Here is a 72,089-nt window from a genome sequence, read left to right on the forward strand (position 1 = left end):
TATACATTTAAGCGAACTTAAACAGTTAAGCGAACTTAAGCATTTAAGCGAACTTAACTTAAGCGAACATATTAGGCGAAGTTCACAGCTTGGCGAACTTATAACTAGCGAAGTTCACAGCTGGGCGAACTTATACTAGCAAAGTTCATAGCTTGGCGAACTTACATGTGTGCGAACTTATCCTCGGGCGAACATATAGATAGGCGAAGTTATCAACAGTAGCGACGGGTTTTGATTTTAACTTCATTAACACCCATGTTCAACCCGTAACCCTTAATGATGATGTTAATCAGTCTCGCGAACATCCCCATGGCCATTTTTGAACAAGATTCGGCCCGAAAACGCGTAAAGGTTGGACCTTTAAGTTAAAACGTTCCATACTAGTTTAAGGTTCTCTTTTAATCGATCCGCACATGATTATGGGTTCATTAGTTTCGTTTTGGTATCAAGTTTACAGCTTTACGTTCTATTTACACCCGATCTAATCTCGTTCTAAGTTTCAAGGTTAAACGTTACTAAAAACGTAAACTTTAAGGTAAAAGACATACCTTAAATGCTCGTTTGGATCTCGTTTAACTTGGTTATGAACTCTCAATCTTGTATATAGCTCGTGTAATAACGATCTAACCCCGACTAGCGTTCGTTGGACTCGGATCTCGCTCCCTCTCTCGGCGGCCGTATGTGGTGTGGTGAATGTGTGTGTTTTTGAGTGTGTAGAGATTATGGAAGATGAAAATGAGGATTTAGGGTTTTAGGATGGTTTAAGGGGGTATTTATATCTCCTAAAGCCCATTACCCTTAAATCCCTCTTAATTAATCCAAGTCCATGACACTTTTATATTTAATACCAATTAAATATTAACACACGATAATTAAAACACGACTTTCTTTATTTATTATTAGAATAATTAGGATGTTACATTGTTGAAGGAAGAGAACGATATGAATCATCTGAGGCACATTAGCATGGCGTACTCCAACAAATTTCAAGATTTGTTGCGTATATTTTGTCTTCAAAACGCAAAATTAAGCCACGTAATCCTCGAAAGCCTTCAACAAAACGCAAAATAACCAAACAATTTTAACAAAATTTAAGATGTTTCTACTTACCTTTTTAGCTGAGAAAAACAGGGCTCCAAATCGAAGCCATTGTTGTTTGTCCAAACCCTAAACCCTGAAACATCATTCTCTTTGTCAAATGATTAGAAACAAGTGGAGTACAAACAAATCATTAAATCGGAGTTTTTTAGAGCGAATCTTAGCCAGTATAACTTGAAATACATATCGAACCCATCATCCCGATTCCTGCAAAATTGAATCAATTTTAGGAATCTATTCCCAAAACAAACGAAATAACAATAGAAAATGAAACGAAATTGTCAAATTTAGGTAAATAACATGCACATTCCCCGTAATCGAGCGTGAACAGAAAATAAATAAATCAGATTTCACTCACAAATCATTACCTAGTTTCTTCTAATCTAAAAATACAACATATATTTTTGTTTTTTGTTGTAACTTTTAAATCCTCACTATTCAGTTTACTATAGCATCAAACATAATACATATCATATTTATTGCTACTACAACTACAATGTAAACCTAGACACTCTTTCTCTTTGTATGAAAACATGTAAAGATTTTTGCAGAAGACCAAATTTTTACCTTTTCTATAATTAAACATGAACTTTTCTTTTTTTAAACTTTATTTTTTCTTAAAAAGTTGTCAGGGAGATTAAAGTTAAATGTGAATTTTGTTTACAATATCACATAAACCCCCCCTTCCATTGACAAAGTGATTGGAGACATAAAGTCATCTTCCTTTTTTCTTTGGATTAAGAACCGGGCAAAACTAAAGTCACTCAGACTAGGAGAATTTGAGTCGTTATAATTTTTTAAACTTCCCTTGGTAATTGCAATGTAATTTTTTCTTTCCTTTTGTTGTACATGACCTTAGCTCCTTACTAGTTTTAATATGCAACCGTCTTTCAAAAAATTCCATATAAAATTATAAATACATTCTTAACAATAATTATTTATTTTTTTATTTTTTGTCCCTATCCGTTATCCGAACCGAATCCAAATTCGTAATTGTCTAACCGAAATGAATTCAACCAAATTTATTTCGGTTCGGTTTCGATTAAAATCGAATTACACCGAATTCAATTTGCATTTATCCCTTTTCAGTTTTAGAACTATACTGTAGCCCGTGCATACAAATGGAAAGATACCATAACATGCAATCTTAGTAGGCAAATCACAAATGCTTGTAAAAGAAGGTTTATGAAGTGAAAAAGATCTTAATACTTTCTCCTTTGCATCCTGTATTTGTAAATGACTCCAAACTTAATCGTATACAATGGTTATATTCAGTTAATTCGGTAATCCAAACAAACTGAATTCAAAAATTTAATTATATGTTATCCGATCCAAAAACCGAATTCCCAATTCAGATTTGGTCATTAACCAAACCGAAAACCAAATTTGCTATTCGGATCAGTTATTGAGGTTACGGATACAGTTTGGTTTTCGGTTTATTGAACACCTCTATTTCTAATTCATGGAACTTTTGGGTTCATGTACGCCTAATACATATATAAATATATATATTTCATATTAGTGGGCTTAAAACAGTTCACATGTACACACTAGTTACTATCACTACTTACAGTCGAAGAGGTTTACCTTCGTTCGACATTTTCTTCAAAAGCTAAAATATATTACCGGGCTTAAAAGCAGCTTGACACGATCTAAAACATGATATAACGCTAATACTAAACAATCTAGAAATTTGTGTCACAGGTCTAACCCGTATAGTAAATCAGTTTTGACTTATGTAAATCCGTTTAATAAACTGGTCATCTCATATCCGAGTTGTATAAAACTAAAAATTCAATCGGTCAAGTCTTCTTTATAAAATTCTTCAAACATTTAAAGTAGGAAAAGTCTTCTTACGACCATCGATAGATACAACATAGAAGCACCGACTTCCTTTCATATGCTTGTCGACCTGCATGTTGACAGTTAACTATATGTAAAAATAAACAAAATACATATGAAAAATAAACAAAATACATATAACTGTGTTACATAAGCACAGAACCGCACAATCCATTTGTAATTTAGTATATGTACATTGATGGAAAAAAATGTACCATGATGTAATCGACTCCAGCACCCATTTTCTGAGCTTTTTTTGGATGGTGATTGAAGACGTTTTCAAGAATATAAGTTTGATCATCAGCAGACAAAGGATCACCATCATTGTACCTTGACAAAGTTAGTTAGAATTCATAAAACCTCTTGTGTCATTTTATATCATAAATAGATTACTGTTATTATAATGGGTAACTTTTGTAACCGTATCTGGGGTGTAAGCCAGCCGAGCCGAGCTCAACTCGTTCAGCATATGAGAGCTCGAGCTCGGCTCATTAGTAGTTTTTCAAGCTCGGGATCAACTCGCTTATTATTTTTCAATTATTTAATTTTAAGCATTTATAATTACTTTTTATATATTTATATAGTTATTTTAAAGATAACTTGATATATAATTACTATAATCATTAGCTTATTATTATGAAAATGTATATTTAATATATTAAATAAAAATTATACAAATATAAGGCCTTGTTAGGCTTGCAAGCTACTCAACGAGCAGCTTGACTCGTTTACAGCCCTAGTATCTAATGCATGCAACCAAAAAAAAAAACTTTTGGACATAAAGTATCCGGTTCAACCCAACCCGGCCCGTTTTAACCATTACCCAACCCATCTAAGAAGCCCACTTTGCCACATTTAGCAATGGGTTATAGATATTACCCTTTGTGATGCATGATTCTGTGGATTGATTGCAGAATAGGCTCAATCTCCTTTAAAGTCTCTTGTTCATCAGTTGTGAATGTATCCACACGTCGTTCGGATGCAGTGAACGGCCCACTTGATATTGGGCATTTCGAGCCCCCAAGTGAGCTATCAGGATGTTTTCTTTTAAGACCCCAAACATGTCGGGAATCAGTTTTTGCTTCCACTAATTTACTCCAATCAAGACCATTATCACATTCAGCCGAGCCCGATTCACAATTTGTTTCGGTTTCTATATCTTTACCAAACAGACCAGAATCTTTCTTGGGCCATGGGTCAGGTTTTGAAGAATCTTTACTCCATTTATTCCATGAACCCATCCTCGTTTTCTTCGTACCCCACTGATCAGACTTGAAGGAAGTTTTGAAAATACCATCTTGGCCCGTTTTGACAAATTTTTCACCTGATAAACCCTTCCAAGAATCCTTTGTTCCCAAATGATTAGATATTAAAGAATCTTTAAAAATGACGTCTTGATTGGTTCTTTTGACACCCTTTTCAGTGTAGTTTTCAGATATATTTCCAGCGCACCCAGTTACGTCAGCTTTCTTCACCTTCTGTCTGCGTCTTCGGGTTTTGGGCCCACATTCATTTGACCCTTCGGGTTTTGAGCCCACCTTCATTTGTCCACCATGTTCCAGATCAGTTTTTGCTTCCACTAATGTACTCCAACCAAGATCTTTATCACATTCAACAGAGCCCGATTCATTATTAGTCTCACTTTGTAATGCTTTACCCAACGGGCCAGAATCTTTCTCGGCCCACTGGTAGGGTTTTAAAGAATCTTGTAATAAAACATCAGAATCTTTAAAAATGTCATCTTGACCCCCAAAATTAAATCCCTTTTCTGTTAAATCAGCGTTGACCATCTTTGACGCAAACCCCAGGCCCGTTTCTATTTGGGTTTTGGGACAACCTTCAACAAAACTATTTACAAACTGATCTTTAAATGTAAACTAATGAGACCCAAAAGAAGGCCCGTTTTCTTACCAAAATCTGTTTCCTGCAGACCCACCCAAGCAGGCCCACAAAAACCTTTTCCAAAACTATAATTAGACCCATGTGGATTATATGTGCGATAGTGTTGAGTATACAGGCTGACCCACCCACACGACCCTCCAGCCTCCCACGGTGGCCCATGTCTACCTTGGTGATTAAAACTAGGCCCTCCTAGTGGGCCCCTGTTCTGATCACGAGTTTCTTGATCAACATCATTTGATGAAATCTCGGCACGCAATGGTTTCTTAGGCCCAAATTCATCACCTCCCCCTAATTCCACCTTTTTGGACACAGATTCACCTATTTCCACCTTCTTTCCATCACTTTTACTGCACACGGTTCCTTCTTCTCCCATGTTTTTATCTGTCAAATTGAGCATTTTCTCTGGCGGGTATTCAGTTTGTTGGTCTTTACCAACAGATGAAATCTCAGCCTGCAATGGTTTCCTGGGCCCTGACTCACATGATCGCCCGCCATCACCTCCCTCTTATGCCACCTTCTTTCCTTCGTCTTGGTTTTTACCGAACTCATTTCCTTCTTCTCCCATGTTTTCATCTGTCAAATAACACCTTTTTTCGTGCGCGTTTCCAGTTTCTTGGTTTTCACCATCTGATGCAATCTGGGCCTGCAATGGTTTATTGGGCCCACATTCATGGAATGACCCGCCATCACCTCCCTCTATTAGCACCTTCATTCCTTTGTCTTAGCTTTTACCGAGCTCTATTCCTCCTTCCGTTGGGTTTTGCGGGTCGATTAGCTTTTTCAAAAGTTGTTCAATGGCGGTCAATTTGTGGTCGACCCCAGAAAACCGGTGTAACATGATGTCCGTTAGCGCCTGGATTTTGATTCCCATCTTGTTTTCCAAGTGTTCCATACTATTTGTATCCGTTGATCTCAATCAAATTCAAGCAGCGCGTTAGTAAATATTACTTATAAGCATTCGTAGTGATGTTAAATACATACATATATCTTAAGATTATTGGTATTTTGCATAATTAGAGTTTATCCACGGGCCTACCCGAGTTAGGTTTGTTTCCTTTGGAATTACAGAATTGAATTGAGTATAAAATTGAGTTCATTACTTATTATACACAGGGTAGGGTACAATGAGAATGCATATAATTAAATTACTACTTAATAATAATAACTAGAATTGCAGCTATGAATATCTGAGCGTAATGTTGGATTGTTGAGCCTAACTGTACCTATAAGGCGTTTGATGAAATGCTTATACAATAGTTTCATACTTTCAATACGTATTGCTGTTGGCTATGATGCGTTCTAAAATTTCTGCTAAGAGTGATATAATATCGGAGCCTTAATGAGTTTGGATATGTTTGCCCTCTAAATTATAATCACTCTCAACTATTACCTGCATGAAAGTCATTCAATTTCTGAATTCTGATGGTTTTCGGGATTTTTATTTTGTATGGTGTTTTTGGCAGCTTTTGTGTGGTGTTTTTGGCAGCTTAAGGAATCATTTTTTGTGGATTGCTATAGATGATCTTTAGGTAACTTTTGCGTTTACTGCTTTTGACGCTAATCACCGCCATGGTAACTGCATTTCATATCAAGTTATTGTCTTGAGGTTTATGTAATCAATGTTTTATTGTTTTTCTGTAGACATCGTTATAGTAAGTGATGTTAGTTGATTTAGTTTATAAATGATATATACTAATTCATGGACCACCATTTAAGTTATTTAGTAGTAGATATGTTAGCAGGGTTATTCTGACAATGATGGTTATAATATTGGATAATTTATTTCTGGATCGTGTATCACCTATTGTGTTGTAACTAAATCAAATATGACTTTAAAGTTTTACATCATTTTGGTCAGTTTATGTTTGTCCGTAGATTGGATTGTTATGACCAGAACCTGATATGATCTATCTGTCCGTTGATCCAAAGTTTGTATTCTTATGACCCGTTTTGCTGAAATTCTTTTATGTTTTCATATGCAGGTGTCAATAACCGGTGCTCATGTGATAATGATAATAATTTCTAGGAAGATGAATGCTGCAAATGACGCCGAACAAGTCAATTCTAAAAAACCTGCTTATCTTTTTTTTTCCCTTTCTTATGTGTTTGTTATTTCTTAGGGGAATTTGAACAAGCCAGAGTTGTCACTGTGTAGTTAGTTATTTTGTTATATTGCAATGTGTGGTGCTATACAATGGTTGGTTTTAAAGAGTGATGAATCTTTTATCCGAGTTGCTATGTTAAACTAATTGTGATATCCAACATGCTAATTCATTTAGAGAAAACCCGCAGCAATCTAATACTATGACTAACAATTTTGCCGCAACGCGGCGGGGTCTAAAAACTAGTGTTTAATGTTTAGAAGGAAAAAACGAAAGAAAGAAAGATAAAAAGCCCTAAACAAAATATATAATGTACAAAATTTTGATATCATAAAAACTAAAAAATACTTCTAGTTACCGAATGTAAACCAACAAGTAGACGTGCACAAAAAAAAACCGGTTCCGGAACCGGTTCCAGTTCCTACCCGATGGAGCAAATACCCCGTTTGGGTATTATTGTACCCGAATATCATATCCGGTTCCCCTATTTGTATTTCCTAGTCGGTTCCAACCCGGTTCCTACCCGGTTCCTAAGTGTACCCGGTCCGGTTCCTACCCGAAATAACCGGTTTTGGCGGTTTTTTTTAAAAAGGTCAAACACTGGTCAAACTAGCCGTTGGAACCGGTTCCAACGGTAATATAGCCGTTGGAACCGGTTTTTGAGAAACAAAAGAGCCGTTGTAACCGGTTCCAACGGTAATATAGCCGTTGGAACCGGTTTTTGAGAAACAAAAGAGCCGTTGTAACCGGTTCCAATGGTAATATAGCCGTTGGAACCGGTTCTTGTAGCCCAAAACCTATATATAAGTTGTTTTCCATTACTTGTTTCACCACCAAACTCAAAAACAAACAAAAAAACTTCTCCTTTAGCAAACCCGGCCATCCAACTAAATATTATTATGGCACCCATCAAAAAAACTAACAAGAAGGCTAAGAAGAATGTTTTTATTGAACCCGTTCGTGCTATGGAGGACCCAAATGTTCTTGCGGTCATCACCCATACCCGAAACCAAGACGTATGGAAGAATTGGGATTTGGTTGTCAATGCCGAATGTGATCAAAAGGCTCGTTGCAAACTATGTGGAAAACAATTAAAACACGATTCCAACTCGACTTTGAGAAAGCACATCGAGAATTCATATTGCCCGGCCTTGAAAGGGATTGGCGCGACCGATCAAGTTGACTTGGGTAAAGATGGTACGCTATTTCGTTACAACACGACTCATGTTCAAGATAGAATGGCAAAGTTCGTTATTTAACGAGGTTTGCCGTTTAACCACTTTGATGACCCGGATTTGACGTCGTTGATTCGAGAAACTCTACAACCACGATACACACATGTAAGTCGTACTACCTTAAGACGTCATTGTATCAAGTTGTGGGAGTGTGCTAAAAAAGAGTTAATCGAGTTTTTTCATTCTTTACTAGCGATGGTTAGTTTAACTACCGATATTTGGTCGACAGCATACGGGTTGCCCGAATCATACATATGTGTCACCGCTCATTGGGTTGATCCGGTGACATGGCAATTGATGAAACGAACCATAGCTTTTGAAAACTTCATGTACCCACATACTGCCGAAAAATTGTTTGACTTGCTTGATGAAGTTATAACGACTTACAATTTGAGAAATAAAATATTTTCGATTTCGTTTGACAGCGCATCAAACAATACTAAGGCGGTCGAAAAATTTATCATTAAATATTCACCACCTTGTTTCGGGGATTTTTTTCATGTTCGATGTGTTGCACATATCATCAACTTGGTTGTTCAAAAAGGTCTCGAAAATGAAAACATTTGTGACGATTTAAAATTTTTTAGACTTATGTTACAAGATGTCTTCAAAAGTGGTAAAAGAAGACATCTTGAATATAAGAATTATTGCAAGTCGGTTGAAAGAAAGTATTTGGGGCCGAATTGGGATGTTCCAACTCGTTGGAACTCAACTTGTCATATGCTCAAGTGTGCTTTCGCCCAACAACAAACTCTACAAAGTTTTTATAACAATCTTGTTGATGTACGAGAGGCCGATATGCTTCCGGAAAGTGTTTGGGTCAATGTCGGTTATTTGTTGGGGTATCTTGACGTGTTTAAAAACTCAACAACAAAGTTATCGGGAGTCTATTACCCTACTAGTTGTTGGGTTTTGCAAGAATTATACTACATGTCTTGTACTTTTAAAGAGTTTGAGGAGAAGAACACACTATTCAAGAATATTGTTGGGGGTATGAAGGAAAAGTTCTTAAAATATTTTGAAAACATATCGCCGGTCTTCACTTGTGCCGCCGCTTTAAATCTATATTGGAATGTTAATGGGGTTGAGAGAACGATCGAAGAAATATTCGACAACATGGGTATGCACGAGATCGACCCGAAGTTTTCGACGGAAGCGTGTGAAAAGTTTAACAAAAACCTTCAAGACCTTTATGACCATTATTTCCAACTATATGGTCCAAGCACGAGATCGTCTTTTATTAAAAAAACGACTAGTAGGCCGAGCAAGGACCTACTTATAAACTTGATGAATGGGATTCGTGAATCGGCATCTAAGAGGCAAAGAGGAAACACACCAACTAGCGAACTTGGTCGATATAGTGGAGCAAACTATGTTGAGGGTGCAACGGTCGACGATGTTCGCAATATTGATTTGTTGGCTTGGTGGAAAGGAAAACAAAACGAATTTCCTATTCTATCCGCCATGGCTCGTGATTTGCTTTCCGTACAAGCCTCAACGGTTGCTTCCGAATCGGTTTTTTCTCTTAGTGGGAGGGTATTATCAATGCGAAGAACAAAATTAACTCCCGAGTCTTTAAAGGTTTGCATTTGCCTAAAGGACCATTTGGATACGGTGGATCGGGTACAACACAAGGCGAACTTTGAAGACGAGATACCAATAGAGCGTCCTATTCATGATGAGGAGGCGGAGGACGGCCCTTCTATCGATAACGAAGACGAGGGTGAAGACGAGAGTGAAGACGAGGGTGAAGACGAAGAAGAGTAGTAATTTGTGTTTGGTATTTGTTTTAGTAAAATTATTTGTAACAAGTTCAACTAATATTTAATTATGATTTGTTTAATAATAACTACTTTTGTTAGTCATGATTAATTTTTTTGTTACTTTTTTAATAACGACGAACATTTTATTTATTCAAACAATAACTACTACAAACATTATTAAAACATAAACGATACTAAACATAACAACTTAAATTAAGAAAAAAAGTCCGTCGTTTTAATCCGGCGTTCTACAACGATTAAGTGTTGTCACCGGCGGTAGATGCTTGGGTTGTAGAGCCGGACGACTCTCCCACTTCCGCTTTTTTAGCATCCAAACTTCTTTTCTCTCGACAATACTTATTCTTATGTTTTCGTAATGTCGAGTTGGACCCTGCTTTAAGAAACTTTGAGCAATATTTGCAACGAGCCATCTCTTGTGAGTCGGTCATGAGACACAAATCGTAATGAACCCAAACATCGGGGCATCGTGTTGTTTCGATCACCATAACAACGTCGTCGTTAGTTGCCATTTGTTGTCGGTTTAAGCTTAATTGTGTTTTGGAGTGTGTTTTTATAGTTTTGGAAGTGGTTTAACAAGTACACACCATACCTTGCTATTTATAGATGGTAAATAACCTATTTTTAGTAACAAAACCGGTTCCAACGGTCAAAAACGGCTATATAGCTGTTGGAACCTGTTTGTAACGGCTATATTATTTGAAATTAAAAAAAAAAACGGTGGAACCGGTTTTTACGTAATAACCGGTCCCGGTTCCTACCCTACCCGGTTCCTAAAAGTTGGCATTTCGGGGCATCAGTTCGGGTCGGGAACCGAACCGGTTCCTGACTGGAACCGGTGCCATTTCCTACCCGGTGAGAAAAAAACCGGTTCCGAACCGGTTCGGGTTTTTCAAGTGTACCCGATTTGTGCACGTCTACCAACAAGGGAAGTTAATGAATGTAAATGGGCGTACACGTAACTAAACGCTCACGCTGAACGAACATGACCTTTGATCATATTCCTTCATTTATTAAACAGACGAACGTAAATGAACTTTCTATAGTTGGACACTTGGTTCATTTATACCTCTAGTCTTACCTTATAAACATTGGTGAATTTCAATTTGATCATTTTAAAGATCTACAATTGATGCAAATATGGAAGAGCTAGAAAAGATGATGGGAGATCGGTTGAAAATAGATATAGAATGCATTCGGTTAAATATAGATACCGGTAGGCAGGCATTCGTTTTGCCTCAAGACCGGCCTGGTTAGAATATATTATTTAGAAGGCATTCGGTTAAATATAGATGATATTAGATTATCAGTATTTCATTTACCTTTCTTTAACCCACGGGTTCGATTTAGGTTTCTTAAGAGTTTGCTTCTTATTTAGTTCCTACATATGTCCATTGTAATTTGGGATGTTCAGCATTCGAATCCGGCCATGAAATTGGAATCAAACTAGGTTGTCCAAAATTCGAATATTATTTGATTTCAATAATCGAATTTTGAATTGAATACGAATTTATATTTTTTTTTCTAAAGTCGAATTAAAATAATTCGGTTTACTTCATTAGGTTGTCATACTGTAGCTTGCATTTTGTAGATTGCAGTTGACTGGACTTTTTGTCACGTCACAAGTAATATTTACTTGGTAGCATGTCACATTGCATATAGTAGGATCAGATTACAACTAGTCTGTATACCAACTGACTACAATGCACAAAGATATTAATATTAATATTATGCCTAGGGTTAGTTTATGTTCGGATCAAAATTTCCTAGAAACCCATTGATTCTTGCGGTTTCAAGCTCCGGTTGGCCGGACTTTCTGTCATGTCATAAGTCATATTTACTTGGTAACATGTCACATTGCGTAGAGTAGGAACAGATTATAATCGGGCACATTGCAGCTTGGGTATCATTGATAACGGGTGAAATTGCAGACTGTATTTTCTTCATAACGGATCAAATTAAAACTATATCGTGGTGGTGCGTTTGACCAGCCAAAAGCAAGTCAGCTTTCGAGTATAAGAGGGATAGATGTAAAATTCTAATGGTAATAATACCATATGAGTATGCTTAGAAACTTGTTATGTCTTATCTTCTGTTAATTCATTGGTCCCAGTCATGTTCGAGTTCGAGTTCATCAATTTCAACCACATGTTATCTGATCATAGTCAGAGCACAGGCAACACACCATCGTCTGCCGTCACACATCCGCCGCAAGAACGAGGGGACCCGTCTTCTACAGGACCCGAGCCACAGTCCTTTGTCTCGGGCTGACAAGGCTCAGAAATTTTTAAACATTTGGGAATGAATTCGACTTTGTCACGATATTTTCCACTTGCGAAATTCTTCAAACATTCAGGACAGGAAAAGTCTTCTTTATGACCATCGGCGTATACAATGCAGAAACACCAACTTCCTTGGAATTTCGTATGCTCGTCAACCTACAATGTTGACAAGTAACTATGTGTAAAAATAACCAAAATACATATACCTGTGTTACATAAGTATAGAACCGCATAATCCGTTTGTAATTTAGTAAATTTAACTTGGTAAAAAAAACAAAATGTACCATGATGTAATCGACTCTAGCACCCATTTTATGAGCCTTTTCTGGATGGTGATTGAAGACAGTCTCAAGCATATGAGTTTGATCATATCCCGACAAAGGATCGCCAACGTTATACCTTCACGAAGTTAGTTAGATTCAGTTTCCAAAACATAAGTTTGAACAAGAAACTTTTATTCAACAAAGTTATGCTAAATGGCAAGGCTGTTGATTATCTCAAAAGTCCAATCAAAGTTCATTTTAAATGCACAGAACCTACTGCATTTTATATAAAAAAAATAAATTAAAATATCATTATTATAAAAACAAGTAGGGGCGTAATCGACCCAAACCGCTCGTGATATGCTGGAGATCGGCTCGTGAAAACCTCAAATCGAGCTGATCTTCATCGAGCTCGATCCCGAGCTCAAGTCTAAAGATAAGTTTGTTTAATAAATGAGTCCGGACTCAAGCTTCACGTATAAGCTCAAGCGGGCTCACGGGCCTATTATTTATATGATATTAATATATATTTTATTATAATAATAATTATTAAGTAAAAAATTATGACAAAGTAACTAAATAATATATACTATGTTATATATAAAAATTATAACTAAAACATATATAATAAATAAGTATAAATGTATATAAAACAATTAACAAAATAATAAAAGGGCCGAGCCTGAGCTTGAAAAATTACCAGCTCGAGCTCGGCTCCTTTGCACCACTAAATTAACTTTAGCAATGGATTAATAGAAATTACCCTTTCTGATGCATGATTCTTTGCATAATAGGCTTAATCTCCCTCAGAATTTCTTGCTCACCAGTTGTGACCACACCCAAATGTGGATTAAATGTAGTATACGGCCCAATTGCTATCGGGCCGTCATTTGGGCTATCAGGGTGTTTTCGTTTGAGACCCCAACCATGTTTCAAATCAGTTTTTACTTCCACTAATTTACTCCAGTCAAGACCTTTATTGCATTCAACCGAGCCCGGTTCACAAACTGTTTCAATTTGTACTGCTTTACCCAACGGGCCGGAATTGGCCCATGGGTCGAGTTTTGAAGAATCTTGTAGTAAAACATCCGTTCTATCTGCCTCAGTACTACTACATCCATTCCAAGAACCCGTCCAAGAATTTTTTAAAATATCATCTTGACCCGTTTTGACAACCTTTTTACCCGATGAACCCATCCAAGAATTATATGTTCCCAGGCGATTAAACTTTGAAAAATCTAAAAAGAAGTAGTCTTGACTGGTTCTTTTGGCACCCTTTTCTGTGTCATTTTCAGATTTCTTCCCAACACATCCAGTTACATCAGCTTTTTTCACCGCCGGGCTACGTCTTGGGGCTTTGGGCCCACCTTCAGTTGACCTATTAGTGAGTACTTGTTCTTGAGGTTTATTGTCACCTGTATAACCCCATGGAGAACCCCTAGAGTCAGTTGATGTTTTTATTAATGTACTCCAATCAAGACCTTTAACAGATTCAACAGAGCCCACCGGGCCAAAATCTTTCTTAGCCCACTGAACGAGTTTTGAAGAATCTTGTAGTAAAACATCAGTTTTTTCGTCATTTTTCTTCCCCTGAGGGGTCAATGAGCACGTATGCTCTTCTTCTCCACCTGCATCTGTTTTACCTTGACCCGTTTTGACAACCAGATGATTCGACTTTAAAAAATCTTTATAAATGTCATCTTGAACGATGAGGACACCCTTTTGACACCCAAACTTCAACCCCGATTCAGTCACATCAGCATTGACCACCTTTGATCCAAAATGAGGCCTGTTTTTCTTACTAAAATCTGTTTCCTGCAGACCGACCCAAGCGGGCCCACAAAAACCCTTTCCAAAACTATAATTAGGCCTATGTGGACTATATGTGCCATAGTGCTTAGTATGTAACTCGGCCCACCCACACGACCTGCCAGCCTCCCGTGGTGGCCCATATATACTTCGGTCACTAAAATTAAGCACTCCTAGTGGACCCTGCATCTGATCATCAGTTTCTTGGTCATCATCATCCGATGAAACCTTGACCCGAAATGGTTTCTTGGACCCAGGTTCATGCGATGGCCCGTCATCACCTCCTTCTATTGCCACCTTAGGCCCAGATTCATGCGATGGCCTGTCATCACCTCCCACCTTATTGGGCCCACATTCATGTGATGTCCCGCCATCACATCCCTCTATTGCCACCTTCTTTCCTTCGTCTTGGTATTTACGGCACTCGGTTCCTTTGTCCGTGTTTTGTTCTGTCAAATCACACCTTTTCTCAGGTGAGTTTCCAGTTTGGTTTTGCGGCTCGATTAGCTGTTTCAAAAGTTGTTCAATGGCGGTCAATTTCTGGTCAACCCCAGAAAACCGGTCTAACATCATGTCTCTTACCGCCTCAATTTTGATCCCCATCTTCATTTCCAAATCATCCATTGATCTCAAATTCAAGCTAAACTCTATATGAATGCAAATTCAGATTCATCTAAACTCTAGAAGAAGTTGAGCAGCAATAATATTAACTAATGTCATGAAGATTGTTAATCAGAATTCATGAATGCAGTCAAAGCACATATAAACAAAATTCATACAGTATGTGTTAAAATATATTTTACTTAGGTGGCATTTTATTCAATACAGGTAACATTTGGTTCACAACGAATACAAGCCAAGCCGCTCGTGAGCTACTCAAAATCAGCTCGCTATAAACGAGCTTGTGGTTCACTGTCACTCATAGAGCTCAAGCTGGCTCACACACCTAATTAAGGAGCCTAATTTTTATATAGTTTTTGTTTAATACAATAGCTATTGGTGTATAAAAATTTAATGATAAAAATAATCAAATAATATATGTATGTTATATATGCAACTTGTAAAGATAAACACATAAAAAACAATTAAAATGTATATTAATTATTAAATAATAAAAAATAAAGTTCAAAATGAGCCGAAACTCGCCACATCAACATATCGCTGATAATTCTCGGTCCTTATATTTTGCTTGAGGACCGATAACCAATATATCATCGCCAGTATTGACTGCGTAAACATATAGCAGAAGAGGACGTGGTAATTGAATAACATAAACACATTATTATTCAATTCATCAAATCAAATCCAGTGGTTTATATATATATATATATATATATATATATACATCCATGGGAGTTAAATTGCATAAACCCTAGCTACTAATTTATGTGCCGTAATCATCGTTCTGTTGATAACATCTAAGCTGACGGAAAACACCGCAAAACGAATGAGGGTTTAGGGTTTATAATTACTTTAATAACCTTCACAAGATATATATACAACGGAGAATCTGAGATAATACTTACCATCTTCTCATGCATAGAACCCTAACAACATGATTTGTTAGAATTCTCCGCAGGTAATTTTTTCTCCTCTTTTTCTTTAATTATAGTTTTATAAAACAATAATATTACTATTCTTTATTAAATCAAAGAAACGTGAACTTTTTATTTAGGAACAACTAGTGCTTTACCCGGCGACAAACTGGATTTGTTTATGTATCGATTGAGTTGCGTTGATGTACTAATGTGGGTTTGGTTGGTACGGATTCAGATCATTAAAATGTCAACACTTAAACTTATAATTAAAAAATTAACATATTAAAAAGCCAACATTGATTCTCCCTCACACGTTGCACGGAGAATTCAGTTGGTAAAACATGGGCGTTGTAATAACAAACAAACGTGAATCCAATTGGTATTTACTACGTTTGTTTTGGTACCGGAACTAAGCCTAAAGAATAAATTCGTCAAATTAACATATTTAAATTAAAACACCCAAAAAATTAGTGGCACTCGTTTAAATTATTATAGAAAATTAACATTTTTAAATTAAAAGAATTTTTATTCGGTCGGAAAATTTTGGCTGTTAAAACATGATAGTTGTTGGCCTCGGGCGTTGCATGGTGAGTCAGTAAAATACGGGCGTCTGTAAAACCCAAGCCTTGTCAGTCTTGGGCATTGCAACGGTAAGTCGACACGAAATTTTTCGGTTTCAGTACATTTTTTATGGTACCGAAACTAAAGCAAAAAAGTTGGTAAAACCTGGGCGTTGCAGCGTTGATTCGGTAAAACCCAAACGTTATCTGTCTAAGGTGTTGCATTGGTGAGTTGGCACGAATTCGATCAGCTTTAGTTGCGTTTGTTGTCGTACCTTAACCGAAACAAAATAAGAGAAAAAAATGGCATGGCCAAAATTTAGTTTTAATATATAGTATTAAATAATAATACTAATGTTGATGACCATTAACTATTTAAATAACAAACTAGCTATTCCACACATGTAAAAAGTCTCATGTTATGTTGTAAGATCTTGTACACTAAGCTTATTTATTTGTAACTTTCATGAATAATAGAGTTTTGTGAGTATGAGCTAGTTTGCCTTTTAGTACATATATAATTTTCTTTTAAGTCATTTATAAAGCTATATTATTTATCCTCTTTTTCATCATAAAACTTTGTTAAATATTTAAACTTTATTAAAAGACTTGATGAACATGAACATTTGATATAGACCTAGAAAACTGGTTATTGCTATTGAGCACTCAAGTTTAGTTTTTTTTAAGTAAATAAAGCCTAATACGTGGACGTGCTTGAATTTATATAAAACTATATGGTTGACCCGTTACGATGCGGCTGGATGTAAATGACTATTAATGAAAGTAGTTAAACGTTTGTGGCTTGCATAATATGTAGTAACTTTGTAGCCCTTATTTACATTATATTTGAGGGTCTTTTAAGGTGTAGAAAATCCCGATCATGAAAATTCTTTTTATCGAAACTCAATTTTGTACCGATTCGGTACTGTTATTGATACCAATACCGAATTTGATCATCCTTATTAAAGATAACACTCTGATTGTCATACTCCCTATTAAAGAACAATCTGTAAAGTATGAACTAATATATATTTTATTACTTTTTATTGTCTTATTTCACAAAATATAAACTAAAATAATCTAGAATTAACCAAAAATAACCATGCTCATCAAAGCAGTTAGACGAGATTCTATATTTATAAATTAATTAAACTTTAGACAGTATACATGTTTATGTTTAATTTGTTTATAATAATGACATGAGATGCATGTATTTCAGGTGGATACAGTGGTGTATCTAGTATATACGTATTATAGTACGAGTCGGCTAAAAATAATACAATAGTCATAAGACGTTATCTTTTTGGATCCTGCTCTAATCTTCATCTGATTACAATCATAATCAAGTGAATTATTTTTAAGGTTTTTATTTGTTTACTGTTTGTTATCTAGCTTAAGAAACTCTAAGTAAATTAGGCTTATTTTCTTAGCAGACATGGCTTGGTGTTGTTTGGCTCAAATAGACACTGTGACTTATTTTATATTATAACAAAAGTAATAACTTCACTTGGTTATTTATTGTCAACATGGCAGTTGAAGTAATGTTTATGGAAAACTTGATGTCGTTTCTTAGCTTATAGAATGGATAGATAGCTAGAATACTTATAGAATGGATAGATAGCTAGAATACTTATAGAATGGATAGATAGCTAGAATACTTGATGTCGTTCCTTAGCTTATAGGATGGATAGATAGCTAGAAAACTTTCTTCTTAACTGATTTTGCAATTATGTATATACGTGTTCATGGTTGCTAGATGGATTCTAAAAAAGAGAAAGGGAAAAGAGAAAATTGGTCAAAAGAAATGGTATTAGAATTATGTCGGTTCTTAAACAAATATATCACTAAGCATGGTCGAACTTCCTCATTCAAATGGGTTTCTCTTCAACCAGAGTTTGAAAGGGTTATAAATCATAAATTCGTTAGTGACAAAGTTATGAAGAACAAGTATGATGGTATGAGAAAAGAGTACAACCTTTGGAAATCACTTAAGAACGGAGAGACGGGTCTAGGTTGGAATGAAAGTACCAAACAACTTAGTTGTTCTGATGAATGGTGGAAACAAAAAATTCAGGTGACATAATATAACTCATTTAAATTTAAATACCGTATAATATTCCAGTCATAATGATAACTAATGGTTCACCATTATATTGTGTAAGAAAACTCGAAAGTTCTAGCAATTCAAAATAATCAACCATCTATACAACTACAAGAAGAGTGGGATCAATTATTTGGAGATGCGGTTGCTAGTGGGGAAAATTGTGTGGCACCCTCTATGGATCCAACGACATTCAGTGAGGTGCATGTTGAAAACCTTGAGGATGACAATGCTGAGGGATGTGATAATGAAGATGCTTATCATGTATACAATGATACACTTTCTAATCTAGAAAACTTGGAAACTCAAGAAAATAATTTATACACTGAATTTTTGAATGAAGTAAGTTAACCTAATGCATCAACATCAAGCCCAAGTGAGGTAGCAAAAATATTTGAGAAGCCTACTAAAGTAAACACTAAGCCTAAACCAGTAAAGATGAAACGTAAAGGGAGAGACTCATTGGAAGCTTCAATGCTTAAAGACCATTTAACTTAAAGTAATATGAATCAACAGCGTGCTCTAGAAATATTAGAATCAGATTCTTCCAAACTTAGTCAAAGTACTAAGTTTAGTATTGAATGTGCTATAGGTGTGCTTAACCAGATGGTAGATGCGGGATTAATGAGAGAAGATGAGGAGTTATGGTTCTTTGCAATGGACTTATTTGAAGATCTCGTGAAAAGAGAAATGTTTATAAATGTGCGACATGATCATAGTAGGTTAGCGTGGCTGCAACGAAAGCAAAGGCTCACCGACTAAAGTTTTCTTTGAGGCATGTTACGAAGACATTAATGTTTCTATTTATTTGAACTTTATTGCTTCTGGATTGATTTATTGTTTTTTTACCTAGATGTTTTAGTGCCATGACTATGGAAGTTATTTGATATCTTTTTATTTTAATTTATATTTATTTGAGAATATAATTTTCGTCTTAATATGTTAAGCTATTTATACGTTTATGTTTTAGCTATTTATGTGTTTATATGTTAAGCTGATATTGAATTTATTACCAGGGTTATTATGGATAATTAAACAAGCAAGAAGAAGCACGAATTGCATTGTTATAACTTTTTGTTGGATTCAACCTATACAAGTGATCTAGTTGCTGCGTACAAGGAACAATGCATGACATCATCACAAACGGGAGATGCTTGGATAATGGAAGTTTTAAATGGCAATCCTATACGATGTGTAAATGCATTCAGAATGCATCCAAACGTGTTTATGAAATTATGTAGAGAGCTTGAATCAAAATATGGATTGCAGTCGAGTGATAGAATGTCAACTTTTGAGAAGGTGGGGATATTTTTGTATACATTGGCATTGGGTTTATCTAACAGGGATGCTGGGGAGCGTTTTTAACGTTCTGGGGAGACTATTAGTAGAACATTTCATGAAGTTCTAGAGACAATAACTGGTAGAGATAAAGGTTTTCAAGGTCTAGCACACGATATTATAAGACCAAAAGATCCAACTTTTCAATTTGTACCACCTCAAATATTGAACGACAACAGATACATGCCGTATTTCAAGGTATTAAATTGATTAATGTCACTCATGCTTGTGTACTTTGTTACTTACTAATTTCAAATTATATTTAGGATTGTATTGGATGTATTGACGGTACACACATAGGGGCCTGCATCCCAGAGAGTCAACAACGACCTTATATTGGTAGAAAAGGGGTGCCAACTTTCAACGTAATGGCAACATGTGATTTCGATATGTGTTTCACATTCGTAACGATCGGATGAGAGGGATCTGCACATGACACGCGTGTTTTTATTAACGCGACCCAGAATAGTAAATTCAACTTTCCACACCCACCTGAAGGTAATATTTGGAACTGTTTACATAGATATTTGGAATTGTTTCATTTTACTCTTTAATAATTTTCTAATATCTTTTGTTTTTTAACTCTTTTATCAGGTAGATATTATTTGGTTGATAAAGGATATCCATGAAAAGTGGATACCTTGTTCCATACTCCAAGACAAGATATCATCAATCTCAATTTCAAAGAGAGCCCTCGAGTAATATGCAAGAAGCTTTCAACCGTTCACATTCATCTTTACGAAGTTATATTGAGAGGTCATTTGGAATTTTGAAGAAACGATTTAAGATACTTGGTACAATGCCCAAGTATAGCGTGCAAACACAAATTGATGTTATCATGGCTGCATTTGCATTGCATAACCATATACGTAATTCTCAAGAAGATGTCATGTTTACTACAATGGAGCAACATCTAAACTACATACCACGAGATGAACTGGATGACGTTAGTAACCATGACACAAACACGAGCGGTTTATTCGAAGGAACAACGAATGAGATGAAACATGTTCGCAACAATATTGCTACTTTGATATGGAATGCACGACATTAATTAATTAATAGTATCATATTATGGTCTTGACTGTTTGTCAATGACTATGTTTTAGTTAGTTGAAAATGACCATGTTATATTTATTTGTGAAAAAACTTATATATACATACATACATACATACATACATACATACATACATGTGTGTGTGTGTGCGCGCGCGCGAGATTACATTTAGTATTATGTTTTTTTAGTTATGCCCATTTTGGTCATTTTATACATTTTATTTAAAGTTACAGCTACTCTGTCAAACACCTAAATATATCAAAAAAACTACAGCTTCCAGCTAAAAGCTACAACTAACAGCTACCAGCTAACAGCCAGTAGCTTCAAGCTACCAGCTAGTTTTGCCAAATATACCCTTAATATACCAAGTTCTATAGTAACGTGTTTGTTTATGTCAATTTGGTTATCGTCCGTCCAGTTAGGTTCATTTATTTATTTTTACAGTTATTTTTATTTATTTGTTTTTATCCTAAATCCCTAATATAAATCTTACCTTAACCGGGTTTGGATCAAATACAAATTAAATTAACGTATTAACTGTGGGAATCAAGTGAAATCACACTACGATGTAATTACATAATTACACTACTTGATTCTTACAGTTAGCATGCTAATTTAATGTGTACATTAACTTTCTTCTACCTCACCCTTTGAAGAGGTCTTTAATCGTGCCTAGTCATCTTCTATATCAATTTATTCATCCTCTTTGGGTTGTAAATGAGCCGAACCAAATTTCTTGTTTGTGTTCTTCATCAAGTATGTAAATGATATTGTTCATGTCTGTTAGTGGTGGTTTGTAAATTTCATAAACAAACGAATCTATATAAATATAAATTTGAAAAATAAAAATCACCACTCTTGAGTAATAAACAAAATAAAAAAATTATAAATATGTTTTTTAACTGTTAGTATTATAAACTAAACATATAAAATACTTTTAAGTTTTAATGACCGAATGTAAACCAACGGACGGAGATTAACAAACATAAACGAGTAAATACATTGTCATGACACACAACTAAACAAATTCACCAATGGACGGAGATTAACAAACATAAACGAGTAAATACATTGTCATGACACACAACTAAACAAATTCGGTCTCTGTTCATGTCATGCTCAGCCCTAGAGATGTTCAACGAAACCGGTTCCTGGAACCGAACCGGTGGACCCGAACCGGACCCGAACCGGTTCCTATCCGTTTTTTGTAGGAACCGGACCCTATCTGATTCAACCCGATGATCCGTGACCGGTTCTTGCATTTCTGAGTGGGGGCGGGTAGGAACCGGAACCGAACCGGAACCGGTTCCTAACCGGTTCTAGCCGTTGGATCGAATATAGCCGTTGGAAATCGTTTTTTTGGCCGTTTTTTGACCGTTGGGGTCAAAAATAGCCGTTTTTTGGCTCCCCCAAGCACCCCACTACTAGTATAAATAGGTATTTGGTGTCATGGGTTCATCACAACACTCAAAACGCAAACCCGAACGCAAAAAAATACAAAAAAACGCTATTACAACGTTTTGAGTTATCTAATCTCTTGTTTTCTCTTCTTCTATATTCATATTTGTTGTTATGGCTGCCTCACAATCATCGGTTGGTCAAGGTTCCAACGCCGAACCAAGTTTCGTTCGTATTGTACCTCATAATCGTAATCAAGAGATTTGGTGCAATTGGGATTTGGTTGAATTGAGTGACCATTCATTGAAGGCTCGGTGCAAGTTTTGTGGGATTTATTTAAACCCACTTTCGAATTCAAATTTGAAGAAACACATCGAAAAACCGTATTGCAAGGCGTTGAAAAAGAACGTCGATTCGCAACAAACGCAAATGGATAGTGAAGGCGGAATATTTACATACCAAATTGATCGAGTTCAAGATCGTATGGCGAAGTTTGTGATTCAAGAAGCTTTGCCGTTTAGCCACTTCGACAACCCTCGCTTAACCGCCATGATTCGAGATACGCTTCAACCACAATACACTCACGTAAGTCGTCATACTCTTAAACGTTATTGTTTAAAATTGTGGAAGAAAGCCAAAGAGGTACTAATTGCATATTTTGAAAATATAAATACGGGAATAAACTTAACTTGTGATGTTTGGTCGGCTCCACATGGTCTACCCGAATCTTATCTTTGTGTCACCGCTCATTGGGTAGACCCGTCATCGTGGGAAATGATGAAACGCACCATTGCTTTCGAACTCTTTGAGTATCCACATACGGGAGATAATTTGTTTGAAATTTTAGATTATGTTATAAAAACTTATAAACTAGAAAATAAAATATTTTCAATGGCATTTGATAACGCGTCGAACAATACATCGGCGGTTGATAAATTAAAATTAAAATATACGCCGATTTGCAATGGTGTATTTTTTCACTCAAGGTGTGTTGCACAAATCATTAATTTAATCGTGCAAGACGGACTTGTTTCGGATGAGGTTACATCGGTTATAAACGATTTTAGACTAATGATACATGAAGTTTTTAAGAAAAGTAAAAAAAGACAAATGGAATATAGAAAATTTTGTAAAGATACGGGAAGAAAAGCTTTGGGAGCTAATTGGGATGTACCTCATCGATGGAATTCCACTTGCATAATGTTTCAAAGTGCTTTGAAACAAAGAGAAACTTTACAAATGTTTCATTCTAGTCTTACCGAGAATGATTTGGCAATCCCCTTTTCAAATGAGAAATGGGAAATTATCAATGACTTATCGACTTTTCTTGAAGTTTTTAAAACATCAACTACGAAACTATCGGGAACGTATTATCCGACAAGTCCCTTGGTTCTTTCGGAGTTATTTTTAAATTTTAACAATCTTAAAGAATTTGAAAATAAAAGTCCAATGTTTTCAAACATCATATTACCAATGAAGTTTAAATTAAAAAAATACTTTCTTGAATTGCCACCGGTTTTTACTTGCGCCGCCGCTTTAAACCCAATGTTAAATGTTACGGGGGTTGAATGTGTGATAGACGAAATTTTTTCAGCCTTAGATATGCATGAAGTTGACCCAAACTTTTCAACAGAGGCAAAAAATGATTTTAACTTGAATTTTAAATTTATGTATGACTTTTATTTAAATAAATATGGGTCAAACATACACATGCCTATGCCGGGGGGGGGGGGGGGTCTTCATCAAGTTCAAGTGCTACTAGAGTACGAGATCCCATGATTAGCCTTATGAACACCGTTCGCAACGTAACGGCTAAAAAACAAAGGGGTAACACCCCTTCAAGCGAACTAGGAAGGTATAGTGCAAATGATTACTCTACCGGTTTATCCGAAGAGGAATATGGCACTTTTGATGTTTTGGCTTGGTGGAAGGTAAAGGAAACCGGGTTTCCGATTCTTGCCACCATGGCCCGTGATTTACTAACCGTCCAAGCTTCTACGGTAGCTTCGGAATCCGCTTTTTCTCTTAGTGGCAGGGTAATATCGGTGAGAAGAACAAGACTAAATTCGGAGTCGGTGGAGATGTGCATTTGCTTAAAGGATCACTTGGACTCAATTGATCGTATTCAACGCGTAACCACTCTCGAAGATGAAACACCACTTGATGTTCGAGTGCACGACGAACAAGAAGGCATTTCTACAAGTAATTCCGAGGAAGAAGTCGCAACTGATGAATGTTCCCACTGATGAGTATTCCTCATCAGTGGCAACCTTATGTAGTTGTCATCAGTGGCAGCTTTCCCACTGATTCAACTGATGACTGTTCCCACTGATGAGTATTCCTCATCATGGCAGCTTTCCCACTGATGAGTATTCCTCATCAGTGGCAGTCTTCAGTAGTTGTGATCAGTGGCAACCTTCAGTAGTTGTCATCAGTGGCAACCTTCAGTAGTTATCATCAGTGGCAACCTTCAGTAGTTGTCAACTTGTCATCAGTGGCAACCTTCAGTAGTTGTCTTCAGTGGCAACCTTCAGTAGTTGTCTTCAGTGGCAAACATCTTCAGTAGTTGTCTTTTCTTCATCAGTTAATTGTTTATTTTTATGTTAATTGTTTTTTTTATTTTTCATGTTATACAAATACGAATCGTAGTTTAGAATCCAAATCGCAAACGAAAAACGAAAAAAAAAAAAATTTACACTGTAACCGGTTGGAACCGATTACGGTACATGAACCGGGTTAGGAAGCGGTAAGAACATGTTAGATAGGTTAGGGGTCCGAGGGTGGGAGAACCGGTTCGGTTCCCTAACCGGTTCGAGTCTGGAACCGGTTTAAAAGGGGGTTTTGAATATAGGAACCGGTTAGGAACCGGTTCCGGTTCCTAGTCCCAAACCGTTTTGAACATGCCTACTCAGCCCAAGGGAGGAACTAATTTTGTAGGTAAAAGACTAATGACTAAATTTTGTAGGTTAAAAACAAATAACCAAATTTGTTTTATAAACCAAATAACCAATTAACATTTGATATAGTTTAGGCCCATTAAAACGCACCTTCGAGTAAACTCAGTCGACCATTTACACAACCACACTCATTACCGTTAGCTCATATAAGTCATAACTTTACCCATACCGTTTGCCCAGTTACAACATTATTACGATATATCAGAGATTATTTATGTATTACAAAGAGGAGATTATGTATTACAGAGAGCTGATTCCCTAGTCTCCCTTAAAAGAAGGGTATTCTCTTTTGAATTAAAAATTTCATAAATACTTTTTTCCACTAACACCGATCAAGAACCTTCGTAAATATGGCATGAACGAACTCATGCGCCTTTAGTCAACCAATTAACTGAGCATAGAAACAGATATCAAAACACACATTCTCCAACTGTGGTTAATGCTGGGTTTTGAAAACATACATCTATCTACTCTACCACATAAAATGCTAAAAACATAACTTAGGGACGATTTCATAAAGTTTTATGCATTGTTTTCACGGACCGATTAGCAATCAAATAGCATATATATCCGAGAACTGGGCCAACCAACCGGTCCAATTTCAAGAAGAATGCATTCAAGCAAAACAACTTTTATACATAACCATTCCTTGATCATCAACCATTCATCATGCATGCATACCATACCATACCATACCATACCATACATGCATCAACACCACTAATAATCCACATGTACCTGATCCTACGCAACACTACATTCATCAGTTATATCTACCATATCCCAAAATCATTAACCAACCTACTGTTTCCAAACAATTATTCAAGAACCCCAACCTGACTTCTTTGCACTACCACCGTCTCCCGCCTGGTCCCATCCGCTTGCAGACGCACCGCCCGCCTCTGGTGCTGGGCTGGCCTCCTTTTTCCACCTGCTTGCAGCCGCCCCACTTTCCTCTGGCCCTGTGCTAGCCTCCTTTTTCCATCCGGTTGTTGCAGCAGGCGTCCCGCCATCCTCAGGTGCCGTGCTGGCGTCCTTCCACCTGAAGGCAGGTGTTGCTGAGTCATCACCTGCCACTTTAGAGTCACGGCCCCATCCTGGCCGAGAACCAGGAGTCCGCGGGGTCCCAGCTTCATCTCTGTTCATGGGAGGACGTGGCTGGTTCTTTCTGAAATACTTAGGAATAAACTCATCAACTTTGTCGGGAAATTTACTCCTCACGAAATTCTCGAGACATTTGCGGTATGAGAAGTCTTCTTTCTTCCCATCGGTTGATACCACGAAAAAACACCTACTGTCTTGAAATTGCGTGTGCTTGGTGACCTACAAATTTAATATTAAAAGTTAATAATATATTGTAATAGTTCTATGCAATTGATTAAATAAAAATAAAACAAAATGTAGCGGGTTTAAGTTTACCATGATGTAATCAACACCCGCACCGGCCTTTTGAGCTTTATCTGGATGATGATCGAAGATATTATCAAGAATGTACTTTTGATCATCGGCAGACAAAGGATCACCATCATTGGACCTTCAAAAAGTCAAAAAGTTAGTAATATCATGTTACATGTTTTTTTTTTGAAAAATGTAATCATTAAATGACAAGGAAAATTAATATTACCCGATCGGATTCATGATTCTTCTAACAGATTGCATTATAGGCTCGATCACACTAAGGATCTCTTGTTCATCAGAAGTGAATGAATCAAGGCGCTGTCTTGTCACGGTTAACGGGAGGTTTGGCCTTGGAGTATCATTTGGTCCGCCAACGGGTCGAGCCGGCCGGTCTCGTTTTGGGCCCCAGTTTTCCTTCTTTTTCCAACCCCCACCTTGGTCCGGTTTTTGCTCAGCCTTACGGTTCCAGCCCCACGAACCTGGTTTCTGTTCACCATCATCTTGACCCTTTTCTGCAGAAACTTGGTCCTTTTTCTGACCCCAACCAGACCCTGACTCCTCAGGTTCATTTTGAATTTTCTTTTCACCCCAAACGGGTGCATCATTGGTCACCACCTTTTGACCCCAAGCACTTGAATCCTTCTCATTTTCAACCTCATTCTTCTTTCTTCCCCAACCTGGTCCATCATCTGCTTTAACCACCTTTTGACCCCATGCACTTGATCCTGCACCCGTTGCAGTCTCGTCTTGACTTGTCTTTGAACCCCATGCACCAGAATCTTTTTCAGGTTCCGTTTCACTCTTTGCACCCCATCCAGATGGCTCAACATCTTTCTGGGCCTTTGTTGGCCCCCAGCCACCCATAGATCCGGTCTGTCGACTTTGATCAGACTTTGGAGCTCCCCAACCACCACTGATTTCCGGTGTAGCACCCCATCCACCAGAAGATCCAATCTGTTGACTTTGATCAGACTTTGGAACTCCCCAACCACCACCGATTTCCGGTACAGCAGTCTTGGCCGCACCCCATCCACCAGAAGATTCATTCGGTTGACCTTGCTTATCTTTTGCAGCTCCCCAGCCACCCCCAGTTTCCGGTGCAGCAGTCTTGGCCGCACCCCAGCCGCCAGAAGATTCATTCGGTTGACCTTGGTCATCTTTCACGGCTCCCCAACTACCACCAGTTGCTGGTGTAGTAGTCTTGTTAGCACCCCATCCACCAGAAGATTCACTCTGTTGACCTTTGTCAGCTTTCGCAGCTCCCCAACTACTACCGCCAGTTGCTGGTGTAGTAGTCTTGTCAGCACCGTTAGAGCTTTCGCAGCTCCCCAACTGCTACCGCCAGTTGCTGGTGCAGTAGTTTTGGCAGCACCCCAGCCACCTGATGATGATTCACTCTGTTGAGCTTGGTCCGATTTAGAAGCTCCCCAACTACCGCCAGTTGCTGGTGTAGTAGTTTTGGGAGCACCCCAGCCACCTGATGATTCATTATGTTGAGCTTGATCATCTTTCGCGGCTCCCCACCCGCCAGCATCTGCAGGTGTAGTCTTGACAGCAGCTCCCCACCCGCCAGCATCTGCAGGTTTAGTCTTGACAGCAGCTCCCCAGCCGCCACTTGATGTACCATTTTCTGGAGTGGGGCCCGTTCCCCAGCCTGATTGATCAACATCCATTCCTCCAAAACTTAAATCTAAACCATCTTCAAAAGATGGTTTAGCAAGCCCCGACTCAATCTCAGGTGACCCTGCTTCCATAAAGTTATCCTCCATGTCAAAGCTGTCAACTTCACCAGCAAGACACCCGCTGTCGGCTTCCTCTGAACCGCCCCCAACCAAATGAAGGAAGTTGTAGACATCAATCCCGTCTGTTTGGTCCAGCTTCATCTAAAAACAGGATTATATTATTGGAAGTCGTTGCGTGATAATTCAATAAATCATAATCAAATAATTAGTTGGTGATCAAGTGTGGCGTTGGAGTGTTTGGATACTTTTGCTACTTGAAGTTGTATCAATTACAATTAATCAATTATTAAAGTAGTACACAAGACTTGGGCTAAGGCGTTAAAAACCATTAGCGATAATTTCAACCCATTTACTTATGAACACAAGTCAATTCAGATTGTCTACATCTTGAATGGGTTAAAAGTTGGCAAAAACTTTACTATTTTGTTATAAAAGATAAAGAACAGTTTCAAGTCAACCAGTTTGACTCGTAGCAAATATCCACACATTTTGCCATTGCTACTCATAATGTGCATCCAAATTTCAAACACCTCATAAACCATGCAAAATTCTAAAAAAAAACATATAAACCATGAAACCAAATACAAACCTCTCTTGTGTCCCAAAGAATATCAAACCGAGAACCTGTGCCAACAGCAACGGGTTTCCCCCACGAACAGGAACCCACAATACTAGTCAAACTATCAGAATGGCATTTCTCAGCTGCCTTTTCAAAACATCTTTTTGGCGTCTGAAAAAAACAAATCAAAAGGAAAATGAATGGAGATTGTCAAGGTTATATACGAAGTCAAACATAAAAGACTTCTTAGAGAGTATGTATAAACTCAACGCCTTACATATACTGTGGCTTCAGAAAAGGGTACTTGGAAGTTGAGTGTTTTATTAAGTTCCTTTATTCCTGATATATTGAAGCCAACTAATTTTCCAGCACAAGTCATGCTACTTGCCAACAGAAGTAGGTGCTCTTTCAACATGCCTTTGGTAACCATCGATACTGAAGTAGATAGACGCTAGAAAATAATAAAAGAAAAGTTCTGTTAGATATCAGTATACGCATAAGAAATGAAACCATACAAAGCCCAAAACAATGTTACAAAACTTTTAGCCTTACAGAGCAAATTGCATTAAATAGCAAAAAATGTGTGTCTGTTTCTAATTTTATCACTAGAAATTTAGCTGTGTTTCAAACACCGACCCCGCCCCAAATTGACATGAAAACTCAAATAAATTAAGTAGATAGAAACCTGAACGGCTTGCTCAAAAGCACAAGCAATTCCAAGAAGATTTTCGACTTCTTTGATTGCATAGGGAATAGAGCGTGTCGTATTAATCAAATGGATTACTGGAAGGCAAGCATCCATAACCGTCCTCCATGCATCACCACTTTTTTTAACTGATTCTTTCTCGAGAACGACATCCACTGCTAAATCACCTTTCTGATCCTTTGAAGGATTCTTTATCCACACTGTTGTTTCAGAATTTATCCAGGTAATATTGGCTTCTTTAACCCGTGGATCATCTAAACAGTAACAACTTATTCATAAACCAATCCAACTTTTAAATAGAAGTGTTTCGAAATAAACAGGCAGCATTAAAATAAATACCTTTAATAACCGAGTTTAAAAGAACGGGGCAAACTTGATTAGCAAACGTGCGTGTGGTTACCTCTAAAGAGATACCAGGATTGTCTTCCCAAAAAAACTTCAAGCATGGGGTCCACATAGATGACTGCTGGAACGAACACTCGCTGAAAACAGTAACCATAGCCATTATTACAGTGTGTAATCAAGTATAAGTTTTGTATTAGTTTTTATATTTCTAGAAGGCGTACAAATATAAGCAGTTCAATTCTAGTAATCTTATTTTACTAAAGTGCGAGCAGAAATCAAACCACATTGCCTGATTAACTTTTCTATCAATTTTTTTTCTCAAATCCTTTTGTATATATTTACAGTTTAAATAAGTTAAATGAAATTATGACATATTACATACCTGCAAAATATAGCAATTTTCTGGAATAGTTGGCCAGCTTTTTTCATCTTACGGAATGAGTTCACGGTGTCTTCACATTTCTTTAGAATTGTTTCCATGCTAAGATTGGATTCCTCCAACAGTACCTGCTCAAATATCATAGACAAGATAATGAGGAAACTAATGCAGACTAAACATGCACAAAAGTAATTTTTGAAACCAATAAACTAAACTCAGTAAAGCCTTTGCAATGTTAATCATTATTATTATTATTATTGTTATTACACACACACACACACACTGAGAGAGAGAGAGAGAGAGAGAGAGAGAACCTTGTTTAGATGGATATGACCAACAAGTCCAACTTCAGTTTCAGCATTATCTGATGTTGCTTGCTTTTTTGTATGCCTGTAGTTAGAAATCATCAAGAATAAAAGTGTTATCAGCCATAAACAATGTTCTAACCTGGTTAAAAATTATAGATTAAATAACTACAATGGGAGAGTAAAATAAAAGACACAAACTATAGCTGGAAAAGTTTACAAGGTTGGGTAACACATCAAAACAGGTAACGCTTTACTTTTGCCAAAAATAGTCAGGTTGGCTTTAATTAACCAAGAAATACTTTTTATTCATTTACTTTTTTATAGAGAAATATTGTGTTAAACTTGATTAGAGACTGTATTATTAACAAAATTTCTTTAAATAAAGCAATTTGCGAGGCTGTTTGCATTTCAATGCACATTATGCAACCTTTGAGCAGTTTGACCAACTGGCTGTTACCTCTAAAATAGACAGCATTAAGTTCAGAAAGAATCAAGTGCAGAAAAACTAATAGGTAACAGTAGAAAATAAGAGAAATACTCAATCAGGAACTCCTTAGCCACATCTTTGAGGCTGACTTTTCGCAAATGATTTTTAACCTTCAAAGCTGCATTCTCGAGACAATGCTTCTCACCGCAATAACAATCATTCAAATACAATACAACACGACGATCGTTATGAACGTTCTTAAATTTCACCCCACATTGCAGGATTTCCTAAACAAGAACCAGAGAAAGATTCATTAACATTAGCCGTGCAACTAAGAAGTGGGTACTGAGTTGGATAACATTTGATAAAGTTAATGTAGTAATTGTGATTAAAAAAGTGCGCCATATAACGTTTATCGAAATATCTTGATAAAAACTACTTAAAGGGTGTATGCATTAAAAGAAAGTTACGGTGATTCAACCCGTTTGCACAAAAAAAAAACAAATCAACGCACTCGAAAACAAATGGGTCAAAATCCCCACCTCTAAGAAAACATTAAATTAGTTAGAAGTAAAAAACTACCTTCATCATATTCCATGAATTGTTACTGCTCGGAGAAGAATCAAGAACCGCCTTGTATGCGGGATTTGACATGGCAGTTGCAGCCAATACTCCCACCGGTTCACCAGCAGCAAAAAGATCTTTTGTCAGCGTCCCGTACTCAAATTGAATAACTGAATTGCTACAGACATTTCTGACAGTTCCATCATAACAGATCACCACATCCCTGAGTATAGCCATTGAGTTTTTGAAAAGAATACCGGGCTCAGTCAATCCTCTAGATGACCTAATCATCACCTCTCTGCTTGCGATTGAGTGCACAAGCTCTTGGTATGGATCAAGCCCATTAAACAGGCCACTCCTAATCAATCCAAATTCTTCAAACGGGTATTTTTCAGGAAATGGATAGTTTCCAACAAAGTGAGATGACAAATCTTCCGTCAAAGTTCTAGAATATAATCTTCCTCTTTCATATATTTGCAAGCCCAAAAATCCTACTTGCTGAACAATTCTTGTAAGAGCTGAGTCACTCTTTGGGTCTATCAAATTACCCATGGATGAATATCTTATTACAAAATCTGAAATTGGAGCTTTACAGGCCCGAAGATGTTTCTCTAACTGCAAATCGATCACTTCATTGTAGTTGGATCTCAAGTGGAATAACAGAGATGACAACTCTTCGAGTTGTTCTTCAGTGCTTTTCAAAACTTCCTTCGGGATAATAAAGTCCTCCAAACTCAAATCAAAGCCTTCATCGCATAAGTTTTCCATCAACATGGGCTGTAAAGAGTTGAAAAGCTTCAAGACTTCCTTAGGGCCTTTCGTGAAAAAGATCGAGCTGATTATTTCATTAATAATCGACTGCATCGCGTCCCTACTGTAATCCAACTTCAAAATTTTGCTATCCCTGATCACGAACTTATCACTCAAACAATCAAACCCACTTGGTAGAGAAGTCTCAAGTAGCTCCAAAACCGTCCATAACGGGCCAGAATCACGCACCTTTAACATTGACGGTTTCGGTAACGGATTTGAAGTAAATAACGCCAGCTGTTGGACTTGAGCCTTTGTAAAAAAATACTTCTTGAACAGTGTTTTAAGTGATAACAAAGAATCACTGCCAAGTTGGAGATTCACATTACCACTGTGAGAGCTAAGAAGTTGTTTATCAACAGCAAACAGCTCTAACACTTCTGCCTTAGCTTCAGTAGATTGTGGGTAAAAGATGTGAATACAATCACCATCAAAATCAGCACTCAAGGGCCACAAATAAGAGGGTTGATTTTGAAAGTGTGGTCTTCATGAATATAGACAGACAATGCTTGTAAAGAATGTTTGTGGGTCGTTGGTGGCCTGTTGATAAAGATGACATCACCATCCATGATTTTCCGGTGTACAATTTGGCCTGGTTTCAAAAAGGTATGACCTTTGGACCCTTCTCTGAGTGAGTAAGTGTTTTGGCCATCTATATAAGTTAAGCACAGTTTCTCATCAACTAACTTCTGCAGAAACTTCATGTTGTGCTCAGTAACCCGTTCTTCAAAAGTTATCCTTTGAGCTATCTCAAAGGGTATCCCAATCTCATCCACACCTTTATACGGGTCCCCAGTGATGACACTACGAGATGAAAACCCAGACCCTTTACTGATGAAAAGAGTTTTCATCTTCTCAAGCCATGCTTTTGTTGATGACGAATCATTTGCGGTCCGTGCAATCGCATAACGTGTATTTCTGTCAGGGGAGGCCTGAAAATTACATGTATCGTATAAGAAAACATAATAGAAAGAGCTTGAGTATACTGAAATAGAAAGAAAACAGATAGAAATTAAAATAAATAAATAAACAATACTAATAGTGGGTATACCTCCTATTTTTAACTACATAAGTGCATATAGCACTCAACAGAATCAGCAAATGTGAGTGTTATCATATCAAGAAATCAATATTTGACAACACGTGAAATAGCTAGAAAAGAACATGTCAAGATGGGTCAAACCATTTGATGAATTGGTAAATTCTGGTTATTTTTATTTCTTACAGATTAATCAGTTAAAATAGCTAGAAAAGAACACGTCAGGATGGGTCAACAGACATGTATTTTCAATGCCTAAAACCTACCAAATCACCTTCTGAAATATCATGTTAGTGTTGAGTTACTACTTCTGCTATCATATCAAACACTCTAGCTGTTTACTAAATAAAAGAACAAAAGATGTTTTGAGTTGCCAGTTTTGACCCATACACATTTTGACATACTGCATAATAAGAAAGTATAAAAAGTAGCGCGAACAAAATAACTCATCACACACGAACGCGCGCGACGCACGCACGCACACATACATATATATATGTATATAATATACACACACATATAACATCAACCGATGGTAGATTAATAAAAAAACATCTTAAAGAAAAGCACCTTAGCACCGCGCGATAGAAGATATTGTGAGACGGCTAATTGCAAATCATTAACCTCCACCTCAAGTGACTCAAAGTTTGGTGTTCCGGACCTCGAGCTCTTGATGATCTCAACTTGTCTCAAAACTTTCTTAAGCATTGGCATTGAGATATCCTAAAAAAACATTACAAAACAAAGCTGAATATCAGATCGAGTAAATTATTATAATTTTAGCAATTTATAAGAACAACGATGTTTTGGAAACAGATATTCCTCAACTTTTAAGATTTGCGTGTGAACTTCAATTTATATCTAACAAGTTTTGACAGGATATGAAGAATTTACTTTCTGATCTCACTTAAATATATGATATTTAGCAGTCGTTGAACCAAATCTAAATTAAGTATTTAATTATAAACCTTTTTTTTCTGAAGCTAAATGACATGTTACTATGTTAGAACTGATATTTTGTTACTGATTTGATTTCTTCCCTTGAATCAATGGACAACTTTACCCCTCAAAAAAGGATCATATTATAGAAAATGATCCAATTTGGTAAAGAAAACCCTTCAAAACGTTGAGAGATTAAAAAACAACATTTTACATAAATTACTTAACTGTATAAAAATTAAAAATTATGACCAAGTCAAGAAATCATTAAAAGAAAGTCAACTAACCGAAGATGTAACAGTGATGCCATCAGAGACATCTGGAGTAGACAAACAATTTGGAGGGACTGGAAGATGTTGCATAATATACCCTTCCTGGAAAAAACACCCTTTTGCAGCTAGCTTCTTTTTGGTCGCCTTGGGAATTTTCTTCAGAATTTTAAGCACCTGACATTATGTTTTAAAAAGAATATAAGAAATTAATGGAAGGTGCCTAAATAAACTAAATATCAGCTAATATATATAGAGCATATGAGCATTTGAAGTTATTAACTTGATGTGATAATCACTTTTGAGAGTTCACCAAAAACTTAACATTCTTCTGATTCTTTTATCATTCCAGGTCAAAATGGTCAAATAATTTTATCAATTTTTTTCAGGTCAACTAGTTTTAATTACTACCTCAGTCGGAAGTAATGGTCGAGTAGTTGCACCACCACCATAACGGTATCCATACTTATCAAGAAAACCCCAAACACGTTCATTTACTCTTATTTTTCTTTGCGGAAGCTTCAGTTCCAAAAAACATGCACCGTCCTTTTTTTGGTTTACACAGACAGTAACCTCAGCAGTTTCCTATATAAACATGTGACAAAGATAAGCAAAGAAACCAGCATTCACTAAGATCATTACTAATTATTAAGAGAAAATGTAAGCTAAAAATTTCATATATTAAAACTTTATAAAGTTTGATATAGGATTTTACATCGCAACAAACGGAGAAAGCTCTTTCAAGCACGCCAACATTCTTCGCCTGTAACTGAAAGTACAAAACGAAAATAAGAAAATGGAAATTAAGATATTGATGCATGTCTTTATATGCAGATTTTCTAATCTTCTTTTAGAAAGACATAATAGCTAAACAAGAACAATAGGATTATAATTTGTAAAAGCGTGTCTGTTCATGAGTAGGTCACTGCTATTAAATGTTTTATCTTAAAAAGAGGCAAAAACATCACTTATTTTGAAAAATATTGTAATTTATGCTTGAATACCCAATTCATGAATATAAATATGCCATCTGAGAACAAAAACACTAAGAAAGATAGATAACAAATACCCTTTTATTCTTAAACTTCAAGCACTTGAGGCATATTGAACTCAGTATGATCTTCAACTCATTGATATGAGATGGATGATATATTGGAATGGGCAACTCAATGTACCCAAAATGGCCTGAAATACAGAAGCCAAATAGAACTTAAGAATAAATTAATGGCAAATGACTACTTCACAAAGTGTCATAAAAAAATTATGATAACACTTTGCACACCTTCACATTTCCCTGTTTCAGCTGCACCACAAGCTTCACATTTTCCAACTTCAAGTGGAAGTCCAAGAAATGGATTGGACAGCTGGCTCGCATGGCTGATGGGGCAGTCACTAATGGAGGCCAAGCACTACTCAAGTTTCATGTGCACGCATCAAACACAAAAGGTTGTTAGACCGAAAGGCAAAACAGTTTAAAAAACAGTATTTGATACATAAGGGGTGAAATAATATGAAAAAGTTACAATTTCTTGACGAGTGGCCAAAGAAAAACTAATTCCAGTAATCTTCCCCTCTAAAGTGGGGGGTGGTGAATTTTCTTCCATTGATCAAAACCTGTCTCATTATAACAAAAAATTACATCAGTGTCCAAATTGTAACTACTGATCATTAAAAATTAAACAACTAAGAACAAGAGTTGAAGGAACATTAATCAGCACTTTAATTTATAATATGCAGGCTATATGTAGTGTTTCTCATGTTAAGATCTTGAACTTATATAAGACTTACAAGAAAGTAAAAAAAGGAAAAACACAAACAAATAATTTCATAAAACACATGTAAAAAATCCTATAAATACACAAATAACAGCCTTAGCAAACAAGAATGCTACAGAAACAGTGATAAAAAGCTTTCAGAAGCATCATAACTCATAGCTAAAAACATAATTGAAGTACTCTATGAGCTGATGGTAGTTATTTTTTGTTATAGCAAAATACGATGTTTATCAAATAACAGAAAGCAAAACTGGCACACTTCCACATATTCACAATTTACTTTCCAACAAAAAGAATTCATCGTGATATAACAAAGCCCATTTCATTCCAAATTCTCACACACTATTACATCTGCATAAACCTTCTCATTGAAGATTTAAAAATAAAAACAGAATAAAGCAGAACTATAACAAACATTTCATGAAAATAATGACACCATCATTTCCCGAAAAAACTCTAGTACCCTTTTCAACATCCCTCACATATACTTTTTTAATCAAGCACATTATGCTAAACACACACACATATATATATACACAAAATTTCAAAAGCTAGATATAGCAAAACTAGAAACAAATAAAATCACACTCTAAACAAGCATCAAAACAGCTTAACAAAAAAAAAAATTAAACAACATTTCACTTATTGTATGCAAATACGCCCAAAAACCCCAAATGTAGCTGTATTTTGACCTAGAAAACAATAACAACCACTTAACACTCCATAAACAACATAACCTCATAACAAACCATAGCACGTAAACGATCGTTCACCACAACACCGTTCACCAGCTTATCAAAGCAAGAATTAAACAATATTTCACTTATTATCTGCTAATACACCCAAAAGCCACAAATGCAGCTGTATTTTGACTTAAAAAAAAATAATAACCACTTAACGCTCCATAAACACCAACACAACCGCATAACAAACCATAACATGTAAATGATCGTTCACCACAACGATTCTAACAAGTAAACTACAAAAACCGTACGGTTTCAGTCTATCAGCTACCAAATCAACAAATAACTTCAATCGAAAGAGCATTCACAGTCGGCTAACACATTTAACCTAAAATAATCAACCGATTTCACACATGCATTCATGTAGAGACAAAAACCTGCAAAATGTACGAACAAATTGAAACGAAATAAAGGAAAGAGAGGGGAAAGAGGCTATAAAAGGCTAATTAGAGTGAAATGCGAGTGAATAGGCGGTTGGATAAACCCTAATTGAGGCTCTACCTGTTACGATCGATGGTGAATTTGATGAGAGAGAAGTAAGGGTTTTGTAGAGAGAGAAAGAGTGTGTGTGAGAGAGTGAGAATATGAGAAATGATGCTTTTATTTTTTGTCTTGTAAATTGTCGCATTTGAAGAATTTGTTGGTTGTTACGAGTTGGATAAAAAAATAATAATGGAAACGAAAATAAAATCAGGATTTTGAATTTCTTAAGGGGTTTTACGGTCTATAGTCAGTCATGTTAACGGTGTGGCGTTTTACATACGAATGGTGTGAGTTGAGCGTGAACCCAAATCCGAACGAGGTTTTGTCTATGTTCATTTGTTAAAGAAATAATATTTTCATGAACGAGATTTCAAGTTTGCGTTCGTCATTAAGGAAATGAACGTTTTCACAAATACATATAAAATCCTAGAGATGAGGGCAAGGTATTCATCGATGCGAATAATGAGGAAGGATATGAAAGCAACGGAAAAACAAAGTGAACATATGGTTTATGTTATAAACGTGTAGATAACATATGCATATATATGACACCAAATTTCAACTTCAATTATGTAACCTTGTCTCCTAAATAGTAAAGTTGTTGTAATATATATATAGTACGTAAGTGTAAGGGTAAAGATCATCCAGTAATTCACATTCTCATATATTTGCTCTCACCATCTTACTCCTTTTTCTTTAATCATATATCCAATCTTGTTATAATTACGATAATATTATAACAGTTTACTATCTTATATTGGGGGTAACATAAATAAATATACAAAAAACCTCTCATGAACAACACATACATATGAACATGAATGAACGCTCATGTACACATTACCGAACATTCACGAACACAATTGGACGGGCGACGGCTCTGTTTATGTCGTTTGTTTAACTGATCGAACGAATGATCTTGTTCATATTTGTTCATTTAGTAAATGAACCTCTTGCCAAACGGTTCACGAACTGTTCGCTAAACATTTTGTTGGTTTACAGTCTAGTGTGTGAGGGTGAGAGTGAGCATTCTCAATCCATCCACCATATTCACTACAAAAAAGATTGGTATCTAGGACTAAAAAATTAGTCTCTGATACTCCACAATCAGTAACTAATAGATATCGGGGATTGATTTACCAGTCTCCAATCAGTAACGGATACATAGTCCTAAATAGGGGTTTCAGTGACTAAAAATCAGTCCCTATAGCGTAGCACCAACAGAGACTAATAGTTAGTCTCCAAAACATACAAATTAAGTCCTCAATGTTTCCCTTGTTACCACGTCCTTTTAGTCCCTAAAACTTATCTTCAACGACTACAAATCAGTCTCGAATGTTATGATATTTTAGTCCCAAATGTTTAATTATATGGACTGGAAATCAGCCCTATAAGCGAGACTATATTGTCCCTAATACATTCCGTTATGTGTGTGAATCCATATCAAATTAGTCTGCGATACAATGCTTTGAAGACTAAACATTAGTCTATGGTGGCACTCTGATTCAGTCGCTAAAATGTCTCTTTTTCGAGACTGAAAATTAATCTCAGATAGCGTTTTATTTTAGTCCCTAGTATGTACATTTAGAGTCTGATAATCAGTCTAAAGCTGTTATCTAGGACCGAAAAATCAAGAAAAATCAATCTCTAGTACTCTGCTTCCAATCTACAATAAAATGCTTTAAAGACTGAGAACTAGTCCCCGATACCACTCGATTGCAGTCATTAATATTCTACTTTAAAGGACTGAAAAATTAATCTCGGATAGTATGTTATTTTAGTTTATGATATGAACTTTTAGAATCCAATAATCAATCTCCGATAACATTTATATTCAGCATCAATATACATATTTATTTAGGGTTTGAATATCAGTCACCTAAACTAGTTTAATGTGTTTTTCAGCGACTATCTCCAATAGTATAAAAATAGTTTCTGATACAATTCAATTCAGTCCTCAACATGTATTCACTATCCCTAACTGATCCCTTCAAGGACTGAAAAACAGGTCTAATTATATTATATAATATTAGGCTTGTAGTTTTATTTATAATAATATCATTCATAAATTTGTTTATTTCTTTCTCAAAATCCAAATATCCCCAAGCATTAACATCATAACATTAACCAATAAAAAAAAACATTCAATCAATTCTAATGTTGTAAGTATTAGAGAATTAAAAAGAAACAAATGCTTGAACTCATTTTTCTAGATAGTGTTGTCAGTGTGATCATCTTCATCACTCGCTTCAGTGGCTATTGTGCTCTCAAAATCTGAAAACTTTGTGCTCATAAACTCGAACATTTTTTCATATTTCTCCTTATCTCGTTTATGTTTCTCCTCGAGATCAATAACCTTATTTCTTAGCTCTTCTTTCTCACTTGATTCTCGTTGAGATGATTCAACTACTGATTTCATCCAACTATCTTTTTTCCTCAACACATGCCCAACACCAACCTCCCACGCTGCCACAAATAGCTTTTATGGCTTCTTTCTCAAACTCGTGTTCCATAGCAATAGTAATGGTAGTTCCCTCGGAATTTAATTTATCCGCCGCCATCTGTTTATGCTGGATAATGTTTTCCTAGCATAATATAAGGTACGAGAACAACATTTAAACAAGTACCGGCCCAAAACCAAAATTTAACATAATATAATTAACAATTTAAAATCTTTTAACAAGGATATACTTACATATTCGACACGTGACTCATCATTATCCATCCTTGTTTCGTGCCATTGTAATGCAGCTTGTGATATAGTTCTAATGGGCTAGGTGGAATCTGAGTCTCAGGATTTGTCTTTCATTATAATAATCATAATAATGAAGAAAAATATACTATGTGTATATATATATATAATTGCATTATGATTCGAAAAGTCTAAATCTTACCATTTGAAATGTATGATTGGCTATCGATCGAGAGCCCCCTCTGCTTATGTTAACTTGTTTTCCTCTATTGGCCTCCATTTGATCACTATATTTCTATAAAAAACAGAAGTTAACATGCATTTTAGAACATGAATACTAAGAAAATAATTAATGAATATGATTTCTGATTCGTAAAAAAATAGCATACCCGAGTTTTTTCTAGTTCCTAATAGTCACACATATGCTTCCAAGATTCTTCCTGACAATGAGGTTTCATTTTCAATCTGGCTAATTCTGGATTGGTTTTTCCTCCATTATCCTTCCAATGCCGACTTAAAACACCTCGAGCACGTTTCCAATGGGCTTGTAGCCGAGCATCCACGTACCCCATAAAAGTCTCATTTGTCCACAACAACTCGAATTTACCTTATATTGAATATATTGTTAATGATAAAAATGAGAATGCAACATCATAATAGTATCTCAACATTTAAAACGTAAAAATATGTACAACTTACTCCTAATTTCTCATACATAAGAGTTTTCGCATCCTCCTAAGAATCCTATGTGTGATAGTTCATTGGACAAAAGTTGCGAATAATGATTCCACATTCAGTCGCAAAGGGTGTTGCTACCTTCCCAACAAAGGCTTTTGTACCCTTAGCCAATGTCAAAGGGATTTTAGAACCCTCAGGCATAAAATAGTAAATTCCTTGTAACACTAAGGTTTAAACTTGGACCACGCCTGTTTGGTGGCTCAACAGATTGTTCTATATCAACAAGTTGTTCTGCATGTGATGGATAAAAGATAGAAATATAATTAACTTAGCTTACAAGATGTTATGCTAAAAATCAGGTGTAAAGAAGAAAACCCGAAAAGGAGTTCGTTTTCATTTTGTTACAGTCCAAAAATATTGCCCATTCTATGTACCCCATGGAAAATTGACTAACATTTACATAATTATAGCCCCTTAGTTAACCTGTCTAGCCATCATTCAATAATTGAGATGAATTGAGAACATCAAAACTGACGAACAAGAAAATTGAAGACATAAGTGTTTGCCGCTTGTTGTTGTACCACAAAATCAACCAAGTAAGTTAAAAGGTTAAGATTCTTTTATTGCTTCCTTTCTTTGCGTGCTTGTTTAAAACATAAATTGATGAAAAATGATTTTTACTTTGTTTAATTTTTATTTTGCTTGTTCAAATTTACCAACTCAGTCATGTGTATAATTGTTTTTACTACTTAATATGAGTCGGATGGTGTTGAAATCATTGAACAATACGGACTTGACGGTGATGGATTTTGAACTATTTGATCTTTGATATGAACTAATATGCTAATGTTTATATTTTCAAGTACTTCATTAGTTATGACTTGTGACTTTTGACTTATGTTTTAGTTGTTAAATTCCAAGTTTTATTTAAGTATTATATTGATATTGATGTGCATATATATATATATATATATAATGTCAATATATAATTTTGAAAAAAATATAAATAAAATTCCAATCCGATTAATCCCGGGTAATCGCTAGTCCCCACCTCACCGACCGATTGTAAGCGGTACCGAAATCGGTATTCTTTTTTCTTAAGTTCGGTATCAGTAAAAAGCGGTATCGGTATCGGTACTTTGTGGTAAAAAATCGGTATTGGTACCGAGTTTATATAAGTTTTTTTATGGATAGTAATTCGATTCACAAAAATATTATTGATTGTGTTACCTATTTATACAAATTTTAAGTATCTATCTTCATTAGTAAAAAAATTTTAAATCCTATTTCAATTTCTTTTCTTACTGAATACCTAGCGATCTCAATTTTGTGAATACAGTTTTGTTATGGTTTTGTCAACTTTTTTTTGCTTATGGGTTTTGCAAGAGGCTTGTAAAATTACGTCGCCTTTTTATTTTTTTTATCACAAAAGGTCAAAATAATTCAGTAAATTAATAATAATCAATTATATATAACACTTTGGAAGTTCTATCCTGCAAAAATTCAGAAAAAAACGTGGCATCGAAGATAAAATGCTAAATTAGAAGTCTTTTTGTGTTGCTAAAAAAATAAAATGCTACTTTGGATAACTTAAATACCAAAAAAAAAAGATAAAATGCTAAAGCGGTATCGAAGCGGTAAATTACCGAAATACCGGTATTGTACCAATACTGAACCGATATATTCGTTGCGGTATTCGGCACCTATTTTCCCTCACATTCGGTATCGGTACCTTCGGTATTGGTATCGGTACGATACCGATCTCATCCCTATCTATTGGACCTGTATTTGCAAATTTTCAAATAATTATTTCCCAACTGCACTTATGTTAAAATTTTGATATGCAGCAACAAAATGATTTTTCAGTTGTTCAAACAACTCTCAATTTCTTCACACTCACTCACTGTATGTTATAAATAATTACAGTTAACTTTTTTCAAAATTACTCAGGGAAAACTTTGACCAACACTTTTGTACCAAAATTGTAACTTAAAGTGAACCAAGCATGTAATAAGAAAAGTAAGCTTGTAATTATAATATAAGGATGAGTATAACATTTGCAGCTTGTTGTAATTAGAAAAGTAAGCTATAACAGGTCAAACGGGTGTATATTTCCAGGAATAAAGTTTTGTTACCTCAAAAACCAAAGAATAGTGCTTTTATTTTGATAAATAGTTTATGTATGCTTGTTGTTAACCAGGATTTCACAATGACTATGGATAAGAGCTGGACTAAAATCACTAATAAGGTAGATAAAAGGTTCATTAAAGGAGTGATAACTTTTGCAGAGTGGAGTAAAAGATTCGTTATTTGTCCATGTAAAAAATGTTTGAATGCAAGAAGACATGATCCAACAGTTGTATCTATCCATATCATACATAATGGTTTTGAACCGTCATACAATGTATGGATATATCATGGTGAACATCTACCGAGTTATGAAACAGATGGAACAAACAGTGAGTGTGAAGAAAGTGAAAGCGAATCGAATGATGGAGTCGATGAGTTACTTGATGATGCTTTTCATATAGGTGGCGAAACCGAAGCTAAAAACTTGAGGGGCGGTACTGATATACGTAATAACCCACATGTGGAGAAGTTATTTATTGATATGGAGAAGCCTTTATACCCGGGGTGTGATGAGTTTTCTATACTAGGATTTTTACTAGAGTTGATGAACGTGAAGGTAACATGTAAAATGACAAATGTGTCGATGGATATGATTCTGAATTTATTTAGCCGGGCTTTCAAGGAAGCAAACTTGCCAAAGAACCATTATGAGGCAAAAAAGTGTTTACTTACTCTTGGACTATGATACGAATCTATCAATGCTTGTAAACATGATTGTGCATTATTTTGGAAAGAATATTCAGAATTACAAAATTGTCCAGTTTGTAGCACTAGTCGTTATGAAGAAAATAGTAAAGGGGAGAAGAAGCTAGTTAAAGTCTTGCGTTACTTTCCCATCACAAGTAGGCTTAAACGTTTATGTGCCTCAAGACACACTGCTAAAGAAATGTCATGGCACGACCGACAAAGAACCAAAGAGGAGGGGGTTCTTAGGCATCTAGCAGACCAAAAGGCATGGAAACACTTCGATGCAATGTTTCCTGATTTTGCAAAGGATCCTAAAAATGTTCGCCTAGGGCTTGCTAGTGATGGTTTCAATCCTTTCGGGTCAATGAGCCTCTCCTATAGTATGTGGCCTGTTCTCATACCATACAACTTGCCTCCTTGGAAGTCTATGGTCGATGCTTCATTTATGTTGACATTATTGATTCCAGGAAGAGATTCACTGGGAAAGGATATTGATGTATTTTTGCGTCAACTAGTAGATGAGTTGAAACTTTTATGGGACAAGGGTGTTGAAACATATGATTGTGAATCAAAACAGATATTCAACACGTGTGCCGCACTTATATGGACGGTCAATGATTTTCCTGCTTATGGTCACCTAGATGGAGCACTAGTGGTTACAAGGCATGCCCGATATGCAATGAAGATGCGAGCAATATACATATACGAGACAAAATAGCATATGTTGGTCATAGGCGATTTCTACCACAAGATCACTCTTGGAGGAAAGCACGAGATTTTAATGGACAAAGAGAGAATAGGCTTGCACCTAAACTAGTCAATTGTGTTGATTACATACGTTAGTTGGAACATCTACCTATACATCACCATGGAAAACATCTGTCTCATGGTGGAAAAAAAAAAAGAAAACGCGACCCACACAATTTAAACTGGTCAAAGAAAAGTATCTTCTTCGAACTCCCATATTGGCCTAAGTTGTTAATTAGTCACAACATTGACGTGATACATGTTGAATAGAATGTGTGTTAGAATGTGTTAAGCACCTTGTTGAACATAGAAGGAAAGACAAAAGACACTGGCAAATATCGGCAAGATTTGAAAGATATGAACATATGGAAGGAGCTTCACTTGGTGATGAAGAATGATCATTGGGTTAAACCACATGCTTTGTATGTTTTAACTCGAGATGAGAGAAAAGATTTTTGTAATTTACTTAAGTCGATACGTTTTCCAGACGAGTATGCCAGTAACTTAGCTAAAAATGTGATTTTTGAACGAGGGAAGGTATATGGGCTTAAATCACATGATTGTCATGTCTTATTACAACTCACAATTCCTATTGAAATTCGTCCGTTTTTTACAAAACAAATTCGTGACGCGTTAGTGGAGTTATCTCAGCTTTTCAAGAAACTTAGTGAAGTCACATTACACGTGAGGGAGTTGAAAGTGTTGTAAGAAGAGATAGTTAAGATTTTGTGTAATCTTGAACGAATATTTCCCCCATCATTTTTTACAGTTATGATGCACTTGTGTGTACATCTTCTTCAAGAGGCAATTTTGGGAGGGACTGTGCAATCAAGATGGATATATCCAATTGAAAGATACCTTGGACATTTAAAGAGATATGTGAGGAACACAGCGAAACCTGAAGGCTCAATAGCAGAAGGTATGTTGTTGAAGAAGCTATAACATTTTGTTCTCATTATTTACGAGGTGTTGAATCTAAGTGGGAGAAATGAGACAAAAATTGTGACAAAACCTATAGTTATGCTCGAAGCGTTACGTTGGCTATTTTCAGATTAAATGGTCGAGGTATCGGGAAGAAAGAAGTTTATAACCTTTCTAGTATTCTTATGAAGAAGGCAATATGGTTTATCTTAAATAACTGTTAAGAGGTTGAACCGTACTTAGAGTAAGTTTTTTTATTGTTATTATAGGTTGTGAATTAGTATAATTTGTCACATGCAATAACTTTATAGTTTATTTACACATGACAGAGAACACTTACAACTTTTACAAAAGCAACATATTTCACGTACTTACCTTATGATATTGTATTGCATTATAATAAAACGATTATTATTTTAAAAACTGAGAGCAGATTTGACATATGTATTCACTAAATCCAACCCAAATTAATGAGGAGTTATATGCATTGTCTTGCCCTCCTGATAATTGAGTTTTTTCACAAAGAGGGTACATAGTTAACGGAGTAAAATTTATAGTTAAGTCAAGAGATGACCGCAGGCAAACCCAAAACTGTGGAGTTATGGTGCCCGGCCTTCATAATAATGTCGAAGATGATTATTATGGATATCTTGACGAAGTCATTGAACTATCATTCATAAGAGGCTATAGTGTTATTTTATTCAAACTCACATGGTTTGACACCGATTGTCGAAGAAAGAACGTGATATTCGAACCAAATTTCATCAGCATAGACACGTCCCAAAATGCTAAACAAGTATTTTATATAAATGATTTACTTAAACCAAATTCACAATGGAAAATCATTGAAAGAATTGTGCATAGGCATTTATGGGATATACCAGAAAACAAGAATGCAGAAGATTTGGCAGAAGATGTGAACCTTCTTTGTGAAGATATTGCAGAAGAAATTGTTGAAAATGTTGATGTTCAAGGTTCTTGTGGCGTTATAGATGATTTTATTGATGACGAGATAGACAATTCTGATCAAAGCATGGAAGATTTAGATTTAGAGTCAAATTTGGATGATTCAGACGATGATAAAGACAATAACTAGACTGAAATTGTTGACTCAGACGATGATGATTTGTGATGTTCAGCAAAGAAGTTTCGTAAGATTTTTGACTATTTCACTTTCACAAATACTTGTCTTATACATTTAAAAGTAGAATCATTTCACTTTATTTAAACATAAACTATTGAATTTATACTAGCAAGTAATGGTAGAATTATCGGGGATGGAAAGACTGTGGTATTTAATAAATTTGTGAAATTTGGCTCATATATTATTTGGTTCTTGTTTGGATTGGATTCAATTATTTGGGCATACAGGAAATTTTAGGTATTTTTATTTTAAATAAATTGACTATGATTTTGGTGAATTTCAGTTAATTTGTTATTTTTTTAAATTATGTTTTAACTACTTAACTAACATGACAATAATATGTTTTGCAAATACATGATAAGGTTGAATTTCGAAGACACTTTTTTTAGAGGCTTGTGATACTTGGCCATAAATTGGTTGTTGATTTGATGCTGTTATAGGTTGATTCAGATGCTAACAAATTGTTTTGTAGTATTTGTTGAACTTTAAATTTATTTTGGGGCCTTTTTGTTGGACTTGATTTGAACAAGTTATGTATTATGTTAGACTAATAATGCATAAATCTTAATAAGCTACGGAACTTGAAAGGTATATGTTGAATTTATTGTTTCGTTAGCTAATAGCAGCCGGTATGTTTCACAAATGTGTTAGTTTATGTTCGTTTCTAAATGAATACTACAACTTTTGAGACTGATTTTTGGCCTCTTATTCTTCTTTTAATCTTTAATAATGGTTGAATTTGATTACGTTTACGAAAGACTGAAAATCACTATCTAGTTCTTTTATCTTCAAAATAGGGGTGTTCATTGGATCGGATAACGAATTATTGGGGTTATTCGGTTCGGGTTATTCGGATTTGAAAATTTTTAGACCCTATCCGAAATCCGACCCGATCCGAATCTATCCGAATTTAATTCGGATCGGATTCGGATAATATCCGAATAATCCAAAATTATCCGAATAATCCGAAATAAAGCTAAAATTTCTATTTTTTTGTTCCTAACATTTAATAGTTTAGAATCACAATAAACATACAAACAGAAAAACACGAATTACTCTTAACATAAATTCAAAGTTTAAACTTCAAATAATAGTCTAAAATATATACCAAACCGGAAAATACCAATAAAAACATGTTTTTTATTTGGATTAATCGGATATCCGAATAATCCGAACAATCCGAATTTTTTAACATTCCATATCCGAATCCGGTCCAAATATCCGAATAAGAATTCGGATCAGTTTATTTGGATTTCGCTTTTGGTTTTTTTCGGATTTTGGATTTCTTGAACACCCCTACTTCAAAACACACTGGAAACTTAATTTCAGTCTCGAATAGAATTAAAAATATAATTTTCTGCAACTGATCCTTAGTCCCCGATACCTGTCATCAAATGGTAGATTTTTATCAACATAACTAAGAGACTGAAAATTAGTCACTAGACATTTCTTATACCAAAAGGCTTTTAAGACTAAATAGCTGTCTAAAACGATTTGAGCATATATCGATTATCGGAGACTGATCATCAGTCTCTGGCTGTTTTATCTACAAAAACATGTGGAAACTAAATATCAGTTCGGAATGACGTTTTGAAAAAGATTTTTGTGACCGATTTATAGTCCCTAATACTTCCAATCAAATGGTCGAATTTGATTAGCACAAATAGAGACTGAAAATTAGTCACTCGAGAATTCTTATACCAACAGGCGTTTAGACCGAATATCAGTCCCTAATTTATTTGTTTTAAATATATTAAGAGCTGATATTCAGACCCTAATGCATTTCCTATCTAATAGAGACTAACGATTAGTCTCCATTATATTTACATCGTTTCCATTATAAATGGTATGTATTTGAGACTGAAATCAGGTAGCCAATAAGTTTAGCTCCAGAAGGTTACATGGAAAAAGCATATTTTCAACTGAAATTTAGTCTCAAATAAGGTTCCAATTATTAGGGCCTAATTATTAGTCATTAAAATATGTTCCATAAACATCAGACCCCAATGCTACCAGTAACTGAAAAATCAATCCCCGATACGAAGTATTTGAGAGTGAAACATCAGTCTCTCATATTATAGTCCTTATTGGTCACTTTTTTGTAGTGATTATATGAGTGTGGTTTTTATAATATCGGGAGTGATTTAGGGTGTTGTGAGTGAATGAGAGATTAAATGTTTTGATTTTTGGTATATTGGTTTTTATTAATCTTAGCTATCATCTATTGGTCACTGTTGATCCCAACTAACGAATTGGCTGCTGATGGTCCCAACTTTTAATGTATTTGTTCCTAACGATTCACGACTAACAGAATCCTAACGTCGTTAGTTTCAGGTCACTGGAAAAACGTTTTTGCCCGAAAAACTCACATTTTTTCCCCAAAAACTCAACATTTTTGTCCCAAACATCTTGGTAACTTTATATCAGACCTTTAGGAACTTTTTTTCTAGTAAAAACCCCAATTATTAAGGTCTTCGGGACCCTAGAACCATTGTCAGAATCGGTTGATGGTGCTCAAGTAGTGGCGGTGGTTGGTTGGCGGTGAGTCAATTGGCGGTGGTGGCGTGTTCAGGTGGTGTTTTCCGAAAAAAAATGACTTTTCCGGCCAAAAATGTTTTTCCAGCGACCTAAACTAACGACGTTAGGATTTTGTTAATCGCGGATCGTTAGGAACAAAAATGTTAAAAGTTGGGACGGTTGGTAGCCAATTCGTTAGTTGGGGCCGACAGTAACCAAAAGACAATAGTTGGGATTTATAAAAATAAAATACATTGATTTTTCTGCACATCTGAAAAGTTTCTGTAGCACCCTATAATTTTTTTTTATGTTTTTTTGAAATTTGTTGCAAGTAGAGGGGAGATAAAAAGTAATGTTAAATATAAAAACATTATTATTTAGTTGAATGGAAGAGAGAATATACAGTGATTTTTATTGTAGTTTTAAGTTTTAACTTTAGAGTTAGAGGAAGGAATGTGAATGCTCTGAGGGTATAGTAGGAAATTTGAATATTCAAGAACAAGTAATAGTTGAAATATTTTATATAAATGATATCAAAATTTTAAATTTTAAAAAATAAAAAAAAAGAACAATAAGCTCCATTAAGATCCAATACAACTTTGACATAGTTTGATGGCTTAGGAAAAATCTCTGTCTTTGGAGAGTTTAACTTAGAGAGTACATGTTTAGTTATGAGCAATGAATCAACGCGTCAAATTAAATTAGTGAGGTAAGAGTTTTGAGGCTCAAAGTAGTTAGGGTGCTCCAATTGGGCATGTTGTAAGGGCTTGAGTGAGAGTATAGTGCAAGGTAGGGGTGTTCATTGTTCGGTTCGAAACCGCGAAACCGTTCAAACCGGTCATCGGTTTGGTTTCACGGTTGGTTTTCTTTATTAACTTTTGGTCGGTTGGTTTGAAAATTTTTAAACCGTGCCAAACGATTTGGTTTATGGTTTGTACCGAAAACCAACCGTATAAAACCGGACCGGATCGTATAATTAATTATATTTAATTTTTAAATAATATATATGTATGTGTATACAAATTTATTGTTATACATATTTAAACAAAAACTGTTAGTTTGGTTTGGTTTGGTTTGGTTTAAGAATTTAATGGTTTGGTTGTAACATCCCGAAAATTCTAGAATAATATTTAATGTTATACCTGCGTCGGGTGAATTATTTGAGTTAGTGGGATAATATGATAATAAAGCTTTAGGGGTAGCGGGCTTGGTTAATAGAATTAAAGATGAACCAAAAATGAAAGATGGGCCTTAGGTCCATGGGCTTAAGGGAGTACAAATACCCCTTAAACCTTATTCCTTTCCATTTTTATCCAAATCTACACCATAACCTACACCTTGATAAACACACACAAACACCATCCTATAACCCGAGCCAAGATTCGAAGGTGGAAACCCGAACCCGTTGGTGCTAGATCTTCGTGAAGAACCAAAACAACATCAAGGCTTAACCGTGTTCGTAAACCGACTCGTTTAAGGTACGTCTATATTTAGAAATCGTTCATATAGGTTCGGTTTGGTTTGGGAAATCATAGATCTGTTATAGTATGTTATAAACGAGTCCAAAGCAACAAATCTTATGGAAATCGATTAATATTTGATGGGTTAATTGTTAGCCTAATAGAACCCGTATATATATGCCTAAATCGCACCCTATAAACACGACTATTTGAACGAGTGAATGGTTAGGGTTTGTAGGCGCTACATAGACGATTCCAATGATACCTAAATCATGATATTTCGTTAAGAAATGAACGTTTAATCGCAGATCTGATATAGTTTGACTGTTCTTGTTCTTATCAATTTTGACTTTGACCCTAGAGTCAAAGATCTGGATAAGTACTGTAGATAGTTCGTTATGCTGGATCAATTCGTTACGCGTGCATAACGAATGGGACTCATTCGTGTGAATTGATAGCGAATCAGCCCTTAATTCGTTAATCAACCATTCGTTAAATAAGATAACGAATTTGGTGATTCATTATAGACTCATTCGTTAAATAAGATAAAGAATCTGGTGATTCGTTATAGGCTCATTCGCTATGCTGAGATAACAAATCAAGTCATGAGATGACGAATCAGATGGTAATAAGGGACGAATCTGGATAACGAACTAAGGAAGGTTATGTAACGAATTAGATAGCGAATTAGGCTTAATTCGATATAGCAAATGAGTTAGCGAATTGGATGATAATATTAAAATCCTAATGGAAAATGTGTTAAGACAGTTAGTGAAAATAAAATTTTTCCAAGCTGACCTGGCAGCTTAACCCCAGCCAGGGGCTCTGCCCCTTGGACCCCGCTAGGGGCTCTGCCCCTTGGACCCGCTAGGGGCTCTGCCCCGTTCGTTGTGGGCTATTGTTATACTAGAAACGTGATATGGGTAGTGATAGTTAATTGTTACATGTAATTGTTATACAGTTAGCCGTACACACCTCTCGGAATGAGTAACCATCAACAGTGAACGTAACCGAGTTCAGGTGAGTTTCTAGCCCCATTCCTTGTTATGTTTTCAGGGCTGTGTGCATACTCGATGTGATAGTTAATACACTTACCCTAAATTGGTAAGTGTATGCCATGTATGATTTATATGTTATCTATATATGTCTTGAATGAGAATGAAAGCTTGTCAGTAAGTTAACGATCTTCGGATACTGCACGTACTGTCATGTTATAAATATAGATTTGAATATTGCATGTAATGTAAAGATGATTGCTTGTCTGTACGTGAACGATCTTCGGATATTGCACGTACTGGCATGTTATAAATATAGATTTGAATATTGTATGTAATGTAAGGATGATTGCTTGTCAGTACGTGAACGATCTTCGGATATTGCACGTACTGGCATGTTATAAATATAGATTTGAATATTGTATGTAATGTAAGGATGATTGCTTGTCGGTACATGAACGATCTTCGGATATTGTATGTATTGCCAAGTATAGTGATTGTCTCCTTATATGGATATTAAATAATAAATTATGTACATAGTTCCTTCTACGGATAAAATATATTGAGTGTTCCTTTAATGAAAAGCATAGTGTTCCTTTAATGAAAAGCATAGTGTTCCTTTAATGGAAAGTACAGTGTTCCTTCTATGGAAATATATAATATGTTCCTTCTATGGAAGTATATAGAGCGTCCTTCTATGGAGAATTTATACAGAGCGTCCTTCTATGGATTATATATATAGCACGGGCAATACCCATGGTTCTTTTAATAGATATTATGTGACATTCCTCTTATGGATATTTATACAGGGTTAAGATATGTATGTATGTAAGATATGTGTATGTATTGTATGTCGCCTGATTAACTAGAACTCACTCAGCGTAGCTGACTTTTAGTATGCACGCAGGTGAGCTGATTATAGAGTTAGTATGAGGATGGCACATGGCATGGATTGAACGGCTGGCATCTGAAGATAGAAGTAAAGATGTTTTAATTATAATGTTTTGTGTTATGGTACCAAAGAAAAGATTTAATGTTTTGTAACGAATGGTTGATGTTTTATATTCCGCGAAAAGTTTTAATAAACTCTGATTTGTAGAACTGTGTTTATGAGTAAATCCAACGTTAAAGTAGGGCTACCGGGTACGGGGCCTTACATTGGTTTTGGTTTACGAAAATAAAAACCGTTACTAACGGTTTGGTTCGCGGTTTGCTCTAAAAACCGCGAAAACCGGACCGTGAACACCCCTAGTGCAAGGACCCGAGTAAATGCACGATGCGCTACTATAAGCCAAAAAAAAAGTTCTTAACAGTGAAACTATAATTCCTATATTAGCTAAATGCCCTCATGCAATTACAAACAATATTTTACCGTTAACCTAAACCATCAAATCAAAATCATATTATGCTTCACTCAAATCTCAAACTGCATCCATATTACTATAACTGAATAACTGGGAACTTAAGTTTATTGGTGATAGACTCTGTATTTGGAATTGATAGAGCCTACTGTTAGAAACTAAATCCTCATGTAAATAATTGGAATCCAATTGTATCCTTCATTATTATAGGAGATTTGCATATTGTAACTATATATTGATTTGTATGAATGAAAACAAGACATCGATTATATTCTATCATGGTATCAACCCTGAGAATTTTTTTTACAAATGGTGTGTATTCGGGATTACTAATCACTTGGGGGGTTGGCTTTGTTTTTTAATCACAAATGGGTATATAGTTGTTAACTAGGTGTTAGCCAGCGTATCACGCGGGTAACTTTAATTTTTATTTAATATAATTGTGATTATATAATTGTCTCTCACGAATATATTAATTAATATGAGCTAATAATTTGGTGGATTAAATTCTAATTTTGTTTTGAATAGTGCATTGGAATAAACAAAAATTTGCTTATCTAGCATTTTCAATTAAATACAGTTATGCCAAAGATAATAAGTATATATAGTTAAAGCCCGTAAAGTAAAACATATGAGATGCACAACTCTTACTAAATGCTAACACACTAAAAATCTACGCCTAATCAAGTATATATGTTGAACATACAAAAACAATTATATAATATGATTATTATGAACTAATATGATTTTACATAACAAAATTCTTCATTTTCAGTTTATTAGCATTTTAGAGTTTAGCCACCAACATGCAACACACATTAAGGACATGACCTACTTTTAAGTACATGTCTTTAAAGCTTTCTTTAGGAAACCTGGCCTCCATGTTCTTATCTTCTTTGAATTTGAGTTCACATTACCTTCTCTCTAAACATTACATTTTGAATGTATTTAGGTCAAAAGTAAGCCAAACCATTCTTACTGGTTTTTGTTGTTATCCTTGTTTCTCCTGAACGGTCAACGATTATTCAATAAACTCTCTGATAAAGAGTTGATAAAGGACAATGTACATTATGATGTTTTCGTCTAATAAATTGTTTTAAAAAGTAAACAACAAACAGTTTTCTCACATCATTAGTAACATATCTCTATTCATATTATTCATCATAAATTTCAAATAAACATATACAAAAACACACATATTAGACTAACACAAAAAAATAAAAAAATAAATAACACATACACACATCAAATACATACGGTAAATTTAAGAAAAACAGAAGTCCACATCTTTTTATAAAAACAACAAGATACACCTACAAAACTTTGTTTTTTATGACAAGACTATTAGTTTGCCAAAAAGATCCATCAAGAAACACACAAAAATGACAGAATTTAAGTTTAATGTTAAATTAACCTTTTATTGAACCGGTAAATCTTTAAAGGAAAAACTTGTGCAGAGCAACATCAAGGACACTCACACATTTCATAAAACCTGCTTCTTCTATTTCAAGTTTGTCCATTTCACCCTCAAGCCTGTTATAATAATATAATAATTACTTAAGTGAACAAAAAAACACAGAAAAAGGTATTGTATACTTGTAAATAAATATGTATTTACCTGAAATTATTACAATGATGATATCTACTCCTTCCATATCATGTCGTCCATATAACATTTTTTTCTGTATCTTCTTAAAAATAAGTTGAGCCATCATGATCTTTTTTTTTCTTGAAAGTGCACCTTTTATCATACGTATATGAATCTTTTAATCTTCAATATAGTAATAATAAAAAAGAAAAGAAAGAACGTTTAACCAATGGAGGGTAAAACAATAAAAGGTCAAAAACTTTTATATTAAAAGACTAACATTTACCTGTAAGTGAAGTTTCTTTAACCAGATTAGGATGTGGAATAAATAATTCCACATTAACAAACGTAAAATAACGAACGTAAATGAACAAACATGTTATCTGACATTCACGGACATAAATGAACAAACACGACCTTACCAAACAGAACGAATGAAGCCTTGTTCGTGTTTATTCTTTAAGCTTTTATTAGACAAAAGAACAGTTCACAAACACACTATGAACAAATCATCAACGTACAACATATGATTTTCAGATTTAATTATATAAGTGTGTTCCATCATCATATTATCAGTACCTCAACAACCATATATTTTCAGTATGAGGAAAATTCCCTATAAGTAGAATCATAATATGCAACATATATATAACATGCATACATCCTAATGACCTGAACTACAACAACACGCATACCGATTATTAATATTTTAAATCAAGCAACAGTTGTACACAAAAGAGTAACAATAAACACATAATCAGTAGCAAAACTGAACACATAACATGACATAATGGAGTAATTAAGTTGAATAATAATAATTAGGTATATAATATACCTTTAAATGAAGCGGAACACCGGTATCAGGTCCAATAAAATAAGTATTTATTAGTAATTATACTTATTATCAGTACCTCCGTCATCATATTATCAGTACCTCAAAACCATTTATCGATATCTAGAGGATGTGGTGGTGGCCGTGGAGAGGGGAGATAGTGGTGGTGGTGGTGGCGGCCGTGGAGAGGGGCTATTTCGTTGCCGGCACTGCTGGTGGTGGAGGCCATGGAGAGGGCCGATAGTTCGTGATGGAGTTGGAAGAAATTTGGGATCTAGGGTTTGATTTGAATAAAAGACGGTAAGAATAACAATAAAGTGGGTGGGTAATTACCCATGTAGGATTCATATTTTAGAAAATGGGTTAAAAAGTATGTGAATTGATGAGAGTGTGACAAGTGGCATATAATAGTAGTTATTTATTAGAGTAGTAAGATAATGGCGAATAAGAGTATTGACATAGGTGTGTAAGAGAATGTGAGAGGGTTGTCAGGTGAGAGAACGTTATTTGTATTTGGTAGTGGCGAATAAGGTAAATTGCATTTGATAGTGGCGAATAAGGTAAACTGTGTTTGATAGTGGCGAGTAAAAACGAGGTCACGTGACCAAGTACAATTAGCACTTAGTATTGGCGAATAACCTTAATATTACTTGATATCGACGAGTAAGGGGTGCTTCGAATAAACGTACTGGGTTCACATAAAACAAATTCAAAAGTAAAAAAGATTCATGATTAGACTAAACCATGGAATCTCTCAAAAATCACAATAAAATGTTGATGGACAGCTTGCTTGTAGATGTAGAGAACTTTGCAGATATCACAAGCAACCCACAAGAATCCAAAATTCAAATGAATAAAATCACAATAAAATGTTGATGGACACTAGATATCATTTCTTAAATATACATGACTTTTATATGCATGCTAACTTCATCTTCATATATCATTTCTCAATTAACTTCATCACCATATCATCACCTTCAATATTATTTGCTATTGTTCACGTTAAAAAATGGCACAACGTTTCAGTTCCGGTCCTTTGGTCAATGATTTGTTGTTTCTAAGAAATAATCATAGAGCTGGTTATGCATTTTATCAGCCAGAAAATTTGAAAGATGAGGGTGTACTTAGGTTGAGAAGGTGTGATGAGAAATTGTGGTCTTACCTTCGTAAAAATCCACTATCTGAAAAATGTTATGCATTATATACGTGAGGCTGATTTCGAGGGCATTTTTCAATGTGAGACAAGGAGGGTTGACAATGCTCTAGTATCTGCATTAGTTGAAAGATGGCGTCCAGAAACACACACGTTTCATATGCCATTCGGAGAAGTAACTATAACCTTACAAGATGTGGCAGTTTTGTTTGGTTTACGGGTTGAGGGTACGGTATTGTGTGATATTGAAAGAAAATAGTCAGATGATGAAATTATAACAACTTTTCTAGAATTGACCGGATAGAGATCACCAGTGAAGAAATCAGTTTGCAAAGAATAAACATGACATTTTTTATGGACGCCATCGAGGAGACTCAACTTCTTGATAATGCCACCGAACTTCAATGTATGCAACGAGCAAGAGCGATAATTTTACTTATAATCGGTGGAACATTATTTTGTGAATCCGCTAACAACTTTGTCCATGTCAAATTTTTAAATCACATAAACGATTTAAATCAGTGTGGTCAGATTAGTTGGGGAAGTGCCGTTCTTGCAGTTTTAAATTGAAATCTTTGTAAAGCCGTTGATCCTAAGTCGATAGAGATTGGCGGTGCTATGTTACTGTTGCAGTTTTGGGCTTGGGAAAGATTTCCCTCAATAGCTCCAAAAACATTTTATGATATTGACTGGAGTAGACCTTATGATTCACGGTATTATTATTTGATAATTTATTTTATAAAATATGTTGAAATGTGTTATATATATGTTTAAAAAAATTCACTAACATGTGTTTTTGTACAAAGATGGCGTGGTCCGCTATCGCGTCGTCACAACCCCTCGCACGTTGTGGGCGTCTACCGGTCGATGTTTCATTCTTTATCCGAGTTTCAATTTTGGTGCCCGTATGATAATATTCTACAAAATCTTCCTGAAATTTGTAGAAACGGTCAAGAGTCTTGGAGGAGTGAAACTTATCTCATATGTTGGCACATTGTCGAACCCCACATTCCTAGTATGGTCTTAAGACAATTTGGTATGTTTCAGCCAATTCCTACCAAAACCCTTTTGAGTGTTGAAGATCATAATAAATTGCACAGTATTAGACGAGTCGGTAGGCGGCATGTTGACTGGTTTGAAGAACATAGAGAGTATATTGTTTCATGGTTTGGCCGCACAAGTTCAGTTGTTACAGAACAACTGTCCGACACTTTTGTTGCTAGCAAGGAGTACATGACGTGGTATAGGTCTCATACGGTTCTATGCGTAGCAGACCCAACATGTAGATACGTAAATCCAAGTCGGTATCCAAATGATGGGGGGAGGGTTCAGATGTTCGTACGTGAAAAAAAGATCATATTTATTATTAATAGAGAATTAATTTTATTAACTAAAATTCTTAACACCTTATTACATGCAGGTGGATGGATTGAGCCAGGTATATCAAACAGCAAATGAAGTTCCTATTAGAGATATTGCCGGTAGATACATCGAATATGCAAATGCCCATCACCATATGCATTACAATCCAACATATGAGACCACCAATACCGCAACTCAACTCTCCTTCTCGTTCAACGACCTCGAAGAAGAAGACAAGGACAAAGGGGTCGTGAGGAAAATGTAGAGCACAACCCAAATGTGGATGAACCAATTGATAGCGAAATGTATGGTACATATCACCCATATGTTGGTGATATCGGCGGTCCATCTACGAGTCAGATGGGTAGTCAAAGTGCCGATAGTTTTGAATATGAATCTCCTAGTCCGAACGATAATATGAACATCGGGCAGTCGTCACAAGTTATCATCCAAAGTCAAATGGGTTTTGATTCGTATTGTTCCTTGGACATGTTTGAGTGTCCATTTTCATCAATGTTTAACTCTCAACTTACCACTCCGACTCCACAAATGCCCTTCTATTGCAACTTGCAATCCATATCAGCACCCAGGTTACATCAATACCAAAATACAAGACCAATTATTCAAGATGTTATCGTGGGTCGAAACCTAAATATTGACTTAAACCAAGAGTCGGATTTAGCCGACGGTGTAGATGGAAATACAATATTAATAAAATACAATATTATTTTTGTGTTGAATGTTCTGTAACATCCTGCAAGATTAATAGAGTTTTTCTATTAGATAATATCATTCAACAATAAAATACAATATTAATAAAATTCAACATTATTTACAATGAAACCAACTATGACTAAATAATAATAATCATGGGTGTGATGATTGAAAAGCATTCCGTTTATGACCAACTTGTTTACATATTCCACATCTAAAAATTTTTGGTTGGTCAGAATGACGAACCTCCATCCGTTATGAATTCGTCTAGACTTCCTCCTACCACGTGATGTGGTAATTTTGGACGTATCTGGTTTAATCCTCCAACCCGGGTCCGTCCAATAATCCGGGTGAGCCAGTGGGAAAAACTCCCCATCATATTGTGCTCTGTATGCCCCCGTTGTGTACAATTCATGAACAATTTTTTCAAGTGAATCCCCTCTATTATTGCAAACTGCAATAGCATGTGAACAAGGAAACCTTTCCATTTGCCACTTACCACATGTGCATTTTTTTTTCAAGTACTCGACGGTGTGGTCATTTCCTCCGGTTGAGTTAAATTGTATTCTTGATACGACCTTGTACCTTCCTCGTCTGAAATCATACTCTATTAGACTATGTTGTCGCGACCGACCATCACGCTCCTGAAACTTTGTCCATGTGCGAGGGGGTAACCTTGTGTTACAATTCCATGCAATCTCAGTGTGCATTAACCATTGTTGGACCGTTTTTTCAAATGTACAATTAATAATGGCCTTAATGGGCATCAACCTTATTCCCCCCAATGCGTTGTTTAAACTCTCTGAAATGTTTGTCGTTAGGTTCCCCCAACGACGGTGGTTCTTATCTTTCAAGAGCGTCCACTTATCCTCATTAATAGCATTTAGATACTCCCACACTCGTGGATCAGTTCTTTTCATTAAACCAACCGAGAGATTGTACTTCCTTAGTTGGGTGGTGCTGCCAATAATCCAACAAAGTCTTTTTAATCTAGACACCTTAAACTTTTGCATTATGTTACTTCGAATGTGTCTTAAACAAAATCGTTGAACCGAATTCTCACTCCATACCTGAAGGTTTTTTAGGGCATTAATAATACCTTTGTGTCTATCAGAAATAACACACAGCGTTTTCCTCTGATGCACTACGTTGTACACCCACAATTGTGTAAAGAACCATGTCCGACTTTCTACCGTTTCCTCATCAACTATTGCGAAGGCAAGAGGCGCAATGTATTTGTTTGCATTTTGGTGAGAGCTATTAACATTTTGCCCCTGTATGATCCCTTCAAATGAGTACCATCAACCGACACTACGTTGTGCACCCACAATTGTGTAAAGAACCTTGTCCGACTTTCTACCGTTTCCTCATCAACTATTGCGAAAGCAAGAGGCACAATGTATTTGTTTGCATTTTGGTGACAGCTATTAACATTTTGCCCCTGTATGATCCCTTCAAATGAGTACCATCAACCGATATAACCGGCATGCAATGTAGAAATGTTTTAACTGAGGGACCAAATGCCCAAAACACATATTTAAAAGTATGGCACACAGATGATCTAGCTGGAGTGTGACATTTGTCAAAATTTGAATCTCGAGTTGTATTCGTGTTGTAAACTTTTATTATGCAAATCCGACTCAACTTTTTTTAGAACCTTATTTAATTATTATATAATATTATTAAAGACCTCAATCTTAAATAAATTGGTGGTTGTCATATTATAGTGTCGTTAAGAAAAACCTAAAGGGTTCAAACTGATTTTCGTAAACTCGTTCTAAGCTTTGGAAACCTTTTAAACTCATAGTACACATTTATTGAAACTTGAAGGGCTTTTATTGTAAATATGTATCATGCATACAAAAAGAAAAATACCTAACCCTAACATATTATTATACCAGCCGCACCCTCTTGTTCTCTCATTTCCGACGGCAATTCCGGCGAGCTCCAACGACGCCATCTCCGGCCACTACCTCCCACCGCACCACCACAAAAACCCAAAACCTAACATTAACATCACAAACAAATCACCCAGCCGCCACCCCCACTTCCTTGCCGTTTTCCGGCGACGTCCGGCGACTCCGACGACGCGGTTTTCGACCCCAAACACCTCTGACGCGACCTCCGGCACCCTCTCATTCCCTCCCTCGCGTCTCCGACAACACTCACCCTCTAGGATCATTTTTGCGGCGACCAGAAAGCCGGCCGCCGTGCACCATCTTTCTTCTCTTTCTGTCTCTCTCTATCTCTCTTTCTGTCTCTCTCTCAATCTCTCTATCTCTCTCCCTCGGCTCTCTTTCTCTCCTCTCTCTCTCTGGCCGCGGTCACAAATTTCCGGCGGTTTCGGCTCGGTTTTTTCTCGGTGTAGACCACGACCTCACGATCGCCTAACAGGTAAATTAATTTAGGTGTCGGTGTTATAAATTTTCATATATTGAATTTAAGATTTAAATTCGTTAATAACCGGTTATGTATATTTGGTTATATACTTTGAAACGAGTCGGTTTGGGTATAGAGTTATTTTTGATGTGGGGAAAAGATGAACACACGAGAAATGGATATGTTATTTCTTATGGGTTTAAGTTAACAATTGATATTTTGTTTCGGTTGGTTGGTACATAAGTTGTTGAACTAGAGGTCACGGGTTTGGGTCTCATCCTAGATCGGTTTTGGTATTGTGTCTTTTTATACTTAATAAATTTATTATTTCTATTAGTATTAACATAAATACATAAAGATTATTATTATTGACAAGATAATATTTATTATTATTATTATTATTATCAAGATAATATTTATTATTATTATTATTATCACTATTATTATTGTTATTATTATCATTTAATAAAACAATTATTATTATTATTATTATTTTCATAATAATAGATTATTATTATGATTATTAAGGAATATTATTAAAATCTAATATTGTTAATATTATCTACTTATTTTATTAAACCGAAACCCATGTCGGGCATAATTACCATTTAACGTCATCGTCACTCGAGTTATATCTTTTTATCACTAATACTACTATTATTAAAATGTTATAAGTATTAGTTATTATTAATGTGACACATATTATAACAATAATTATTATTATTATTATTAAAACTTATAAATCTATTAATAACGTTTTCAACAATAAAGTAATAATTATTATATCTATTATTACTACTACTATTATTAGTTTTAACAACAATTCTCAATTGGTAGTATTACTATGTATTATTATCATCTTTATCTTACATATCTATATAAAGAAATTTATCATTATCATTATTATCATCATCATCATAAATAATATTATTATAAGCTTCATTTTAAATTCATTTTTTTATACAACCGAGCTCTTGATTTTAAAACCCGTCTTGTTTTTATCTAATATTGGTTTAGCTATTTAAAAGCTCAATAAAATAATATTATTATTAATTAAGTATGAGTCCCCAATCGTTAACAAATTACCCGATAACCCAATTAACAATCGAGCCGTCTCATTCAATGTTTCAATGTAATTTCAACTAAAGTTCAAGTTCATTAATATATTTTATTTATTCATTTTCAATTAGCTTTCAAGTCGGATTCGTTCGTTTCGTTTACAAGCTCTTTATATGTCGATCATTTATTATTTTCCGATTCGTCAATCGAGGTGAATACTTTCATACCCCTTTTTCCACCTTTCGTTTTGGGGTGACATTTCATACTTATCAAACTAAATGCTTTATTTACTTGAATCTTTAAACCCACAAACGTGATTGTATACTTTACTTAAATAATTGCTCGATTTGGTGTTCTATGCTTACATGCTTAAATGTTTATTGCTTTGGCGGGTAGCCACACTTGAATGCAAAACTTAGAATGCTAAGGCAGGTTGGCCTCACAAAATCCGATCTATTTGGTATCCCCTTATAGATGGTATCGCGATCCGAATCGAAATCCCGAATCCATTTGGTATTCTCTTATGGAGGGCGTCGTTAATGTATTCTTATTAACGATAACTATTTAGCATGAGGCGGGTAGCCTCATGGACACTATGATCCGAGTATACTTGGTTGTTACCATTTAGAAAGGGTCTGAACTATTTATCTTTTGCATATCTAAATTGTTGCTATTATTTATTCTCTTGTATACAAGTTTTGTGGCTTTCTTTTATTACTATATACTTATATGCTCAAACTTATGAATTACTCACCAACCTTTGTGTTGACAAACTTTATTTTATGAAATGTTATAGGTTTGACTTTTGTTGACTCGAGGACTTGACGAAAACGTTACCAAGACCATTAGGGCATTAGTAAAGCGAACAATATGATTGTTACTTGTTTTCAAATTTGTTTATATGAACGAGATGTGTTGTTTATTGATTTATGAAATAAATTAAGTTAATTAAATATTGTCACTTTAAATAGTGTCTTATGTATTTGGGTAATCAGTTGCACCCCCGCATGTTCCGCCTTTGGTCGGGGTGTGACAGTGGTATCAGAGCCATAAGACTATAAGATAGGTGGTTAGACCTAACGACCTAGTATAGTCTTTACTTTAGGGCCCTTATACGTGTTGCTTATACGTGTTTACTCTACTTGATTGTTCAATACACTTGTTTATTTATATACTTATTTATTTTATCAAATCATAAATATACACATACACACACTTTCATAGTACTCCAAGGTATTCTTACCTTAAAACGCAAAAACATTAGTTTTTATTGTGTTTTATGGATCACGAGCTTAACTTGGATCTCGTTGTTTCAAATCCCCTTAAAGATTGTCTCATATGAGATGACCACTTTAAGTAGTCGAATGCGAGCGTTCTGCTCGCCATCCTAATTTTTCGATGTTAAAACAATAGAACTGCGGTGGTACGTGGACTAGTGTTTTGACATGACGTTGTATTCTGATTTATTGTTTTTGTTAGAATCGTTATTTGAGTCGAAGACATGAACAAGACGCGGTGGTACGTGCACACGTTTAGACTCCAACATGGTATTTTTGTAATAAAGGTTTTTTAGTGTATGAATATCAAGTCATGGTGGTTATGCACGATTTTTCCGCCTTAAAATCTTAAAACATTATTATTACGTTTCAAGAATTTAAACCATTTTTCCTTTATTCTGCCATAAATTCTTATCACGAGTTCTCATTTATAAATGTTATTTTTTTTATTGTGAATAATTCTTTTATATCTTGATTTTATATGGTAAAAATTTCTACACAAATTTTCTCATTTTGATTTTACAAGGATTTTTATTGCAAATTTCGTTCATAAAATCCCTTCGTTATAAAAATAATAATAATAATAATAATAAAAATAATAAATATATGTATATATAGTTTTTTTTCTATTCATAATTTTTAATATCTCATTTATTTTCATTAAGACTATTTACAAACAAAAATCTTATTATATAAATTTCATTATATTAAGAATGTTTTATTATTAATTTCACCTCAACTTTTCAAATAAATTTTTCCTATTGCATAGACTTTAAATTATCTTTAAAGTCCTTGTACAAAAAAAATTTATAAAATTTTATTCTTGTAACCATTCCATTTCTTTTGAACGATCACTTCAAAATTTTAATTATTTGAACTTCTCACGACATTTTTAATTATACTACATTATATAATACACGTGGTAAAAAAAATTTTCGCTACCCAAATTTATCTTCATAACAACCTTCATCATGCAATCTTTGGTTCACTATAAATTTTCGCAAATAAAAATTTACATCATACGATTTTCCGCGTTTTTAAATATGTATGATAGCTTTGCCATGATATTTCAATAAAGTCACAAACTTTTAGCTTGTAATCTTCTTGAAACTCTCATGCGAAACTTCATAGAAATTTTACTTTAATGACAAAAAAAAAACTTATTTTCGCAACTTTATATTCCCAAGACGACACTCATCATTCAATGTTTGATACCTCGTAACAAAATTTGACATTCAACTTACGTATTTTAAATTTCCTCATAAGCAAAAATAATATATATATATATATAAAAATTTATGGTAATCTTTATAAAAAAAATTGTGTGGTTCACACGCCCGTATCTCAAAAAAAAAAATTCTATTTATATAATATATATATTCATATATATATTAACTTGTAATTTTTATTATCAAAATTTTCACGGATGTTTCATACATTATTTATAAATTATGATATTTCCAAATTAATACTTATTATTGGTCAAAAAAATTTTCCCGAGACGCAACCCTAAGTTCTCAAACACCCGTATCCCATCATCTCAAACTACTGCCTCAAATCAAACCATCCTTCCACTACAAAAGCTTTCCCGCGTACTCTCTCTCTCTCTCCGACCATGGTCACAAATCTCCGGCGGTTTCGGCTCTGTTTTTTCTCGGTGTAGAACCACGACCTCACGATCGCCTAACAGGTAAATTAATTTGGGTGTCGGTGTTATAAATTTTCATATATTGAATTTAAGATTTAAATTCGTTAATAACCGGTTATGTATATTTGGTTATATACTTTGAAACGAGTCGGTTTGGGTATAGAGTTATTTTTGATGTGGGGAAAAGATGAACACACGGGAAATGGATATGTTATTTCTTATGGGTTTAAGTTAACAATTGATATTTTGTTTCGGTTGGTTGGTACATAAGTTGTTGAACTAGAGGTCACGGGTTCGGGTCTCATCCTAGATCGGTTTTGGTATTGTGTCTTTTAATACTTAATAAATTTATTATTTCTATTAGTATTAACATAAATACATAAAGATTACTATTATTATTATTATTAACAAGATAATATTTATTATTATTATTATTATCATTATTATTATTATTATTAACAAGATAATATTTATTATTATTATTATCACTATTATTATTGTTATTATTATCATTTAACAAAACAATTATTATTATCATTATTTTCATAATAATAGATTATTATTATTATGATTATTAAGGAATATTATTAAAATATAATATTGTTAATATTATCTACTTGTTTTATTAAACCGAAACCCATGTCGGGAATAGTTACCATTTAACGTCATCGTCACTCGAGTTATATCTTTTTATCACTAATACTACTATTATTAAAATGTTATAAGTATTAGTTATTATTAATGTGACACATATAATTATTGTAATAATAATAATTATTATTATTAAAACTTATAAATCTATTAATAACGTTTTCAACAATAAAGTAATAATTATTATATTTATTATTACTACTACTATTATTAGTTTTAACAACAATTCTTAATTGGTAGTATTACTGTGTATTATTATCATCTTTATCTTACATATCTTTATAAAGAAATTTATCATTATCATTATTATCATCATCATAAATAATATTATTATAAGCTTCATTATAAATTCATTTTTTTATATAACCGAGCTCTTGATTTTTAAACCCGTATTGTTTTTATCTAATATTGGTTTAGCTATTTAAAAGCTCAATAAAATAATAATATTATTAATTAAGTATGAGTCCCCAATCGTTAACAAATTACCCGGTAACCCGATTAACAATCGAACCGTCTCATTCAATGTTTCAATGTAATTTCAACTAAAGTTCAAGTTCATTAATATATTTTATTTATTCATTTTCAATTAGCTTTCAAGTCGGATTCGTTCGTTTCGTTCACAAGCTCTTTATATGTCGATCATTTATTATTTTCCGATTCGTCAATCGAGGTGAGTACTTTCATACCTCTTTTTCCACCTTTCGTTTTGGGGTGACATTTCATACTTATCAAACTAAATGCTTTATTTACTTGAATCTTTAAACCCACAAACGTGATTGTATACTTTACTTAAATAATTGCTCGATTTGGTGTTCTATGCTGACATGCTTAAATGTTTATTGCTTTGGCGGGTAGCCACACTTGAATGCTAATGCAGGTTGGCCTCACAAAATCCGAACTATTTGGTATCCCTTATAGACGGTATCGCGATCCGAATCGAAATCCCGAATCCATTTGGTATTCTCTTATGGAGGGTGTCGTTAATGCATTCTTATTAACGATAACTATTTAGCATGAGGCGGGTAGCCTCATGAACACCATTATCCGAGTATACTTGGTTGTTATCATTTAGAAAGGGTCCGAACTATTTATCTTTTGCATATCTAAATTGTTGCTATTATTTATTGTCTTGTATACAAGTTTTGTGGCTTTCTTTTATTACTATATACTTATATGTAACATTCGTTACTTTTCAAACCCGAAAACCCAACCCATTATAAATTTTTGTTTTTTATTCTATTTAAATTTATATATTTTTATAATATTATTAATTAATCTCAATTTTCGTTAATGTATTTTATGTGATCATTTCTATGCAATTATACGTTTCACCACTCGTGTAGTATTACATACTCATTTAAAACATTCATAATCAAAATCAAATATTTATGTACATGTCCCATGCAATTTACTAGAATTATTATTTAACTAAAACTACTACTTTTATTATTTATAATTATTATTATTAATTTTATTATCATCATCATCTTTTCATATGTTACTTAACTAATAAAAACTAATGAATGTTTTAATTCAATTACATATTACGATGTTCATAATTCAAATGTTTTCATTCTTTAAATTTCATTACCTCGTTTATTTTGTTTTCAACATCGTTTACTTGGTTGATACAACGATGATATCATTTACTCGACTTAGGGTTTTCGTCTTGTTATTGGCCAGAATGGTCTAACAATATGTTTTGTAATGTTTTACCCTTTTAATTCATTATTTTTGATTTTCAACGTTCTATAATTTTATGTATTTATCTAAGGTCTATGTCTTAAAACCACACAATAGAGAAAGTTATATGGACCATCCGACAATAGAGGTAATTATGGGTCGATACGTAATTATCAAATTCCTCGCATGGAAAGTATAATATGTCCGGTTGTGTGAAATAACTCGGAACTTGGAATGATTTTTGGAGAACGGGACAAATACAATATGATAAGGGCATGGTGGATACGCCATTGGTACATCCTATATATAAGTGTCCTTGTCATATTTTTATTTGTGGCGTTCTTTCGGGTCATTCAAAGATCTACGTTATTTTATTTTAATTATGCATGTATAAAATTGCTAAAATTTCCAACAACTCTGTTTATTAGTTGTTCTCTTTTAATTTTTTTTTTATTTTAATTTCGGGACGAAATTTCTAAAAGTTGTAAGTCCTGTAACATTCGTTACTTTTCAAATCCTAAAACCCAACCCATTTTAAATTTTCGGTTTTGTTTCTATTTAAATTTATATATTTTTATAATATTATTAATTAATCTCAATTTTCTTTAATGTATTTTATGTGATCATTTCTATGCAATTATACATTTCACCACCCTTTTAGTATTACATACTCATTTAAACATTCATAATCAAGTTAAAATAATTGTGTACATGTCCCATGCAATTTACTAGAATTATTATTTAACTACAAATACTACTTTTATTATTTATAATTATTATTATTAATTTTATTATTATCATCATCTTTTCATATGTTACTTAACTAATAAAAACTAATGAATGTTTTAATTCAATAAAATTTATTAAAATAGTTAAACCTTTTGAATACCCTATTAAACAATTTTTAATTTGTGTTTTAATTATATTAAATATGATTAATTTTCATAATTTTCTTAAGACATAACAACTCTATATTTTCAATATAAAAGGAGGACAAATCCTCCATTATTTTCACACCTCAATCCACTATTTTCTTAAGATTGAAAGCACTAACAAGTAAGTTTTATGATTACATGCATTTTATAGTTCTTTTTTGATTTAATATTGAATGTTCATAATTTGTTCTTCATGATCATGTTACTTTTATTATAAAAATTTTATATTTTAGTTTTTAGAATCATTATGATCATGGATATCCAAAACAAACACTTTGATTTTCTAAATCTTGGATCAAACCTAGTTATTGTGCAAGAACAAGCATGAATATATATTTTTCTAAATCTTTTGATTTGTTGATCATCATAAACTTATATACTTTCTTTTAAATATAATGATTTATAAAAATTTCTTTTATTTAAAATATTTTACAATAGATATAGCATACTTCATATCTTTAAATTAATAATTTAGTAAATTAATAATTTTTTATGTTATTTCAATATAAACTAATATTTATAATTTCTTTAAAAGAATTTCTTGCAAAACAATTAAGTTAATTAATTAGTAAATTAATTAATTATATTACTAGAATAAACATAAATTGTTATTAATATTGTTATTTAATCTTATATTAATAAATTATAATTATTTATTTACATATCATTCTTCAACTAATAAGCATCAAATGATTTATATAAACTTTATTCATTTTTGTTAAACACATTACAAATCCCCAAGTCCCCATTTGGCGTAGGTTAATGAATTACATATATTAAAATTAATGCCTCATTCTTAAAACTAATATTATTTAACTTTTATAATCCCAATAGTTAGTCTTTAAATTTTGTATTTCCTTTTTAATTCTAGTTCATGACGTTCAATTGCAGCTTTGATTTCATTTATGTACTTCCGGTTTTATTTCAAGTTTGTCTTCAACATCAAGGTGAGTTTCTCACACCCCCTTTTTACCTTTTTACTCTTTTGGGGGTAGCATATATATCCTATCAAAATTCAATTTCGTTTATTTATTATTTACAAACTACAATTCGCATCATGGACTTGTGTGTTTACTTGTTACTTGCTCAAATATTACGTGCATCGATTTCTTCGATAAGTATGATCATACGCCCCCCTTTGCACCTATGGACCATTTGTTTCTGGTGGAAAAGGGACTCCGATCTGAGTATGTTGGTGCACAATCCCAACTAGAAAAGTGTAAGGCCCCGAACCCGGTAGCCCTATTTTAGCGTCGTATTTACTCCTAAACACAGTTCTTACAATCAGAGTTAATTAAAACTTTTCGCGGAATATAAAACATCAACCATTCGTTACAAAACATTAAATCTTTTCTTTGATACCATAACACAAAACATTATATTTAAAACATCTTTACTTCTATCTTCAGATGCCAGCCATTCAATCCATGCCATGTGCCGTCCTCATGCTAACTCTATAATCAGCTCACCTGCGTGCATACTAAAAGTCAGCTACGCTGAGTGAGTTCTAGTTAATCAAGCAACTTATCATACAACCACTACATGCATCATATACGTATCCGAAGACACATAATCCACTGTCTAACATGCTACTGCTTAACCACTTAATTACCACTACAGCTTAGTCACTTGTGCCAATTTATGCCACTTTAATAACGAATATCGTTATGCCACTTTAATAACGAAGTCACGCATAGGCTTACCATACCACGTACTATCGTCATGCCATTAACACTCTTACTAGACCCTGGCCACTTCTATCACACCCTACTTCTACTTGTCTACACACACTTCATAACATTACATCATTTACATAATAACCAAGTTACATCATAACATTTACACACACTAATAACCACTTGACAATCACTATCCTTGGCGATAGGTGCAATATCCGAAGATCGTTCACGCACCGACAAGCATTATATAATAGCTACCTCGTATAATATCTATAGCATACACTTACCACTTAAGTTAAGTGTATTCACACTTCACATCGAGTATGCACACAGCCCCGAAAACATAACAAGGAATGGGGCTAGAAACTCACCTGAACTCGGTTACTTCTTCAGCTAATAATTATTCCTTCTCGAGCTGTGCGCGTCTAACTGTTTAATAATTAAATATCAAATACCACTCTAGCCATTCTCATTACTACTTAATTAGTCTTACGCGTCTAAGCCAGTTTTACTTCATTGAATAATTACCCGGTTAGTTAATCGTTACTCGTTAATCCTTTAAAGGCATCGTTCATAAATTATCAAAGTCCAAGGGCTATTATGTAATTATCTCATTCTTTTCTAAGTACAGGGACTGTTATGTCATTCTACCAAGCTTCTAATTCGTTATCTAGTCCCTAACGAATTGGACTATATAACGAACCAGTCCTCATGCGAAGTGAACCTTATAACGAAATGGACCCTTAGCGAATCGGTCCTCTTCACGAACTGGCCCTTCTGTAGTGAATTGAACCTTAACGAACTACTTATCGAATTAGGTTTAATTCATTATTAATTTCTTAACAAACCAGAGCTAGTTCGTCACTCCCCAATTAACGAATCAGCTTAACGAATTAAGGCTAGTTCGTCAACCCTCCATTAACGAATTACCTTTGATTCGTTAGTCTCCATAGCAAATTAGGGTTAGGTTTTGTCAGAAACATTCTCTGACATCCTTAAATACCCGCGCCGTCTTTCCGGCGCCGCCGTGCCGGAAAACCGTGCGGTGGCCTGAAAAACGTATTCCAGCACCGTTTTCACCGTTTTTCGTCCCGTTCGATCCAGATCTGAGCTAGGGTGACCCCTAAGCTCATCTTAGGTTCGGTTTATACCCGATTCCACCCGGATCTCGTGAATTTAACGGTTCAACGGTGTCGGCGCGTCGTTTCGCAACTAGATCTAACGGGTTGGACCTCTACAATAACATACTATCATTACCTTGGGTCGAAAACTGATTCTCCTTCTTCTAGGTTTCGGCTTAGAGAGAGAGTGTAGGATGAGAGAGAGCTAAGTGTGTGTTTTGGTGGTGTATGGAGTATGAGAAATGAATGATAATTGGGTAATTAAGGCTTTTATAATTATGGATCATGGGTTTAAGCCCATGGTCTCATCCTTCCTTCCTTCATGACCCAAGTCCATAACCCATATCCATTTACCAACACTAGACCGACCCATACTAACCCCTACTCTATTTTATTATTTCTCCGCTAACCCGAGTAAACTTTCCCACCAATAATAATTAATATAATTAATATTATTTTCTGGAAATTTCGGGATGTTACAAAAAGACCTTCATTTATTCTTTACACTCATTGACCATTGTTTCTAGTGTAAAGAACCATTATGTGTTTTTCACAAGTTTTGATGGAATTGTATGGTTTTTATGTAGTATTCACACTATGTGAACTCACCAACTATTCAATTAGTTGACTTTATTTTATATATATGCTACAGGTACTTTCATTAGAGGATGAAATGAAGAGGATACTAGAAGTTACGTTATCTAGATAATAAACAAGAAGATGTTTGTTTTTTTCCTTTTCCCTTGTGTTTATCATTTGAAATAACTTGTGTACTTGATGCTTTGGAATGAATTAATGATAATATTGTCACTTGATAGTGTCACATGTGTTTTGGGCAATCTGTACGTCACACTCAGGCGTTTCCGCTTTAGCCGGGGTGTTACAGATTGGTATCAGAGCCGTGATGTAAGGCCTCGTTCCCG

General features: G+C 34.7%; 2 protein-coding genes, 1 long non-coding RNA gene and 1 pseudogene across 3 annotated transcripts; 2 read left to right on the top strand and 2 right to left on the bottom strand.

Annotated features, from left to right (window-relative positions):
• Window positions 1-2,857: 2,857 nt before the first annotated feature.
• LOC143621692 (uncharacterized) lies at window positions 2,858-5,707 on the bottom strand. The gene is made up of 3 exons (XM_077093039.1): window positions 3,820-5,707; window positions 3,156-3,270; window positions 2,858-3,010 (listed from the first exon to the last, which is right to left on the bottom strand). The coding sequence occupies exons 1-3, from the start codon at window positions 4,728-4,730 to the stop codon at window positions 2,924-2,926; spliced, it is 1,113 nt and encodes a 370-aa protein (XP_076949154.1). The 5' UTR covers window positions 4,731-5,707; the 3' UTR covers window positions 2,858-2,923.
• A 355-nt stretch (window positions 5,708-6,062) lies between these two features.
• On the top strand, window positions 6,063-6,853 carry LOC143621698 (uncharacterized). Its single transcript, XR_013151582.1, has 3 exons — window positions 6,063-6,098; window positions 6,335-6,414; window positions 6,825-6,853. It is a non-coding gene; the product is annotated as an uncharacterized LOC143621698 (long non-coding RNA).
• Window positions 6,854-18,168: 11,315 nt separating this feature from the next.
• LOC143621702 (uncharacterized) lies at window positions 18,169-19,282 on the top strand (annotated as a pseudogene).
• Window positions 19,283-26,023: 6,741 nt separating this feature from the next.
• LOC143622410 (DNA-directed RNA polymerase V subunit 1-like) lies at window positions 26,024-37,885 on the bottom strand. The gene is given in 21 exon segments (XM_077093571.1): window positions 26,024-26,587; window positions 26,684-26,798; window positions 26,889-27,820; window positions 27,823-28,545; window positions 28,994-29,134; window positions 29,241-29,414; window positions 29,649-29,923; window positions 30,009-30,151; window positions 30,397-30,521; window positions 30,708-30,783; window positions 31,240-31,415; window positions 31,711-32,948; window positions 32,951-33,434; window positions 34,112-34,264; window positions 34,768-34,926; window positions 35,161-35,334; window positions 35,465-35,518; window positions 35,819-35,934; window positions 36,032-36,158; window positions 36,273-36,363; window positions 37,769-37,885. Coding segments are annotated over 20 exon segments (5,967 nt in total). The 5' UTR covers window positions 36,354-36,363; window positions 37,769-37,885; the 3' UTR covers window positions 26,024-26,086.
• Between the last annotated feature and the right edge of the window lie 34,204 nt (window positions 37,886-72,089).

This window comes from Bidens hawaiensis, unplaced genomic scaffold (assembly GCF_021521415.1).
Source record: "Bidens hawaiensis isolate Kalapana, Puna unplaced genomic scaffold, B.hawaiensis_p1.1 tig00000326_1, whole genome shotgun sequence".
Taxonomy (NCBI): Eukaryota; Viridiplantae; Streptophyta; class Magnoliopsida; order Asterales; family Asteraceae; genus Bidens; species Bidens hawaiensis.

Bases quoted from the DNA above. Each gene is read 5' to 3' on its own strand.
- LOC143621692 (XM_077093039.1), bottom strand. From the start codon at position 4,730: ATGGTCAACGCTGATTTAACAGAAAAGGGATTTAATTTTGGGGGTCAA. The intron at 3,271-3,819 runs GTAATATCTATA...AACTTTGTCAAG, and splicing joins AGAATCATGCATCACAAAGG to GTACAATGATGGTGATCCTT. The intron at 3,011-3,155 runs GTACATTTTTTT...GTCAACATGCAG, and splicing joins CTGGAGTCGATTACATCATG to GTCGACAAGCATATGAAAGG.